At 49.6% G+C, this 65,595-nt stretch overlaps 1 protein-coding gene, 1 long non-coding RNA gene and 1 other non-coding gene across 7 annotated transcripts; 2 read left to right on the top strand and 1 right to left on the bottom strand.

Moving 5' to 3' along the window:
- The first annotated feature begins 25,183 nt into the window (after positions 1 to 25,183).
- On the top strand, positions 25,184 to 29,472 carry LOC122477989. The gene is made up of 2 exons (XR_006295810.1): positions 25,184 to 25,286; positions 25,540 to 29,472. It is a non-coding gene; the product is annotated as an uncharacterized LOC122477989 (long non-coding RNA).
- Positions 25,772 to 28,804, bottom strand: LOC122477988. 5 transcript variants are annotated; one of them, XR_006295807.1, is made up of 5 exons: positions 28,689 to 28,804; positions 27,966 to 28,396; positions 27,618 to 27,746; positions 26,767 to 27,375; positions 25,772 to 26,423 (listed from the first exon to the last, which is right to left on the bottom strand). It is a non-coding gene; the product is annotated as an uncharacterized LOC122477988 (transcript). The 5 variants fall into 5 exon arrangements; XR_006295806.1 differs by having other exon boundaries at positions 28,195 to 28,396; XR_006295809.1 differs by having other exon boundaries at positions 28,232 to 28,396.
- An 8,474-nt stretch (positions 29,473 to 37,946) lies between the features above and the next one.
- LOC122477208 (paraneoplastic antigen Ma6E-like) lies at positions 37,947 to 45,465 on the top strand. Its single transcript, XM_043570074.1, has 2 exons — positions 37,947 to 38,390; positions 42,119 to 45,465. The coding sequence occupies exon 2, from the start codon at positions 42,129 to 42,131 to the stop codon at positions 44,118 to 44,120; it is 1,992 nt and encodes a 663-aa protein (XP_043426009.1). The 5' UTR covers positions 37,947 to 38,390; positions 42,119 to 42,128; the 3' UTR covers positions 44,121 to 45,465.
- Positions 45,466 to 65,595: the final 20,130 nt, after the last annotated feature.

Raw genomic sequence — 65,595 nt, 5'->3', positions numbered from 1 at the left:
TGTCCTCCTGGGGCATGCTTTCATGCCTCATTGTCCTTCTTACTTTTGCCTGCCAGGGGTTGCTTCTCTGTTAACTTATTCCGAAGTGAATGAGAAGGTCCACAATCGAATGCCCTGCTGGGTCCTGGTTTAAGAAAAGCTCAGACTCAGGAATTGCCCAAGAAGCCTTATCTTGCCCGTCAAAAGGGCCAGAGCCAGTACAGAGCCCCCTGGTGACCAGCCAGGGGTGCTCTGCGCTCATGCCTAAGTTTCCGCTGCCTGCAAAAGATACCCACTTAAGAAAGGCAATTCCTTCAAGGCCTTGGGCTCTTTGCCTCTCTAGTCGTACAGAAGAGTGATGGGCTGGCTTCGCTTCAAAGACAGCTTCAAAGAGAAAAATGGCATTGGGAACCGCAGCAACTCCAAACCACAAATTAGGACGCTCTCCAGGCAAACACTGCTATGTCTGGACGGGGTAGGGAGCCAGCTGGGTCAGCGATGCCTCCTCAGGAAGGGAGCAAGAATCAGACTGCTCGCGAGTCAGGGATCACAGTCTGCAAAGTCATAGAAAAATAGAAAACGAATCTCTGGTTCGAGTGATGAAACTGAGGGACAGGCCGCAGGAGTGTGGAGCGTCACTGCGGAGACCCAGTCAGGTAATGTGGAAGCTAGAGACGGTGTGGACGTGTTGGCAAAATCAAGTGTGTTCACAACCCATCGTGGGTCCTATACATGAACTGGCAACAGCAACAGTTACACACATAGTAAGAGGAGGAAAGGAACAGAAGCAAACAGCAGATGAAAGGCACATCACAAGGGGAAATTGCACAAAACATACAGGAAGACTCGAGACAAAACAAAACACAAAAAACCTCCACAGGTGCAAAGCAATTCCAGAAAAGATGATTTCTCAAAAGAAAAGAGAATTTATTTTTTCAATTTACTTATTTTGAGAGAGAGAGAGAGGAGAGAGAGAGAGAGAGAGAGAGAGAGAGAGAGAGGAAGAGAGAGAGCGGGAGAGAGAGAATCCCAAGTAGGCTCCGTGCTGTCAGCACAGAGCTCCCTGATGTGGGGCTAGATCCCAAGACCCTGGGATCATGACCTGAGCCGAAATCAAGAGAGTAACGCTTAGCCAGCTGAGCCACTCAGCCGCCCCAGAAAAGAGAATTTAAAGAAATGATGAGAAAATAGAAGGAAATGAGAGGAAGGCAGCAGTACTCAGAAAAGAATTGGAAGAGGGAAATACAAATATTACTGAGATAAAAGCCACACTAAGAGCAATTCACACTTGGAGTAAATACAACCAAGGAGACCACATACACAATGGCCACCTGGAGACATATTTGTCTTGTACAAAATGAGAGCAGAGGCTTGGAGAGAAGCTAGGCAAGGAAATATACGTGTGTGTGTGTGTGTTAGAGAGACAGAGAAAGACAGAGAGAGAGAGAGAGAGAGAGAGAGAGAGAGAAGAGGGAGAGAGAAGAGGGAGAGAGAAGAGGGAGAGAGGAGAGTGTGTGGGAGCTTCCCATAGATGGATCCAGGCACTCTCTATGGCAAACCAGCACTTTCCAGAGCCCAGTGGGGCCCTCCCACAGTGTCACGCCTCATCAGCTCTGGAACTGCATTGGGTGACAGAACACACAGGAGGCCAGAGTTGTTATTGCTCCATTCCCCAGCAGCCTCCCAGTAAGAGACGGGGAGAGGGCTCTGCAAGCCCCCTCTGCTTCCAAACAACAGCTGCACAAGCTTGGCTTGGCTTGAAACTTCCCAACGTGTGCAGAGGAAAGCTAGCGCTCTTCCCTTTTCTGTCTGTCTGTCTGTCTGTCAGTCTCTCTCTCTGCCACACACACACACACACACACACACACACAACACAGAGCCTAGAGACCCTGGAGGAAAGCTGAGACCCCACTGGGTACAAGGTAACCTTGTGTGGCTTTTAGTCAAAGCCAAGAATGATCTAGCCCTTCCTGTTCTGTTTCCTAGACAACGCGTTTTGTGTAATCATGGTCAAGGCAACGTACATTTCTGCTCAGAATCAAGGTCGCAGTACAACACTAATTCACCACGGCAACAGCAGACTGCTCCTGTGACATGGGTGATGGGATTTGCAAGGGAAAAACCACATGCAGAGAGCTGCTTCCCAGCCAAGTGATCTCGCCTTTAGGTACAGTGAGTCTGCGCCACGCAATAGACTTTACTCCCGTGGAATCTGGAATCCACAGCCTTAAAAGGCACAGAATCCTTTATAAGTTCAACGGAAGTAATTTGCCCGAGAGAGCCAGCCAGGCAGACGGTGCCACTGGTAACCGACATGTCACAACAGGAGCCATCCTACCTGATCTGGCTTTAGGCGTTTAGTTCCATCTGAAGATTCATACAAGTCACCTTGGCCTTTGTAAACAAGCCTGCGCTGCTCCCGGTCAAGTTAAGCATTTGATCAACTCTAACAGCAGTTCACTGTGGGACTAAAGGCACCCGCCCTTTGTGGGTCTCAGACGAATGAGTTCTGACAGACAGTGGTTCTAGAACAAAACGTTGTAGCTTAAGATTTGATCTCGCTCCTAATTTCTGGGCCCAAGGCCAATTGTCAGTCACCACCTAGCTCGCACTTCTCTTCTCTGGCAGTGTGTTCTTTGTTTTGGTAAGTGTGGGTCTGGGGCCACTATGCAGTCTGTGGGCCACCTGCTTGGATGAGGGAGACAAGGACGAGCCGGGGAGTCCCACAGGCCTGTGGAGTCACAAATATCACTTAGAATGGTCTCCTGTGGATATGCCTCAAACCCACCCCCACCCCAATGAGGAGATCTCCCTCCCCTCCCCTAGGAGTAAAGGCTGAAAAGAGAACATGGGCAGGAAGGCGGGCCACCTGGGCATGAGGCTGGCCACGCTAGGTGAGGACTTGGGGACTATGGTTGATGTGCATGTGTGTGTTGCATGTTGGGGAATCTGGTGGAGGAAGTGAGTGGCTTTATGTACTCTCGATGTCGCTGATATTAGAACTAAGGACAGCAATTCTCCGTCACTTCTCCTGTCTGTCCCAAGGCACTCCAGACTTTTGAACTATAATGGGGTCCTATGGCAGTGGCATTTTCTTTCTTTCTTTCTTTCTTTCTTTCTTTCTTTCTTTCTTTCTTTCTTTTTCTTTCTTTCAATCTTTCTTTCTGTCCATCTTTCTTTCTTTCAAAATGGTTTATTTATTTTTGAGAGAGACAGCGTGAGTGGGGAAAGGGCAGAGAGAAGAGAGCGACAGAGGATCCAAAGCGAGCTCTGTGCTGACAGCAGTGAGCCCGATGCGGGACTCAAACTCATGAACCACGAGATCATTACCTGAGCCAAAGTCGGATGCTCAACCGACTGAGCTACCCAGGCGCTCCAGCAGTGCCATTTTCTTAAAGACCCCCACCCCCCACCCCCATCTATTGTGGCCAATGAAAAGGCTCAGGTAGCCATGTTGAATTAGCGAGCCCTCAAAAAATACATGCGCATGACAATCCACAGATATCAGGGTGGGTGTCCCTTGGCCCTGATTCAAGTTAGGATCTGAGGGATGGAGGAAAGCCATTTCTTTGGTGCCTAAGGCATGACATGTTTCTCAAAGCTGTACTACCTGAAGATGAAGTGAAATTTAGAGGGCAGCAGGGCTCCCACGCTGCAGCGTCCAAGAAAGGGGGATTGTGAGGGCTATCTTCTCAGGGCTCCAGGGGCCCTGGGTCTTGCCTGGGGCCCTGAAGGCCAGTTTTAAGTACCCCCTCCAGGCAAGGGCAGGTGACGGGGTATCTGAGGGACCTTTGGAGGCAGAGAAGTGGTAAGAGGCGTGGCTGCCTTCTCTTTGCATCTCCAAGTGCCCCAACTGGAAAGAAGGTGGCCCAGAGGAGGTAGCTGGCATATTTTGTCAGCATAATCACACAGCCCAGCAGGCCGGCAGCCCCACTGGCCACCGGTGCCCTTGCCTCCTCAGGCTGGGTCATTTTCCCACATTTGGGACCCCTTCTGCCACAGACACCCTCTCCAAGTGTCTCCCGCCTTGCCTCTGTTACTGCCTGCAACATCGTGGGCCACCTGTGTCTCACTCGCTGTCCTTAACCTCCTTGGGAGCTCCTCAGAGCCCAGGTAATCTCTCTTCCACCTGGAGGCACCATCTTCAGAAGCCTTGCCTTGGTGGTTTCTATTTCAGGACCCCGAGGCTTCAAGGTTGAGAACTGGCTCTCAGTCAGTGAGCACAGTTCCAAAGGTAGCGGGTGGGAGAGTGGTCACTGGTGACAAGATCTTTGATCAGCAGCTTGGCTGATGGAAACATATGTTCTAACCTAGAAAGTCCCGTGACTCAGGCCAGGGTGGCCCAGGAAGGGCCAGAGGCAGCTTCTGTGGCCACATGGTCAAGTGATGAAAGCCACCCTGCTGAGAAACCCTCTCAACTCCATTGCTTTGGTTACCAACTTTCCGAAAGTTACATTCCGTTCAGATCTCACGGTTCAAGGAAATACCAAAGGCACTTTGTAGCACTTTTCCACATTTCACTTTTAAAAGCCCTCCCTTTACTGATTCTGCCTGTGGGTGGGGCTTAGAGAAGGCCTCTGAGCAGTTGACCTTGAATCTGAAGCCTGAAGGATGAATAGCAGGGGCAGGAGAGGATCCCGTAGAATTGGGATGCGCGTGCCAAAGCCTCATGGGTTACATACGCGGGGCCGAAATGAGGAATATGTTAGGAAACTGAGGCTCACGTCGGTGAATGCTGTGCCCGAGACGGCACCATCAGGGAGTGGCTCTGCTGTGTTGGATTTTGCGACAGAGTCCTGCTCTGCTCAGAGCTTCTGTCGCCAGCATCGTTACTTCATGACCCCACTGTCTTCCTGGAGAGATGCCCCTTTTACTTTTGCGACTGTAAGCTCGGCGAAGGCAGGGAATGCATGGCTCCCTAAGGCACCCCCAGCTCCTAGCCGTTTGCGTCCTCAGGCTGGCTCGCATAGTAAGTATCGTTCAAAGACACTGACATTGGTGGGGCATCCGCTTTGGCCAGCCTGGGCTAGGGATTTGGGGCATAGACGTGGTGCTCGGAGTTTGGTGGGAGAGAAGGACTCTCTCAGCGACTACAGAGGTCCATTGGGAAATCTTGCCTGCAGTTGACCGTATCAGACTCACTCCCTGACTCCCGTCGGTTGGCACTGAGATGCTGGGCATCCATCCTTTCCCCACTCCCTCTCTGCACTGGACCTGCATCACCTCCTTTGCTCTTGTCCTCCCCGGGCCTTCTGCTGTGCCGATTACCCTTGGCCTTCGTACTTCCTTCTCCTCCACCTCCTACCTCAACTGAGGGGCCACCACCTTACGCTCCATCTCTTGTCCCACGTACCATGGGGGCAAAAGAAAGGGCTGGTACCCTCTTTGCCCTACAGTGTTACTTCCTGTACCTGCATTCCTCCACCCACGTGTGAAATCTGGCCCTTCTAGGCTCACCTCATCTAGTTAAATCCATCTCGAGTGTCCCTGTTGTTTGTGTCTAGCCTCTCCTCCTACAGCTGCCTTGCTTCCCTGCTGTAAAGGGCACAGCCCTGGGCCTACCGCCCTTCCCCCACACCCCAACCTCTTCTGCCTAGGTGCCTTCTCTGGGCCCGTACCTCCTCCTTCCACCCTCCCACCCACCCTTGCTCCTCTACAATCCCTTGAGCTTGATGCGAGCTGGTGCCGGTCCCTGCCTCCACCCACCTTTGCCCAGCCCTTTCCAGGCTCCCTTTCTTCACTGCCTGGGATTCCAGGGTTGCTTCTCTGACGACCTCCTCAGCATCTCTGCCTCCCATGTGCCTGGTCATTCATCCCAGTTATTGAGCACCAACTGTGTGCCAGGTGTTCTGCTCGCTGTTGGGATACAGCGGGGACCCGGGATCGATCAGCTCCCTGCCCTCGTGGATGTCATAATCTAGACATTGAAAAGTAAGCCCACAGTTACATGTATGGTTAGAAAGGGTGATAGCTGCTATGTAGGAAAATGCCAGGCACCTGAGATTAGAAAAGAGTCCAAATGTAGCCTAGGAGAAGAGGGAGGCGAAAAAGGGATGCTGAGGAAGTGACCTTTGTGCTACAACCTGCAGAAAGGGGAGGAGAAGCGCCCCCATCTTTTGAGTATTAGCCTGCTGGAGCCATGTGCTCAGCTGTCTCTAGCCAGGGGCCAAATCATGATTTGTATTTTGTATTTTTGTAGCCTTTTGGTACATACCTAATGGTGCAATTGCTGGATCATAGAGTAGTTCTATGTTTAGTTTTTTTCGAGAAACCTCCATACTGTTCTGTAGAGTGGCTGCACTGGTTTGCATTCCCACCAACAGGGCAAACGGGTTCTCCTTTCTCAACATCCTTGCCAACATCTGTTGTTTCCTGTGTCGTTAATTTTAGCCATTCTGTCAGGGCCATTTGGAATGTCACTGACACAGGAAACTACTCGTGAGGGTCTCATTCGGTGTGCCAGTGGGTGGTTTAGGCATGGGCATGGGTGGATGCATGGTCTGTGGGGTCTAAAGCTTATGCAGTTTGGAGGGCCTTCTGTAAGAAAAAGAATGTAAAATTATAGCGATGAAATTGTTAGGGCCCATCTCAGCACCTGGAGCTTAGACAGTCAGCAGTGGAGGTAGTAGGAGTTCAGCCTTACTAGGCCAAGATCCAGGTGTTGGCGTGGCCACGTTCCCTCTGGAGCCTCTAGGAGAGAATCTATTTTCCCGGTCTTTTCCGGCTTCTGGAGCCACATTCCTTGGCTCGTGGCTCCTTCTTCCATTATCAAAGCCAGCAGCAGAGCATATTCAAATCCCTCTCTGCTTCCATCACGTTGCCTTCTTAACTTCTGTCTTTCAAATCACCGTCTGCTAAGGTGATCCACATGGTTGCAGTTCGGGCCCACCTAGATGATCCAGGATCACCTCCCCATCTCAAGTCCTTAATTCAATCACATCTTTAGTGCTTTTCTGTTTGTTTGTTTGTTTGTTTTTGTTGCCATCTAAGGTCACATTCACAGGTTCCAGGGATTAGAACGTGAGGATTTCTGGCTGGGCGGAGGGGAGGAGCTACCACATGTTTACTGGCCTTGGCCACATGGGCCCTGAGCGTACAGGAGGGACGGAAGCTTGGGCGCATGGCCAGGGCAGAGCCTGCCCCCTCTGGAAAATTCTGCTCTCTGCCAGGATTTACAGCTCAATTCAAAAGGAATGTAAGAATCGGGGAACAGGCCGAGAAGATTTAATCCCTGTAACAGCTGAGCCCCATGTACCTAGAAGTTAATTATGCATATTTGGGAATAGGGAAGGATTGGGAAGGCCCTGGCCCAGCTGGAATCCAATGACCTCAGAATCACATTCCATGGAAGGAAAGGCCACCGCAGTCACCTAACAGGGATGAAGTTGGTGAACGGATCAGTCCACTGGGGACGGCTTAGGGGCTCAGACAGGCTTGGGGGAGGCCTCTCGTAACCGGCTTGTTACCTGTTTAAGTTGCTTTTCCTGCTTCCTTGGGTTAGTAAGCATTAAGCAATGTCTACTTGGGTACCAAAACGGAGGCCCCTTTTTGATCTCAAAAGGGCTCTGTGCACCCTCTACAGTTTGTCCCCCCTGTCAGCTTCAGGTTCTCTCTGCCACCCTGGTTCAAGGCTCGAGGGTCTTTTCTTCTACCTCCTTTCCTCTTGCTGTTTGGCTGATTCGACTTTCCCGTGTGTCACCCTCTCCATCTCACTTTGCTCACGTGTCCCCCCTCTGTCCCCCGGACCACTGTGACGGTCTCCTCTGGCTTGCCTAGCCTCCAAGGTCAGTCTCCCTCAAAGCCCTCGCCGCCCAGAAGCAAAGAGGTCCTTGACAAGTGTGAGCCGCATCTTGCCCTCACACTTAAAGCTGCCCGGTAGCCCCTTGCTGCCGCCAGCAGAGAGGCCAAGGCTGGCAGTAGGACTGGCCCCAACTCCCCAGCTCTGGAGGCCAGAAGTCTGAGATTGACATGTGGGCAGGGTTGGCTCCTTCTGAGAACTTTGAGGGAGAGTCTGCTTCTCCCTGTTTGGGTGGTAGCAGCAATCCTAGGCATTCTTTGGTTTGTGGCCATTTAACTCAACTCTCTTGCCCCCGCTTTCGCACGGTCTTCTCCTGCGTTTCTGTGTGTGTCTTTCTCCTCTTCTACATCTTATGTGGACACTGGTCATTGGGTTTACGGTCCACCCTAATCCAGAGTGACCACATATTGATATCCTTTACTTAATCACATCTGTAAAGACCGTATGCTCAAGTAAGCTCACATACACAGCTTCCGCGTGGACACGTCTTTGGGGGAACCACCCTTCAACTCTATCACAGGTGTGTGAGTTTTCTTTTTTTTTTTTTTTTTTTCTTTTTCTTAATTTTTTTTTTCTCAACGTTTATTTATTTTTGGGACAGAGAGAGACAGAGCATGAACGGGGGAGGGGCAGAGAGAGAGGGAGACACAGAATCGGAAACAGGCTCCAGGCTCCGAGCCATCAGCCCAGAGCCCGACGCGGGGCTCGAACTCACGGACCGCGAGATCGTGACCTGGCTGAAGTGGGACGCTTAACCGACTGCGCCACCCAGGCGCCCCGTGAGTTTTCTGATCTGCATAACAAATGACGAAAAACTTAGTGGCTTAAAACAGCACACATTCATTATCTCCCCCCAGTCTCCCCGGTGTATAAGTGTGGGTGTACCTGGTCCTCTGCTCAGGATGCCATCAGGCTGTGATCCACCTGCTGGCTGGCCGTGTTCTCATCTGAATGTGCAGGCTCAGTGCTCCCGGAAGCAGCCCCTAAGTAAGGATGGATGGAAGGAAGTCTGAATTTTTAAAAAATCACCATTAAAGAACCTAAAGCAGTATTCAAACGTTTCCCAGAAAAAAATAGGCTCCAGGTATTAAAAAAAAAAAAAATCCCCGAGATCTCAAGGATTTCCTAACTTGTACAAACTGTTCAAGCTACAAGAAAATGAGGGAAATCTACCAATTCTTTATGTTTTATTTTATATTTGAGAGACAGAGAGAGAGAGAGAGAGTGAGAGAGAGCACAGGATGGGCAGAGAGACAGAAACAGAATCTGAAGCAAGCTCCAGGCTTGGAGCTGTCAGCACAGAGCCTGACGCGGGGCTCCAACCCATGAGCCGTGAGATCATGACCTGAGCCGGAGTCGGATGCTTAATGGACTGAGCCACCCAGGTGCCTCCCAAAATGTATTTTGATGAATATAGTATAACATAAAAAGTATAGGAAGTGTAGGAATTTATAGGTAAAAAATGCTAAAGAAATTATTAGCAACTTGAATTCAGCAACCCCAACCACCGGTTTGTACATTTTAGAAGGATGACTTGTTTGGTGTATGAATGATATCTCAATGAAGTTGCTATGAAAACATTGAATCCAGAAGTATATTAAGCACACACACGCGTGCGCACACACACACCCCCACACACACCCACACACATTGCACACACACACGCACACACACACACACATTACAACTGAATAAGATATATCCCACGAACACAAGGATGGTTCAGCGTCAGAAAAAAATATATCATCGTCATTCAATGAATATCAAATTAAAAGAGAAAAATCATATTATCATCTCAATAGATCCAGAAAAGGGATTCGATATAAAACAATACTTATACCTGATGAAAAGTCTTACCAAACTAAGAATGGAGACACCTTCCTTAACCTAATAAAGATTAGCTACCAAAAAGCCGACCGCAGCATCGTATCTGTTAGAGAATAAATTCCCTCTGTCTGCTACCACCGCTGCTGTTTGCCTTTGCACTGGAAGTACCAATGCAATGAGATAGAAGCCAGCATATATACATCATTAGTATTCTTTTTTTTTTTTTAATTTCAATTTTACTTAGTTAACATACAGCAATATTGGATTTGGTTTCAGGGGTAGAATTCAGTGGTTCATCACTTACATACAACACCCGGGGCTCATCACAACACATGTGCTCCTTAATGCCCGTCACCCATCTAGCCCGAGATCTCCCACCCACCTCCCTCCATCAACCCTCAGATTGTTCTCTGTCATTAAAAGTCTCTTGTTGTGGCCAGGATCAAAGAGGTTTTTGCCTGCTTCCTCCTCGAGGAATTTTGATGGCTTCTTGTCTTACATTTAGGTCTTTCATCCATTTTGAGTTTATTTTTTGTGTCTGGTATAAGAAAGTGGCCCAGGTTCATTTTTTTTCTGCATGTCGCTGTCCAGTTTTCCCAGCACCGCTTGCTGAAGAGACTGTCTTTATTCCACTGGATATTCTTTCCTGCTTTGTCAAAGATGAGCTGGCCACATGTTTGTGGGTCCTTTTCTGCGTTCTCTATTCTGTTCCACCGATCTGAGTGTCTGTTTTTGTGCCAGTACCATACTGTCTTGATGATTACAGCTTTGTAATACAGCTGGAAGTCTGGGATTGTGTTGGCTCCTGCTTTGGTTTTTCTTTTTCAAGATATCTTTGGCTATTCGGGGTCTTTTGTGGTTCCATACAAATTTTAGGATTGTTTGTTCTAGCTCTGTGAAGAATGCCGGTGTTATTTTGATAGGGATTGCACTGAGTACGTAGATTGCTTTGGGTAGTATTGACATTTTAACAATATTTGTTCTTCCTATCCAGGAGCACGGAATCTTTTTCCATTTTTTGGTGTCTTCTTCAATTTCTTTCATATGCTTTCTATAGTTTTCAGTGGATAGATTTTGGTTAGATTTCTTTGGCTAGATTTATTCCTAGGTATTCTGTGTTTTTTGGTGCAATTGTAAATGGGATCAATTCCTTGATTTCTCTTTCTGTTGCTTCATTGTGGGTGTATAGGAATGCAACCGATTTCTGCACATCGATTTCATATCCTAGAACTGCTGAATTCATGAATCAGTTCTAGCATTTTTTTTGCGGAATCCTTTGGGTTTTCCATATAGAGTATCATGTCATCTGCGAAGAGTGAAAGTTTGACCTCCTCCCGGCCAATTTGGATGCCTTTTATTTCTTTGTGTTGTCTTATTGCAGAGGCTAAGACTTCCAATACTATGTTGAATAACTGTGGTGAGAGTGGGCACCCCTGTCTTGTTCCTGACCTTAGGGGGAAAGCTGTCAGTTTTTCCCCACTGAGGATGATATTAGCATTGGGTCTTTCATATATGGCTTTTATGATCGAGGTATGATCCTCCTATCCCTACTTGCTTTGTTTCCCTTTCTTTTCTTCCCCTCCCCTTCCCACGTGTTCATCTGCTTTGCCTCTTAAATTCCACATATGAGTGAAATCATATGGTAGAGGTCTTTCTCTGACTGAGTTGTTTCATTGAGCATAAGATAAATCATTCATCTTCTTAAATACTACCAATCACCTAGTAGAAAACGAGACAGAGACAAAGGAGATACAATTCACAAGAGCGATACCAATGACAAGGTATCTGGGAGTCAACCTAACAGAAAATGTGCAACACCTTCATGGAGGTAATTATCAAAATTAAGTGAAGGATGTAAAAGTCCGCCTAAGTAAATATTTGAAGAGACATACTATACTCATGAAAGAGGAAGCTTGGCATTGCAAACATGACAATTTTTATCCAAATTGATCTCTGAATTAAATATAAATTCAATAGATTTGTGGGAAGCTAACAAACAGATCCTAAAATTTATATGGATGAGTAAAGTGGTAAAGATCATACAGAATGTTTTTCAAAAGAATGAAGAAGAGTATTTGCCTTACCAGATAGTAAGAAATTTCTCAGCTCGAGTAATTAAAGCAGCCTGGTATTGGCTCAGAAAAAGGAAGAGACGTTTCCATACCTCGTATATGACAGAGGAGGCATCAAGAGTAAGTAGGGAAGGAGAGTGTCCTCAATAAACGATGATGGGACAATTCAGTGCTCCACACGGACGAAAAATAAAACACATTCTTATCTTACTCTATTGTCAAAAATCACTTCCAGAGGAGTTAAATATATAAAGGTGAAAACCAAAATTCCAATACCATTGAAATAAAATACAAGACAGATGGCCTTGTAGTAGGAAATTTTCTGAAACGTTTTTAAATGAGACATAAGAAGCACAGAGGCAAAGAGATACATTTCACTACGTCAAAATTAAAAATCGTATTGATGAAAGTCACCATTAACATGGCTTATAACCAAATGACAGACTGGAAGAAGACATTACTAAAGTATACACCAGACAAAGAATTCACTTCAAGCCTGAATGAAGAACTCCTACAGATCAGGAGGAAAGTGACAAACCATACAACGGAAAAAATAGGCTAAGATATAAGCAGAAAAGTCACTGAAGAAGAAATGAAAATAGCCAATACATCTGTGAAAAGATATTAGATATGATTAGATATCATAGGAATATAAGTTAAAATATGAACAAGTTACCATTTGTATTCCCTAAGTTGACCACATAAGTTTATTTTTTTCAAATTTTAAGTTTATTTACATATATTGAGAGAGAGCAAGCACAAGTGGGAGAAGGCCAGACAGATTGTGACAGAGAGAGAGAGAGAGAGAGAGAATCAGAAGGAGGCTCCTTGCACTATCAGCCCAAGCCCTATGCAGGGCTTGATTTCACAGACTGCGAGATCAGGACCTGAGTTGAAATCAAGAGTCTTAAATATGGAGAACAAACAGAGGGTTACTGGAGGGAGGGGTTGTGGGAGGGGGGATGGGCTAAATGGGTAATGGGCGTTAAGGAATCTACTCCTGAAATCATCGTTGCACTGTATGCTAACTAACTTGGATGTAAATTAAAAACAAAACAAAACAAAAAAAGAGTCTGCCACTTAACCAACTGAGCCACCCAGGTACCCCGCCGAAAGAAATGTCAAATGCTGGCCGAGTGCATGGAAGATGGCATTTTCTTACATTTCTGAGGGAGGATGTAAATTGATAGAACCATTCTGGAGAACAATTTGACAATAAAAAGTAAGATAAGAGCAAATGCTATGATACACACTTGAGAAACTCTTGTCCATTTACACATGGAGACATATGCATGGATTTGCACTGAGGCATTTTTAAAATAATAGGGCGAAATTGGAAACAATCTAAACATCCGTCTGGAAGAGAATAGATGAATAAGACATGTTTTAATTATATGATGAAATGCTGCACAGAGATCCATTCGTTCAAGTGTATTCCAGTCAGTGAATAAAATAAAGTCTGTGTCCTCATGGAGCAGATACTCTGAAGGAAGGAGGCAGACAATGAACATGTATGTATAGATTATCAGAGGGTGGTAAGTTTATCCTTCAAAGCAGCAATCCCACTTCTAAGGATGTACTCTTAAGATAGGCATTTAGCGATATGAAAAGACATATACACAGTGTTACTTATCGCAGCTTTGTTTGTACTTGAAAAATATTGGAAAGTTGGAAACTACCCCCATGTCTAAATACGGAAGAGCGATTGAACAGGCTATGGTATATACATGCAATAGAAGACTGAGCAGCTATAAACAAGAATGAGGAAGTTCTCTGTGAATTGATATGGAGTGGTTTTATAGGGGTCATCGTTGAGTGGAAAGGGCAAAGTGGAAAGATCATCTATAGTGTGGTGTCCTTTGTGTAATAAAGACGGGGAAGTAAGGAAAAACACACACATCTGCTAGTCATTACAAAAAGAAACACGGAAAGGATAACCCAGAAAACAAAGAAGTTGGTTACCTACAAGGGATGGGGAAAATGGAGCAGGAGTACAAGAGGGAGTTGTATTTCTCCGAGTATGCCTTTTTGATTAGTTTCGACTTTTGTGAGCATGTGAATGTTCTTCATATTCAGGCAGAAAAATCAATGGGAATGGGAAGGGGAAAAAGCTTAAAACTGCAAGCAAATGAACCTAATTGTCTATCGAGTGCAAACTATAATCACATTGAAAGGGAAAGAAAACACCAAGCAACTCGTAAAAGCTATTTTTGAAAACTCTTTTCCTAACGTGTATTTGTTTTTGAGAGGGGAGAGGGGCAGAGAGAGAGAGAGAGAGAGAGAGAGAGAGACAGAGGATCCATAGCGGGCTCTGTGCTGACAGCGAAAAGCCCGATGCAGGGCTCAAACTCACGAACCGTGAGATCATGACCGGAGCCGAAACCAAGAGTCAGACGCTTAAATGACTGAGCCCCCCCCCAGGCACCCCAAACTCTTTTTAAAGCTTATTTGATGACCTACTCTCAGTCTTGGGTAAGGTCGCAGAGGCAAGGGGGACTGCCCAGAGATTCCAAGCTCTCAGTGGGTTTGTTTTTGGCACTGGGGAGTTTGAAGCAATTTTGAAACTATCTCTGATGTATTGTAGGATTGGGCAAGTGAGTAAATGTTGGGAGCCAGGGTTCTCACAGGGGAAGAATGGAGATACAAATATGAAATGGAGGAAGACAAGAAAGAAGCCTGTGGACATATATGTTAACTAACTAGAATTGAAAGAAAAACTTGAAAACAAGAAAAAGCCTGTGGGGAGGGCTTTGGAATGAAGGGATAGACGTGTATGTGTGGATATGTGCATATGTATATGTAAATGTAAATAATGTATGTGTGTATACTTTGAGGTACATGCATACATTTCTCAGCTCCTGCCGCTGAAAAGGCCCACCCAAGCAATCACATCTTGGTCCCTATTACTACTCCTCACTGAAAGAAATCAGGGATCCTCAGAAAAATGGCTAATCTCAGAACTGGGGCAGAAAGTACGGAAGGGCTCAAAAAATGATAGTGGTGTGTAAAAGGGACACTGGAAGTAGCTTCAATGAGCTTACACTGGCTAAATCTGGGACAGTTTGAGCATCAGATAATAAAGGACAGTAATGAATTACAAACCATTGAAAAATGGAAACTTCTGAGTGCAAACCAATAATCAAGAGATAAACGAATAAATGAATGCTTATTTTTGCTTTTGTTTCCCTTGCCTCAGGAGACACCTAGAAAGAAGTTGCTGTGGCCGCTGTCAGAGAAACTACTGCCTGCGCTGCTCTCTTCTAGGAGCTTTATGGTTTCAGGTCTCACATTTAGGTCTTTAATCCATTCTGAGTTTATTTTTGTGGCTGGTGATAGAAAGTGGTCCAGTTTCATTCTTTTGCTGTAGCTGACCAGTTTTTCCAACACCATTTGTTGAAAAGACTGTCTTTTGTCCATTGGATATTCTTTCCTGCTTTGTCAAAGATGAATTGACCATATAATCGTGGGCTTATATCTGAGTTCTTTATTCTGAAAAACGCTATTGGTATTTGAATAGAAATTGCGTTAAATCTGTAGGCTGCTTTGAGTAATACAGCCATTTTAACAGTATTTGTTCTTCCAATCCATGGACTAGAATATCCTTCCATCTCTTTGTGTCATCTCCAATTTCTTTCATCAGTGTTTTGCAGTTTTCAGAGTATAGGTCTTTCACCTCCTTGCTTAAGTTTATTCCTAGGTATTTTATTATGTTTGGCACAATTGTAAATGGATTGTTTCCTTAATTTCTTTTTCTGCTTCTTCTTTATTAGCGTATAGAAATATACAGAAATCTGTGTATTGGTTTTATATCCTGCACGTGGTCACATTTTTTCCCTTTCTCCTTTGTTTGTGTGCATGAGGAACCAATTGGGGTCCATATGTGGAACGAGATGATTTTAAGTGTCTTTTAATCTGCAGGTTCTCCTTCTGGCTCTACTTTTTTCTTGCAACTTATTTGTTGAGAAAGTCGTTTTGTTTGGACTGTAGAGTTTCCACGGTCTGAATGTTGCTGAATGCATCTCTGTGCATGCAGAGTTCCTCTGAACTTCATATTTCTTGTAAATTAGTAGTTGGAATCAGAGGGCTGACCATATTTGGGTTCTATATATATATATATGTATATATATATACATATATATATACATATATATATATATATATATTTTTTTTTTTGGTAGCAATACCAATTCATATGTGGAGTTGGGAGACCTTAACGTACCTCTCTGAGTAATTGGCAGATGAAGCACACAAAATGTCGGTAAGGATGTGAGTTTGAACCATTGGTAGCTTAATCTAATGAGCAAGTACAGAACATTGCACCCAACTGCAGACTGCACATTCTTTTGGGCACACATGGAAACTTTACACAAAACTGACCATGTGCTGGGACCTAAAGCAAGTCCCCAGATGTTTCAAAGGATCAAGATTACTCAGAGCATGACCTCTGACCACAGTGTAATTGAGCTGGAAACCCATGAGCAAGGGGGGAAAAAGAACAAAACAGCAGCTTCTGACATTTGCACGCTGGCCGAGCGCTCACAGCCAGGCAATGTTGTTCTCGTACTGGACACAAACAATCTCACAGAATACCGAACCTCAGACAAGGTTGCTCTGAGATCGTGATGAAAAGAGATGAAGCAAGGCTACTTCGTACATTTTTCTCAGCACAGATAAAGCCAAGGTCAATGTGCGCCCCACAAATACCAAACACCTCCCTCCTGCTTGGCTAATATGGCTGCCTGCTGCTGGTGTCCCAATCACAGCTTTAGCCTTGCTATAGTCTGCCCTCCCGGTAAAGGAGATTTATTGAGAGCTTCGATCACAGAATTGCCTTTGCTTTCTGACAGCATCTAGAGCAAACCCTTGCCTCCTTGGACTCTCCCCAAGATCACACAAAGCCCAGATGTTACAGTAGGTTCTGTCTAATACACTCTTTTTGAGATACCCCTCGGTTCTGCATGGTGTGCTCTCCCTCAGTGCAGAGTAATTGGCCCAACTTGTTCACCTATGGACGGGTTCCCTAGGGGTCTTTGGCAGCAGAGAATTGACACTCATAGCAAAAAGATAACGAGAAAAACCCTCACATGTTTAGAAAGGAAGAAATAAATGTTTAAATAACCTATGGTTCAAAGACAACAACATGATGGAAATTAGGAAATAGTTTATTGAATGATTAAAACATTACTACACACGTGAATCAGTAAGCGGTCTGACAGAAGCACACGGCACACGCAAGCTAAGTAATTTGAGGAGAGTCACATAAAGGGGTTGGGATGGCTTTGTAATGTGTCAACTGAACTACGCTTCCCAGAATTCCCTTTCGTCTAGGTTTCGGTTCAGGTGGGCCATAGGAGAGATTCTGATGGAAGGTTTGGAGAAGAGAAGGGAAATGCATGGAACTGAGAACGTTCTAATAAAGAGAAGATTGAAGGAACAAAATAACAAGACCAATACAAATAGCATGATATAACAAATGGATCAAAGGCTTGGACAGACATTTTTTTTTTTTTTTTTACAGTAGAAGAAACCCAAATGGTGTACAAATATAAGCGCTCAACTTCATTTATCATTACAGAGCTTAATGCCACTGGGAGATAGTACACACCCACCAGGTTGGTGGAAACTAAAAAGTCTGATGATTCTAAGAGTTGGCAAGGCCATGGAACAGGCAAGCTTTCACATACTGCTGATGGGAGTGTGTGTTGGAAAACTGGCTGGCATTTTGTAGAAAAAATGAAGGCGAGCTTCTTCGAGGAGCCAGCATTTCAATACCAAGTGTACAAATTCTGGAGAAACTTGTGTACCCTGGCACCAAGAAGCAAGTGTAAATGGTTGCGATGGGTTCACCAGTGGCCTCCCAAAAGATATGTGCGCATTCTAACCCCCAGACCCTGTTAATGTGATCTTATTTGGAAAAAGGGTCTTTGCAGTTGCGATTAATTTAAGGATCTTGAGATTATCTTAGGATGTGTGGGTAAGCCCTAAATCCAGTGACAAGTGGATACCTCACAAGAGAAAGGCAAAGGGAAATTAGAGATAGACAGAAGAGGAGAAGGCTATGTGATCGGACAGGCAGAGGTGGAAGTGATGTGACTTCAGCACCCAGGACTGACTCCCACAGCCACCAGAAACTGGAAGAGTCAAGGAGGGATTTTCCCCTAGATCTTTCAGGGGGAGCACAGCCCTCCTGACACTTTGATCTTGGACTTCTGGCCTCCAGAACCGAGACAGTGAATTTCTGTTCTTGTAAACCACCATGTTTGTGGTGCTTTGTTATGGCAGCCACAGGAAACTAATACAATGGCTTGCCACAGAATTTGTGTGCCGAAAACAGCCCAGATATCCAGCAGGGATAGAATAGATAAATAACACTATGGTAAAGTTATGCCATGGAATACTCTATTAGAACACAAAGGAATAAACTCCCTATACACTACAGCATGTTTAAATTTTAAGCACACACCACTGAGTGAAAGGAACAAGACATAGAAAGATACATGTATTAGAATTGCATTTATGTAAAGTTTAAAAACAGGCAAAAAGTAAACCATGTTATTTATGGATGGATGGATGTTTACGTGGCAAAACTCTGATGAAAAGAAGGAAAGGGTTACCATAGAAGTTAGGGAGTTGATTGTGGGGAGATGCGCTGGGGCTGGAGAGTGGGGCTCTAGTTCTTGATCTGGGGATGGTTACAAGAGTATGTTCTTTTATGTAAAGTACAGGAAATGCATGCAAACCAGATAGGATTTACACCTGTCTCTGCGTCTGTGCTGTACCTCACAATCTGACAGGTTAAAACATGAAAAAGCAGAATTAAAATGATGGCTATTTGCAGATGATATGTCTTCTATATCTGGAAAATCCAATGAGAATCTGCTCTTAAAAAATGTTACAAGGACTTGTAAGAGGAATACAGTAAGTAGGCCAGGACAAAATCATTGAGACAAATGACAAGTTAGAAGACATAATAAAAGAAAAGTCCCCGCTTAACAAAAAGGAAATAAAGTATGTAGAAACAAGTTTAAGAACTATGCAGGATCTACGTACAGAAACATTAAAATGTTCCTCAGAGACATAAAAAGGCCTAAATTAATGCAAAAGTCTACTCTGTTCTTAGAAAATTGTAGCTTTATAAAGGTGGAAAATCTCCCAACATCAATCTATAAATGAAATATGATCTAAAACATTTTATGACAACAGAGTTGTTTGGAACTTTTCAAGATACTTCTAACATTAATATAGAAAACTAAAGGCGTGAAGATAGCCAGAGATGTTCTTAAAGGAAGGCTATGAGAGAAGCACTGGTCCAATCAGATATTAAAACATAATAAAGGGACAGTAATTAGAAAACAGTGTGGTACTGGTGTAGGAATCACATGACAGAAAAATAGAAAAAAATAGATACTCTAAAATACGCATAAATACAGACAGGAATTTAGTATATGGTAAAATGTTATTTCAGTTCCCTGGGGGGAAAATGGATTCTCAGTAAATGGCGTTGGGACAGGTGGGTGGTCACCTGGCGAAGTATACAGTTGGATCCCTATTCGCGATATACAGCACACTAAATTTCAGACAAATCAGACTTAAAGATTAAAAAAGCGAAACTATAAAAATACTAGGAGAAACCATGTTAGATTTAAAATATGATGTTGGAGGAGGAAAGACTTTTTAAAGTACAATTTAGGGGCACCTGGGTGCCTCAGTCGGTTAAGCGCCGACTTGGGCTCAGGTCATGATCTCACGGTTCGTGGGTTCGAGCCCTGCGTCGGGCTCTGTGCTGACAGCTCAGAGCCTGGAGCCTGCTTCGGATTCTGTGTCTCCCTGTCTCTGCCCCTCCCCCCTGCCCCCTCCCCAAAATAAATAAACATTAAAAAAAAATAAAGTACAGTTTAGACCTCAGAAGACCAAAAGAGCAAAGCTTGGTTCATTCAATACACAAAAACAAAAAAGTTTCTTTAATACAAAGATTGCTGTTACAAAGGCCAAAGAAAACGATAAATCAGGAAACTTATTTGCAACTCATATCAGAGACAAGGGGGCTAAGTTCTCTATGATATAAATAGCTCTTACAAAATAGTAAGAAAAATGCCAACAACTCAAGAGAAAAATGGGCAAAAGCTGTGAATGCAGCTCACAGGAAAGAAATACAAATGACTTCTAAATAAGAGAAATCAAAATTAAGACCACAATGAGATATCCTTTTTTCATTTATCAGGTTGGCAAAAGTAGAGCCGTTTGCACGTATACATGATTGACAAAGGTGTGGGCAAAGAGAGCAGGCATTCTCTTGCACTGCTAATTGGGGTTGGAGCTGTGGCACAACTTCTATGCAGGTACTTTGGCGACATCCATCAAAATGACAAATACATACACCTTTGGCCCCAGCAACTCCACATCTGGGAATTTATTCTACAGATATAATTGGATACATGTGAAACGATAAAGAAATATTGATAGACACTAAAGAGAATGAAGAAACTATGTACTGATATGGAACCATCTCCATCATACATGTTAATTTTAAAAAGGAAGGCAATGGTGGGGCACCTGGGTGGCTCAGTCAGTCAAATGCCTGACTTCAGCTCAGGTCATAATCTCACAGTTCGTGGGTTCGAGCCCTGCGTCGGGCTCTGTGCTGACAGCTCGGAGACTGGAGCCTGCTTCGGATTCTGTGTCTACCTCTCTCTCTGCCCCTCCCCCTGCTCACGTCCTGTCTGTTTCTCTCTCACAAAGAAAAAAAAAACCATAAAAAAGAAGGCAATGGAGAATGTGAATAATGTGCTGGCATTTGTATAAAACAAGAATGTGTGTGTGTGTGTGTGTGTGTGTGTGTGTATGCATAGAATATTGATGGATAGTTGTTGAAGCGGGGTGATGCATAGAATATTGATGGATAGTGGTTGAAGCTGGGTGATGGGTACATGGAGGTACCAAATTATACAATTTGCTGTTTATGTGTATGTCTGAAAATTTTCATAATGTAAAGTAAAAAGTACACTTAGAATAACAAAAAAAAAAAGAATATCTCTAGAAGGGTACACAAGAAACTAATAACACTGGTTACCTCCACAGGCATTAAAACACAGGAACAGTGATGATGGAATAACAGACACGCAACAGTGGTTGTTTAAACACAGAGTTTATTTTTCTCATGTATTGAGATGTTTGAAAGTAGACTGGCTTTGGTTAGTTCCTCAAGAGCATCAAAAGAAGTCTTTATGATTCTTTCAGTATTTTCCGTACTGTAACAAGAGAGTTGCTGAAGCTCCAGCCATCGAATATGTATATGCAGGTTGGGGAAAGCAAAAAGGGCAAAAGAGGACCAAAAGGGGGAAGTTCCCACTAATTCAGATCACTGTAAGAAACTTTCTAGAACCCTTACCCGATGACTTCCACTCTCATTTCATTGGTCGTCCCTATCTAGAAGGGAGGCTGGGAAATGTAGTTTGGAAACTCGGCACATTGTTACCCCCAACAAACTGAGAGTCTTGTTAAAAAAGAAATCATGAGAAGGGTCAAAATAAATAGATTAAAAAATGCTAGAAAAATACTGACAGAAAAAAGCAGGTAGAGCAATACTATCCTGTAAAATAGAATCCAAAGCAAAATTCTTCCAAATAGACAAATACAAACATTCTTGTAAAGAAAAGACATAAGGCCAAAGAAGTTATGACAGGGACAAACGTTTGTGCCCAACATGGCTTCATAATATATGAAGCAAAAAACTGAAAGAAATTCAAAAAGAACTGGACGTAATCAGAGCAGAAAAGACTTACTGTACTCCTATCAGGAATTAACAGACCAAGGAGACGAAATACAAGTAAGAATATGGAAGATTTGAGTAACAGAAGTCATGAGCTCCATGTAAGAGATATACGGTGTATATATAACCGCCCTTAGAATCAGAGAATACAGATGCTTCTCAGAGGTATATGGAACATTATCCAAGAGTGATTATGTATTTAGTCACAAAGAAAATCCCAACAAGTTCAGAAGCAGAAATCATATTAATTGAATCCAAAACATTAAAGTTAGAAGTTCTTGACCAAAGGAAAGCCACTGACCCTGAAAATAATGACTAATGAAACAAATGCACTGCAAAAAGCTAGAGAATAGTTAAGTAAGCAAAATTTAAAAACGCACAAACTTATGGTAATTTTGGTCAAGAGAAAAGAATGTGAAGAAATGAATAAGTATCGTAAGAAACAGGGTAGGCTATAACTTTAGAGGCAGATACAAGTTTTCTAAACAATTGGAAAAGAACACATATGCATACAGCTTCATATAAATGAGCTGGAAAATGTAGATAAGATGGGTACCTTGAGGGAAAATAGAAATGATAATAATAATAGGTCAAGAGGTGTGAGATCAGAATAAACCAATATCCACAGAAGAAATTTAAAGATAGTCAAAGATCTATCCTTTAAAACGTCATCAGGCCCAGGTGGTTTTGTTAAATTCTAGTAAAACCTAAAAGAACAGGTAACCATATTGCCCAAACCCTTGTCTGCACTGGAAAATATGGAAAGCATCCACACACATTCTTTGAGGCTATCATAACTCTGACTACCAATTGGACGGAGCTAGCAGAGTAAAAGTTCTGTGTAGACCAATCTTTCTTATGAAAAGACACTAACTCATATCCCTTATCATGCCCAAGTAGGGTTTTCCCCAGGAATGCAATGCTAAATTAATACTGACAGAGTTGTTAACGTAATTCACCTTATTACTGGTTAAAGAGGAAACATAAATGTATTATCTCAATTGATGTAGGAAAAACTTTTGATAAAATTCAACACCAATTCATAGTATCCTTGCTACTCTTCCGTAAAGGAGTCGTCCTGATTACTGTGAAACAAGAAAGAAATACAGGATGAATGTATTGGTGGAGAAAAACCTAATTATTTAGAGATGTTATGCTCATTTGTCTAGAGAATCTTAAAGAAGGACCTGGGAATCATACGAGAGCTTTTCACAAGCTCTACCTTCCCAGCAATTAGCAACTGACAAATATGTTATACAAAAACAAAAACAAAAACAAAAAAACAAAAATAAAAAACAAAACCAAAACAAAACAAAACAAAAAACCAAAAAAACCTCCTGATCCCATGAGCAACACAAACTATTGAATGCTTTGGACGAAAATGTATTAAAATGTCTAAGACAGATGTGAAGAACAATACAAAAACTCACTATAGGGCATAAAAGCAAGCCTCAATAAAAGACGAGATATATCATGTTCTTGGAAAGAAAGACTCAACTTTGAGAGATGTCAGTTCCTCTGAAATTAAGCTATAACTTCAATGCACCCCAATAAAAATCCCAAGAAGATTTTAATGGAAACTGATAAGCTGGTTTGTAAATCCACTCTGAAGAGAAATGCACAAGATAGGCCCTAAAATTTGAAAGAAAGGTATCAAAACATATTATAATGTTAGAGTAATTGAAATAGCATTGATGCAAGAGTCAGCATACTAATTGATGGAATGACAGAAATTCCAGAAATACACTGAAGAAAATTTGGCACTTTAGTGTCCATCCATCCATCCATCCATCCCTTAATTCATTTGACAAACAGTGATTGTCTATGATGTGGCGGATACTGTTTTAGGGGTAGATAAAACAAAGCCTTTGTTCTCATAAAAGTGTGGCGCTTATATTCTACATAATTAATTTGGCATTTTAGTTAACAGGGGAAAGGATGGTGTTGGGCAAAACAGTAGATTCTAAACAGATCCCATAGATGAAAAGAGATTCCTAAGTGATTAAAAAATCTAAACATGAGAAGAACTGTGACAATAAAACTATAAAAAATTATTTTAAAAAAACTAGAGAAATTTATCTTTCTAGTCTTCGGATAAAGAAGATGCTGAAGCGAGCAGACACCATAGAAGAAAAACGCGATACATTTGACAGCATGAAGAGGAAAACTACAAGGTTTGCATCGCAATAAAAGCACTATAATTTAAGTTAAAAATAAGTGACAGTGTGGAGGAAAGCATATGCAACATGTATAACAAATGAAGGATTCAGGTCAAGCATATAAAAATCCCTACAAGTCAATATGAAAAATGACAAAGAATAAGAACAAGCAGTTTGCGGAAGTGTATGAATGAACGATAAATATTTGAAAAGATGGCCACCCCGACTACACTAGTAATCATGAAAAATGCCAATGATGACAAGGAGATATAATTTCTGGCAATCAGTATTGGCTACTGTGTGTGTGTGGGGGGGATGGGAACTCTTGTACATGCTTGGTACACACCCTTTTGGAGAGAAGTTTGACAGTATGTATTTTTCAAATGCCTGTACCATTTGAACCCACTTCTGGGTATCTATGGGGGAGACTGTTCATTGTCTCTGTGCAAGGCTGTTCTTCCCGGGTGCTGGGTGGCTCAGCTAGACTGTTTCCCAGGCTCCCTTGGGGGCAGGTATGGTGGCCATGGGAGTAAGAATTCACCAACGGAATGCGAGAGTGAGGGGTGATGTGTCCAACTTCTCCCTCACCTGCTCAGGGAACAAGTGCTCACCCTGGATGCGCACCGTTGTCCTCCCTGCACTTCACAGGATCCAGAGCACAGATACACCTGTGCAGGAGCTGACCCAGCAGTCAAGGCAATGCCCTCGAGCTGAGCTCCTGGGCGTGGTTCCTGGACCACTGCTCAGCCACAAGGTGCCCTTAGGGTCCAGGATGAGGCGAGTCCATCAGGAGGAAGTGTTGTGAAGCTTTTATAGCAACTCAACATCACCATGATATCTTTATTGCATTTTACAAAAGCCTTGGGCAAAATGGATTGGGGGGGGTGGGTGGACATAAACTGGTCTTTCACCACAAATGGTTTGAGAAGCACTGGGCTTCCTGAGTGACGGCGTGGAACAGAGATGTCCCTTCAACCTGGAGTGCTCGGCTGACCCTTATGAGAGCGAGTAACAATGTTCAGTCTTCTCTAAGCCACTAGCTGCATCATTGGTGGTCTCTTGGTTGGAGCCATCTAGCGCTGCCCTCCCTGACTCAATCTTACAGCAGTGTTCGCGCGTGCGCGCGCGCGCGCGCGCGCGCGCGCGTGTGTGTGTGTGTGTGTGATGGGGCAAGAGTGTCCATGCGGCATTGTGCCCATCAGCGAAACCCCGCAGGACCCCTAAATGTGCACCGAGGAGGGGAAGCTGGGAACAAAGTCTGCTATATCCATGCTGTGGAGTACAGAGCTATAATTAAAAACTCTCTCCCAGGCACGCTTCCTTATGGATCTTCTGGGAAAGGGGGGAATTGGGAGAGAGGGCAAGTTGCAGAATAAGCATAGAGTATGAGAAACTCTCCAGTGTGTCCGTACATATATGCATGTAAACATGCAGGAAATGTCGGGAAGGATCTTCCGGGGAAGGGGGAATTGAGAGGGGCCTAGAGAATGGCTAAAAGGAGCTTTTATTTTATTCCTATTTGTTTAATATTTTAAAATGAGAATTATATTCATGTTTTGCTTGTGTATTTAACAATAAATTTAAAAGCATATAAAATAGAGAGTGTTTATGTGTCGTTAATAAGAATATGACACAGAATAATTCCTCACTCGCTGGTTTGGTAGACTCGCATAGTGGTTTGGGTTTCCTGCTTTTTATTTTTTTTATTTTTTTATTTTTTAATTTTTTTTCAACGTTTATTTATTTTTGGGACAGAGAGAGACAGAGCATGAACGGGGGAGGGGCAGAGAGAGAGGGAGACACAGAATCGGAAGCAGGCTCCAGGCTCTGAGCCATCAGCCCAGAGCCCGACGCGGGGCTCGAACTCACGGACCGCGAGATCGTGACCTGGCTGAAGTCGGACGCCCAACCGACTGCGCCACCCAGGCGCCCCAGGTTTCCTGCTTTTTAACGTGCCCTCGGTTTCTGGCCCCCTCGCTCCTGCCCTCAGTTTCACTCAGCTGCTCCGGGACCCTCCACTTCCCTGAGGACCCCATCGTAGCACTGAGTAGAATGACTTTCAGAATGGGATGCATCATTCAGTTGTTTGATTCCACGTAGGCCGTGAGTGTTTTCGGAAAAAGTCATTTTTGCCAGGATGAAATAAAGCAGAACTTCCAGGAGGAACTATCTCCCAACTTGTATACAACTGTTTCTTTGATAAATCATCTCTGATCTTGAAATAATAAAGACTGTACCACATGAAGAAAGGAACCAAGTTTCAGGGAAAAACAAGGCTCTTAAAACACATTTGATCTCGACTAAACACCCTTCACACCAGACTTTATAACGTGCTTTAGGGAAATAGTTGCTGTCACCAGGACTGCTATAGTAACTAAACACAAAGATTTTCTGAGATTTGACCAAACTGTTTATCCTAGGTACCAAGTTCCTTCTGGAAGACATGCTACTGAAACTTTTCTTCCGAAGTCCAGTGGGCTGCTTGAAAAGCGTTAGGCATCATGCAGCTGCCGTCGTAAAGCCTGAGAGCACATGGCGCGGGAACCCGAGAAACAGGTGCCGGCAGCTGAGACCATGGCCCCTGTGGCGGAAGGCCGACCCTGACAGTAGGAGGGTGAAAGTGGACGACAAAATTATAACAACAGTGGCATTCGGAGACAGAGTTCTAAATTCTTCTTGAATTTGAGAAGTTCACTCCCTGATAGTGACAGTTGGCCAAATGCATCTCCCACACCTTCCTGAAGTTCATCCTCCAGGCACCTGCCAAGTCCGACCATCTCCAAGCAGGATATCCTGCTACTACCACCAAAGTGGCTGTCCTGGAACACACAGAGGCCTGGAAAGACTTGGATCTGGCCGGGTCTCCTGCTCCCTCTAACACGCCAGGGGCTCCGACACCCTCCCTCCTGCCCTTGGCCCCTCCCTCCGGAGCTCTCCTGGGCCCTCGTCCTTCCCCAGGGTGTAGGGTCCTGCGCTTCCCCGGCCTCCGTGTCTCCCCATCCGTAAAGGGGACCATCGGCGCCCAGCTGGGGTGGCGGTGGTGGGGCGTGAGCCAAGGAGGTGCTGCAGGGGGTGGGGAGCGGGGGTCCCCCGCTCCCCAGCCCCCCAAGACCCGTCCTGGTGGCCAGCATCCGCCTCCCGTCCCCCGGACACGTCCCCAACCTGAACATGCTGCAGGATCCTCTGGGCGCACCAGTCCCCCAGCTCTGCGTAGTTGCCCGCCAGCTCCTCGTCCGCCTCCCCCAGCTGGTCTACGAGGTTGAGCAGCAACATGGGCACCGCCATGGACTCTGGATGCATGGACTTTGGATGCATGGGGGCCAGGCGGGCACGCGGAGCCCCAAGTAGGTGGTGATTGGGGCCAGCAGGATAACGGTGTTATTCCTTGGCCTGCAGGGAGGTCAGGAGGCTGCTGGGACATGTGGCATCGACTGACGATTCCGGAACTGCGCTGTGAACCCTGCATCTGCCCAGTGAGGGTCAGAAAGAACCAAGGGGAAGAAAGTAGTCTCCCTGTGTGTGGTTAGTTTATAGAGTTTAAATCTGGAGAGAAGAAATGGAGGAAACAGGCCCCCTGCAGCCCCGCAGGCAGTGGGTCGCAGTGAGTCGCAGTGAGTCGCAGTGAGTTGCAGTGAGTTGCAGCGGGGGGGGGGCACCCCAGCTCCTTTCTGGATTGATTCAGGCTGCAAAACCAAACGCTCTTCTTCTCCTGGGCCTCTTGGCCTGGCTTGGCTCAAGGAACAGAAACTGCTAAACTCTGTACAGTGCAGCCTTGATAAAAATAAATGAAGTCTCAAAGAGCGCACATACACATTCAAGGATAACATGCGTCCACCTTTTGGGTAGAAGAGGTCTAGTCAACCCACGACTTTCTATGCAAAAGTACTACGATGGGGGCCCGTGCGGTTACCACTTAGGGGTCAATGCACGTATTCTCGGGCTTACGGTAACCAACAAGCGATTCCGTTCAGAGATCCAGTAGCGGCGACTGGACGTGGGTGTGAGGTCCTTACCCAGTGACACCAAATGGCGGTAGTTCTCCAGCAACACTCTCTTGTAGAGAGGATCCTTTGACTGAGGTCCAGAAGCTTCCATCCTGTCTTGATGAAGTACACGGGCACGTCTTCAAACGATACCGGCACCTAAAGTGAGAAATTCCCAGGGCTGCAGGGGAATTCAGCCCCATGGGTCGCAGGATGGGCGGGCGGCAACCAAACATGGGGTGGGGGTGGGGGTGGGGGTGGGGGTGGGGGTGGGGACCCAGAGAACTCAGCAGCTAAGGGGAGACTCGGGGTTGCCAGAGCTGTGAGGCTGGGGCATGATGAGGGGGCGGACGGAGACGGTCAGGGAGCCCCGCTCACCTTGGGTCCGGCCTTCAAGAGAATGGCTGCCATCGCGGGGGTACAAACAAGCTAAGGGGATTGGCAAAAGCCAAGTGCGAGATGAGGCCCGCCCTAGTCCAGCACCACCTCATCCAGGTTAGGTCCCAGTCACAGCTGCTGGCGGGCAAGACTCGAACACATCTTTCTTGGGGGACACAATCCAACCCATAACACTTTCCCAGACCGAGCTGCCGCCCTCTCCCCTCACCTGGGCGGTGGGCCGCCAGACAGGGAGTCCTGCCCACCTCCGGTGAGCCTTGGCTTCCTCTTTCTCATTCCTTTCTTCCCATGGGGGCAGGACCCCTGCACCCCGACTTTCCAGCCATCCCCGGAAGCTCCACTGCTGACCCCTTTTCCTCTCAGGTCAGGGTCCTTACAGAAAAACTCCCAACACACACATACCACTCCACCTGTAAACAACCTCAGTGTCAAGGAACAGAGGAAGACCAGGCTAGCGAAACGCACTATGGAGGGAGCCATGATAGCTAGGGGAGGGGTGCTCTCTGAAGGAGTCACGTTCAGGCTGAGAGCCGAAGGCTGCGGGTGAGCAAAGAGAGTAGCAGGCTAAGGGCATGGCTCATATCTGGCCCTTGGGTGGGCCCAAGCCGGGCGGTCCCGGGGCTGAGACTGGGGCCGGGGTGGGGGTGCAAAAGGGGAGAGACCACGTGTGCGCCTTGGGGACAGGAGGCAGCGGGGGCTCACACCAAGGGCAGGAAGCGTCTGTCAGGGACAGAGCGGGCAGTGTCTGATTCCTCCGCACCGGCTCTCAGTGCCAGGAAACAGCGGGGCCAAAGAAAGTTTGCTCCAAGGATGTGCTCCGCACCCAGCTGGAGGCCAGAATGTGCAATTCCCCGGTGGGGAAGCGGAAGAGCCAGGCAGTGGCTGGTGGGGAGCGGGCCCAGGATGCTTTTGCTGCGTGGGTGACTCCAGCTTATTCATGCTACAGGAGAGAGGATGGGGGGACGGGGTCCTGGAGCATTTAAATTGCCGCAAGGTCCCTTATCGCCAGTGACGAGCTGTCAACCAACACTAGCCCAGAAGAAATAAACTCATGTGTCTGATGAAGACATTTACATTAATCAGATGGAAAGAATCCCTTAAGGCGGAGTGGACGCGAAAACCGCCGGGTGACAGGCCTAGGAGGCGTGGATAGCTGCACGATGTCAAGATGTCTTCCCCTGCTTACCGCTGGTCCTGAGACAGAAAGCTAAGCGAACGGCTGCTGGACACAGGTCGGACACGCCTCCTGTGACGATGCCACCCCAGGGAGGGCACAAGGCTCTTGCCAAAGCTGGACCCAATTCTAGTGCAGCCTTGTGCCCCCACACCCGGTTTATAAAGGATACTGGGGACAGAGGGACCACTTAAAGACACTAGCTACAAGGGAGCAACTGGCCCAATCTAGAAGGTGGGCTGTTTCCGGTCCCCTGCGTGTCTCAGCGCCAGGGGGAAAAGACGAGGCCGGGGAGAGAGGCTGCTTCAGATGAAAAGATAACCAGACGGCCAATGGTCAAGCGTAACGAAGTCCTTGATGAGATGCTGGCGTGAAGGAAAGAGGAGTCAAAGGCAGTGGGGGCCTGGAGGGTGACTGTGCAGCGGCTCTCAGACGACAGCAGGAGCCCGCGCCGGGCATGGGTTGGATGGATAACGGCCCTGGGTCATGGGAGGAAATGTCCTTCCTTCTTGAAGCACGTAGGGAGAAAATGGTATGCACGCTTCCTGTAAACTACTTCAGCAAAAACAAAGGAAAGGGAAAAGGAGAGAGAGAAAGAGAGAGCGAGAGAGCGAGAAAAGCAGGGAGCGAAGGATAGAAGGACAAAGGGAAGGAGAAACCGAGAAAGAGAGAAACAAGCAAACAAGGCAAGCTGGAGGCCGCCGCTAGCCCCGGGGGGTGGGCACCTGCGCTGCCTTAGACTGTCCTCTCGATTTCGTCTGTTTGCTTGCCGGTGTTCAAAATGAAAAGGGAGGGGCACCCGGGTGGCTCAGTCGGTTAAGCCTCCGACTTGGGCTCAGGTCATGATCTCACGGTTCGGTTCGTGAGTTCGAGCCCCGCCTCGGGCTCTGTGCTGACAGCTCGGAGCCAGGAGCCTGCTTGGGATTCTGTGCCTCCCTCTCTCTGTGTCCCTCCCCTGCTTGCGCTCTGTGGCTCTCTGTCCCTCTCAAAAATAGAGAAAGATTTAAACAAAATTAAAGAAAAAAAAAAAAAAAAAAAAAAAGAGGCAGCCAGTGGGCTTCCGTGCTGGTGCCTACAGAAGACCAGGAGATGGGGCTATTTCCCCAGGAAAAGAACACAGAAAACAAACCCCAGGAAAGGCAGGAGGCGACCCCACACAGGAACTGGGATCAGGAACTGGGGCTTCTTCATCTGTGAGGAGGAGTGGCGCCAGGCCTCTTGCAGTCAGGCTTCTTCCTTCCTGGCGGACTTCCTCTGAGGCCTGGCACTTCCAGACCCCGGCTGCCTCCTCCTGGCTCCGGCAGCCTTCCCTGGGGACCTCAGCGCTTGCAGCCCGCTGGGTGGGTCGGCCCCAGGGCCCTGGGCCTAGGGAGGCCGCAGGTCACCCCAGGGCCTTCCACGCTGCTCCACCCAACAAAGCCCTCTAAGGATCATCTGAGGATCAGCCTTGCAACTGGGGTCTCCCCTGTCCTGGGCGGTGGGGGGCGGGGGCGGGGCAGAGGCTGAACTGATGGTAAACAGGGCCACCTCCTAATGGGGTTCTGTCCTTGCCTGCTCACGGCCCTCCCCGGGGTGCCCATCTGACTCAGAGTAGACCCATGTGGCCCCTCCTGGCCTCGCCCTGCCCCCCTCCCACCTGCTTGCTCCCTCTGCTCCTGCCACACCGTCCTCTGCGCATTCCCTTCCACACACCAGTCCACTCATACCTCAGGCCCTTTGCACTGGTTGTTCCCTCCGCCCGGTACACGCTCTCATCTCCTTCAAGGTTTTCTGAAATACCCTCATCTACTCAGACTTGCGACCCAACCCCTCACCTCCTTCCCTCTGCTCTAGTTTCCCCAGGGCACTTACCACCGATGAACACACTCTAGCATCCTTCATTTAAGATGTTTGCTGTCCTGTCGTGTGCGCCCTGCCACTAGGCCTGGACCCACGTGGGGCGAGTTTTGCCATTTTCTTCCCTGCCATATCGCCAATGCCTGCAGGGGCCTGGCCCGCAGGGGCTGCCAGGCACACGTCTGTGGGACTGGAGGACTGCTGGAGCTCCTTCCCCGCTCAGCTCGCTCCCTCCCTCTCTTGATCTTGCAGGCCCTCCATCCCACCCCTGGCTTCCTCTTCCTACACCTTCTTCTGGGGAGCTCCTCACCACCAACGGTCTCACCAAAGGGGGGCACCACCGCCCCCCCCCCCCCCGCCGCCCCCTTGATAGCTAGCGGCCAGGACACGTCTGGGACCCTTACCACCTGTGCCTGCTGAGTTCGCCAGGTGCCCCTGAGCAGGAGTGCCGCCACCTCGAATTGCCGGCCTGCCCAGCGCACCCACACACACGGGCGCAAAATCCCCCCGCCGGGGGCTCCCTTGCCAGCTCCAGGATCAGAGGCGAATCGCAGTCAATAAACATAGGCTGCTTTCCAGGGGCCCTCTCCCTCGCCCCATGGCCACCTGCCTGCCGAGACGCCCCCCCCCCCCCCCCCCCCCCCCCCCCGCCTCCGCAGGGTCCCGCTCTGGGCCGCCACAGCCCTGCCAGGCCGGCATACTGGGGCTCCGCGGGCCGCTGCCGGGCTGTCGGTCCTAACCCCCACCCCCGGCAGGCCCAAGGCCAAGGCTGCCGCCTCCGAGAAGCCCTCGGGGACAGCGGCCCCAGGAGATGGCGGGATTCCCCGCCCGGTCTCGACCTGGTCCCTGGGCGCCGCTCTCAGGAGGCGCGTTCTGCGAGGCTGTCCGTCCTCCTCTGTCTAGAGCCAGGAGCAGGGCCGGGAGGCGGGCGGGGAGCGGGCGGGGCCGGGGCGGCGGCGGCGGCGTGGTGGGGGACATGGAGCATGCGCGTCGCAGCGGGAGGGCGGCTGGGCCCCGTGCCGGTCCCAGCGCGCCCCACGGGGGATCTGGCCTGATTGCCAGGGCACCCCGGGGCACTTCTGCTTCCCATCTGGGCTGCATCCAGGACTTGAGTAGCAGTGGCCGGCCCGCCGTGTCCCGCCCCCCCCCCCCCCCCCCCCCCCCCCCCGCCAAGGGGCCAGGGGAGGGGCGGCATTGGCCAAGCACCTCCCGTGGGTCAGACCCCGGGGGTTTTGAGTCCATCCAGTCATCTGTTCATCCACCTGGGATCCATGGGACGCTGTGGGGGCACCCAGTAAGAGACCAACGCACTTAAGCCAGGAGGGCAAAGAGGAGAAAAGGGGGTGCACTGAGGGGGGACCTTGGGGAAGTCCGTGCGCAGATGAAGGAAAGAGCCACACCCGTTTTCCATCTGCCGCCCCTGCCCCCCAGACCTTTTCGTGACCATTGAGCTGGGCTGCAGGTTGGGCACCGGGGTCTCCATTTTCCGACAGGTCACCGTCCACGTGGCAGAGCCAGGATTGGAATCCAGGGCTGACTCCCGACGCATGCTCCACTGATAATGGGTTACTTGAGGTCAGGACTATGAAAGAGGCTGGCAAAGAAAAGCAAGAGGAAGAACCGGCGAACTGCGTGTCTCACCCACCCAGCACCCCCCTAACCCCCCCTCCACCCCCCCCACCCCGCCGGGGCGGGGGGGCTGGGAAGTGAGTATGAGGTGGGCACCCTTTCTGCCTCTGAGCTGTACCCCTCCTCACAAAAGCAGAGCTCAGGCATCTCTTGTTTTCAGATGGCCCTAGGCCCTGGCCAGGAGAGCCTTGGTCTGCAGCCAGAGGCCTTCAGCTACTTGCCCCTGGCTCAGGGGGAGAGCTGGGACACTCACTCAGGGTACTTCTGGCTGCAGGGAGCAGGCCTCGCAGGAGGGCAAGGGCAACACAGCTTTGGGGGCCCTTCCCCGGAACAGAGGCAGAAGAGTCCCCTGTGGTCCTTCGCTGCGGGCTCTGACCCTCCCCCGGGGAGACTGGCTGGGCAGGCCTGGGCCTGGGCTCTTGAGGTCTAGTTGGGTGTACGGTGGCCCCTGAAAAGATGTGTCGCATCCTAACTCCTGGAACCTGTGACTGTGACCTTTTTTGGAAAAAGGGTCTTTGCAGGTGTGATGAAGTTAAGAATCTGGAGGTCATCCTGGGTTCTCCAGGTGTGCCCTAAATCCAATGACACGGGTCCTTGTGAGAGACAGAAGAGACACACGGAGAGAAGCCCGCACGGAGGCGTAGACAGAGGATGGAGGCGTGCGGCCACCAGTCCGGGAATGCTGAGAGCCCTGCGAGACCCGGAGAGGCAAGAAAGACGCTCCCCTGCTCCCAGCTTTTGGAAGGAGCGCAGCCCTATTAACACCCTTAAGTTTGGCCTTCCGGCCCCCAGAGCCACGAGGGCGTGCACTCCTAGAGGTTTAAGCCACCTGGCTTGTGGCAACTCACGGCAGCAGCCCCAGAAAACCCACATCCCAGGGAACGGGCTGAGCCTGCTGAGGGAAAGGGGCTGGGCCTTTCCGCCCCACATCAGCTGGCAGTCATTGGATGGCGGAGGGTGGGACAGACTCAGGGAAGGTAGCCCCTTTGGCCCGGAACATTCAACCTTTATGGAAGGATGGGCGTGAGAGCCGCAGGCCAGGAGCAGGTTCTAGGAGTGCGTGCCAGCACCCACTGTGGAATGGTTGTAACAGGGCTGTGAAAACAAAGAAAAGAGAGACGATGTGTCATTGTGTTCGACCGTTTGGGCTTCTCACGTCGGCGGTGGTGGCATTACTACACTTAGCCTGGACAGCGTCAGAATGCCTAAAGCAGAGGTGATAGACCTACGAAGAGAAACTGATAAGCCCACCGTTGTAGCAGGAGGAAAATTTCCCTTCTAGCCTTTTTTCAAGTTTTTTATTCCCAAGAATTTCAAACACACGCCGAGCCCGGAGAGCGTAATAGGACAGAAGTCTGTGGATGCCCCGGTCGGCTCCAACAGTGATCGGCACAGGGCCGTCCTGCTCCCTCTCTCCTCCCATGTGCCTCCCTTCATTGTGGGAGGAGGGTGAACCTTCCTGGAGAGAGGCAGCCTCGCCCACTGCAGGCAGGGGATGGTGCCCTGAGGGCAGCAGGTCCCAGGGACCCCAGTGGGGAAGGGGACTGAAGAAGGAGTCCAGGGGAATCTAAGTCATCAGTGGAAGTGAGTGAACCTCTCGCTGGGGAGGGTGGGGTCTGAGCCAGGTGCAGGGAGGCCAGGCCCGAGGAGGCCGTGGGACAAAGTCGCAGGTGGCTGGCCTGGGGTGGTGCCTGCGGGAGGACGCCACCCGTGCCCCACATGCCACCTACGCTGTGGCCGACCTGCTCTGCCAGCCCATTCCTCCCATGGAGGAAGTCGGTGCGGGGCCCGTGCAGAGCCTTGACACCAACTGAGGGTGACAGACAGAGCCCGGGATTGACATGGGAGGTGAGCTGGTTTGTGCACAGATGGACAGCACAAGCTGTTTCTATGCAGGTCCCCGCACCTGCGCACCCCTGTGGTGAAGGTGGCATGGATGGAGCAGAGCCTGCGGGTGGAGGAGGGGGCGGTCCAAACCGTCCTGCTGGGAGACGGGCGGGGGGAGGGGGGCCCTGGGGTGTGCGGTAGCTGGGAATGCGCGTGGCAGTCAGCGTGCCGGGTCACGGAGGCTGCTCCTTACCTGGTGCGAGGGTCAGAACACTGAGTGGCTCGTGCGGGGGGAGATGTTATGTCACATGGGGGGCCAGTCCTCATACCCTTGGGGTCCCTGAGGTTTGATGGGGCGCTCGTAGCGAGGATGGTGGGGGCAGTGGCGTCGGGCTTGGGTGCCAGGAGGGAGCAAAACCCTCCCTTCCAAACAGCCCACCTTGGCCTTTGTGGGCTTGAAGCTCAGGCTGGAGCTGGGGCTTTGCCCATGATGGCATTGCTGCTCTGGCCGCTGAATCTCCCAGAGGGGAGCCAACACTTTTCCTTTGCTGTCCTTCCTCAGTGTGGCCACCACGGTCCCTCAACTGTCCCTTCCAGTATGGCCACCCCGTCCCTTCACTGACACTCCCAATGTGCCTACCACTGTCCCTTGATGCCCCCCCCCCCACTCTGTGTCCTTAGGTGCTATACTGCCCCAAGAGCCAGCCTCCTTCTTAATTTTTTTTTTTTTTACATTTATTTTTGAGGGACAGAGAGAGACAGAGCACAAGTGGGCGAGGGGCAGAGAGACAATGAGACACAGAATCCGAAGCAGGCTCCAGGCTCCGAGCTGTCAGCACAGAGGCCGACGCCGACGTGGGGCTCGAACTCGTGAACCACGAGATCATGACCTGAGCTGAAGTCGGACGCGCAACCGACTGAGCCCCCCCAGGCGCCCCGACCCAGCCTCCTGGTAGCATCGAGTCTTGGCTCCGGAGTCAGGCTGCTCTCTGTGTTCTGGGGAAGGTCTGTCAGCAGCAGTAGGGACCACGTGCTTCCTTGACCCTGCCCGAAGAAAGAGAAGCCCTCCTCCTCACACAGAATGTGAGTCCTCTCCTCCCACCCTGCTGGGCCTTTTGGGTGGTGGGCTGCCCAGATCACTACTAGTTGCCCTAGGAATGCCATGCGCCGCTGGCCGTGGACCAATCAGACCTGCCTCTGGATTTGGGGATTGGGGGTTATCATGCCCTGAGCTGTGTGAGGGAGGGACAGACACTGAAACCAAAAAGGGGGTCCTCAGAGCAAAGAAGTCAGGGCGAATGGCTGCTGGGAGAGCAGCCAGCAGTGTCCTGTCTCCAGGCATTCCTTTGGGCGGCAGGGGCTGTGGCCAGAAGGGTCACCAATCATAGGGACCTGCGAGAGCTATCCAGCTTTTCCGAGGTGTCCTGGCGGACGGGAGGCTCACCTTCCAGCAGCCTAGGGCAGCTACTCAGCCTGAGGTCGACCTGCAGCCAGCTGCACCTCGCCCCCCACTGCCTGTTCCCACTAGGGGCCCGTCCCCAGGCCTATGTCTACACTTGGGAGGAGGGGCAGGTGAGACACGTCTAAGAGGTGGACTCATCCCCGGGCCACCTGGAGCTTTCCATAATGCCCTACTCTTTCCCTAGCCCAGACGTCTCCTCAGAGTCCCTGCCCCTTCTATCCAGCTGCATTCTAGACATCGCCACTTGGATGCGTGCAACTCACATGTCCAAAATGCGACTCATGCTTTTCTACCCAGGCTGGTGCTCTCCCTGAGTCCCCAGCCACAGTGAATGGAATCCCCATGTGAAAGGCCCAAAATTGAGGATGTGTGCCTTGTTCACCTTGAACTTGGGGCTTGAACTCAGAAACCGTGAGATCATGACCTGAGCTGAGGTCGGACGCCCAACCGACTGAGCCACCCAGACACCCCAGGGAGTCTTTCTAAAGAAACATGACAGTGGAGGGAAAATTTGATTTTTTGGTTAGAGATGAAGAACGCCAGAAATGGTAAACATGTAGGCAACTATTGAAGAATACTTATTTGCTCTCAATATCTTTATCATACCTATGACCATGTCAAGTAAAAACTATACTAGTGTATTGTAGGCTTTATAATAGAGGTAGACGTAACACATATGGCAACTACAGCATGAGGGATGAGGTAGAGGGCGAATGAATCTATATGGTGGGAAGGTTCTTACGTTTACGTAAAGTGGTACAACACTAACCTCAAGTAGACAAGTGAACAGTTAAGGGTATACGTTGTAGTCTGTAGAGGAACCACTGTAAAAACAATGCAAAATGATAACTGCCTAAAAAAGCCGTAGATAAGTTACGGTGGGATTTTAAATAATTCATTATCTCAGGCAGGAAAAGGGGAACATAGGAACAAAAATAGATGGACAGACAGTGCTACAGACTGAATGTTCGTGTCCTCCCCCAAATTCACATGTTAAATCCCAATCGCAGCGAGTTAGGAGGTGACTTTGGGAGGTGATTAGGTCGTGGGGAGGAGCCCTTGAATGGGGTTAGTGCCATCCATCATAAGAGAGACTCCGGAGAGGTCCCTCACCCACTCCTGTGGACATGGGCAGAAGATGGCTGTCTGTTAACTGTGAAAGCGGGCTCTCACCCGACACAGAATCTGCCAGGACCTTGATCGTGGCCTTTCTAGACTCCAGAGCTGTGAGAAAGAAATATTTTGTTGTTTATAAGCCACCCAGTCTGTGGTATTTTGTCACAGCAGCCTGATGAGCAGACTGAGACGGACAGTAAGAAGACACACCTAAATCCAACCGTTCAAAAGGTATGGTCAAAGTTAACGGGTTAAACACTGCAACTGCAAGGCACAGATTGTCAGAATGAAGAAGGAGCGAGGATTTTGCTGTCTACAAGAGATGCAATTTGAAAATATGGGGCGCCTGGGTGGCTCATTCGGTTGGGCGTCCGACTTCGGCTCAGGTCATGATCTCGCAGCCCGTGAGTTCGAGCCACGCGTCGGGCTCTGTGCTGACAGCTCCGAGCCTGGAGCCTGCTTGGGATTCTGCGTCTCCCTCTCTCCCCGCCCCTCCCCCGTTCATGCTCTGTCTCTGTCTCAAAAATAAATAAACATTTAAAAACATTTTTTTAAATAATAAAAATAAAGACTCCGATATGTTGATAGTGAGAGAATCCCACGTTATATAGCATGCAAATAGTAAGCCTAAGAAAGTGGGAATGGCTCTATTAAATTAGACAAAACATATTTAAAGGCAAAGACTATCACCCAACATAAAAGGTAATGATGATGTAAGCATCAATTAATCAGGAACACAGAACTGATAGACGTCCTTGCAGCCAATAAAAGGGCTGCCAAATACATGAAACAAAAGTTGACAGAATCCAGAGAAAAACAGACTTTCCCACAAGTACAGGTGGAGATTTTAACATGTGTGCCTCAGCAGTTGAAACAGCTAGATCCGAAATCAATAGAAATAGAGAATATGTTTGTGACCTTACCAACCACCATAGAAAGCCACCTCTGAAGGAACTCTGCCCGATTCGCCACCATGAGCCCTGGGTCTGCAGGTCTGTCCCTCCGACGCCACCGCCTTGTCGGTAGGCCGTCGTATGGGTGCAAAGTGAAGGCGGGGAGCCTTCTGCAGGCTCCGAGCCTTGGAACCTCGAGCCCCCACGGCTCGCGAGGCCCAGTCGCTACAGTAACATTTTGCCTCCTCACGTGCTCTCCTGGTCCAATCATTTGCTCCGTAAAGAGCGCGTCGCCGAGAACTTTCTAGCTTCTCGGCCTGGGGGCTTCTGGGAGAGCTGGAAGCCCGCGTGGCCTTCGCACCGAGTGCTTGGGAGAGGCGGCCACGCAGTTCCCGGCTGTGCGGCTGAGGCGAGTTCTTCAGACCCCTGTGAGTGGGAGCGTGGGGTCGGTCCCCCAGCTGGAGAAGGTAAGAGGGTGGGCGCGGGCCGTGTTAGCGCCGGGGCTTCGGAGTTCCCGGCTGCGTCGGGTGCGGGTGCCCGGGCGGGGAGCCGAGGTGGGTGAGGATGGCCGGAATAGAAGGCTCGTGGGGGGGGGGGGGGCATTCGCCTGAATAGAGGGCTCCTGGGGGGGGCCCGTGGCCCGAATAGAAGGCTTGTGGGGGGTCGCCGGTGGCCGGAGTAGAGAGCTCGTGGTTGGGTGGGGGGGTGGTGGTGGCCGGAGTAGAGGGCTCGTGGCCAGAAAAGAGGGCTGGGGGGGGGGGTGTCCGGAATAGAGGCCTCGTGAGGGGGGGGGACGGTGGCCGGAAAAGAGAACTCGTGGGGGGGGGGGCCGGTGGCCGTAAAAGAGGGCTCGTGGGGGGGGCAGTCGCCTGAATAGAGGGCTCGTTGCGGGGGGGGCCCGTGGCCATAGTAGAGGGCTCGTGGTTGGGGGGGGGCGGTAGCCAGAATAGAGAACTCGCGGGGGGGGGGTGCGCTGGTGTCCGGAATAGCGGCCTTGTGTGGGGGCTGTGGCCGGAATAGAGGCCTAGTGGCCGAATAGAGGGCTCATGGGGGGAGGGCGTTGGGCAGAATAGAGGGCTCGTGGGCGGGCGTTGGGCGGAATAGAGGCCTCGTGGCCGAATAGAGGGCTCATGGGGGAGGGGCAGTCGCCTGAATAGAGGGCTCGTGGGCGGGCGTTGGGCGGAAAAGAGGCCTCGTGGCACGAATGGAGGTTGGGGGGACGGTGGGCATGCTTGCGGGTGAGGGGAGAACTAACGCGGACGCCCGTGGCGGTGTGGGAGCGGGGCGGGGGCAGCCGAGGGAAGGAAAGATTCCACAGTGTCGGAGGCCCGAGAGGAGGCCTGCTGGCTGAGGGGCGTCTGGTTGGGCACTCCAGTGGGGCTAATATCTAAGCTTGTGAGGAGCAGGTAAGGAGGGCTCCCTGGTGCCAGAGGCTGGAGGCCTGAGGGGAGCACCGCTGGGGAGGACGGTGGCGGGGACGATTCCCTGGTGGGGTGGTGAGAGGGCAGGGCTGGCCGCTGGGCGGTGGCGGCTAGCTTCGGGGGCTAGGGGGAGAGAGCTCCTGACCACTGGTGTCGGGGGTGCGGGAGAGGAAGGGTGCCCGGTGCTCAGACTGGGTGGGAGGACTAACGGCTACTGGGAGTGGCGGAAGGGGAGGGGGAAGAGCATCCTGCTGAGGTGGGGGGGATGGGGAGGAGCCTAGGACTGGGGAGGCGTGGGGGGGTGGGAAGCTACCGGGCTGTGCGGGGCGGAAGGGGGAGCGGGGAAAGAAGGGCGCCAACTGCCCCTGGCAAGAAGGGGGCGCCCGCTCGGGGTGTGTGCCTGTGTGTGGGGGGGAAGGGTCCCTGCTGGCAGGCGCTGGTGGGAGGACTCCTCGGTGTGGGGAGGCTAGAGGGGACGGCTAAGGTGGGTGCGCGACTCCGACTCGGAGGGCCACAAGGGAGGGTGACTGGCTGAGGGTGTGGAGAGCAAGGGAGCGAGGGGTAACGGTTGGGAGGGGGGACAGAGAGCTCCGGTTGTGAGGAGGTGGGAGAGGAAGGCTAATGTCTAAGCGTGTCGGGGAGCCCTGCTTCCAGGGACTAGATGGGTGCTGCCACCCTGCGGTGAGCCTGGGTGCGGGGAGGGGGATGGGCTGGAAGGTACTGCACTGACTGGCCCAGGGTGCGTGGGGGAGGGGTTCTGGGGGGGGTACCGGTGGGGGGGGGCCTCCGGGTCGCCTCGGAGATGGGAGATGGAATAAGGATTCTAGCTGTGGGAGGGGCAAGACCTTGTTCTCCACAGAAAATACAGATTCTTTACAAAAGTGCTTTGCACATTCACCCAGATACATCATATGTTGGGCCATAAAAAAGTCTCTATGAGTTTTAAAGGATTGTGTTTTTACATAATAAGTTCTCTGGTCACAGGGGAGTTTTATTTAAAATTAGTAACGGTAACGTATTTTTAAATATTTGGAAATTCGTGGCTCAAAGAAGAAAGCACGAAGGAACTTGGAAAATATTTCAAACTGAATAATAAACCCACGACTTGCTGAAATTATTGGGAGGCAGCTAAAGAAGCAATCAGAAGAAAATGTATTGTTCTAAATATTTATATTAGAAAAGAAGAAAGGCATAAAGTCAATGACCTAAGGGTGCATTCAAAGAAACTATAAAAAGAATAAAGTAAATGCAAAATTAGCTGGCTGAAAAAATGCTGTAACTAAGAAAAGAAGTCAGTACTAGAAAGCAAATTATGGAGACATTTAACAAAGCCATATGTCGGCTTCTGTTTTTAAGAGAGACACAAGGGGAGCCTGGGTGGCTCACCGGTTAAGCGTCCGACTCTTGGTTTTGGCTCAGGTCATGATCACACGGTTTGTGAGTTGAAGCCCCACAATGGGCTCTGTGCTGACAGTGCAGAGCCTGCTTGGGATTCTCTCTCTCCCTCTCTCTCTGACACTCCCTAGCTCTCTCTTTCTCAAAAATTAGTAAATAAGCTTAAAAATAATTTAATGTTTTCATTTGAGACAGAGAGAGAGAGAGAGAGAGAGAGGGAGGGAAACTGACCGCAAGCAGGGAAGAGGCAGAGAGAGAGGGAGACACAGAGTCTGAAGCAGGCTCCAGGCTCAGAGCTGTCAGCACAGAGTCTGACGCCAGGCTCAAACTCGTGAACCAGGAGATCATGACCTGAGCTGAAGTTGGACGCTTAACCGACTGAGCCACCCAGGTGCCCCAAACCTAAAGAAAATTAAAAAAAATTTTTTTTTCAACGTTTATTTAGTTTTGGGACAGAGAGAGACAGAGCATGAATGGGGGAGGGGCAGAGAGAGAGGGAGACACAGAGTCGGAAACAGGCTCCAGGCTCCGAGCCATCAGCCCAGAGCCCGACGCGGGGCTCGAACTCACGGACCGCGAGATCGTGACCTGGCTGAAGTCGGATGCTTAACCGACTGCGCCACCCAGGCGCCCCCAAAATTTTTTTTTTTGAGAGAGAGAAAGAGGGAGAGAGAGAGAGAGAGAGAGAGAGAGAGGAGAGAGAGAGAAGGGATGGGGGAGGGGCAGAGAGCAAGGAAGACACAGAATCTGAAGCAGGCTCCCACCTCTGAGCTATCTGTCAGCACAGAGCCCGATATGGGGCTTGAACTCATAAACCATGAGATCATGACCTGAGTCGAAGTCGGAGGCTTAACTGACTGAGCCACCCAGGTGCCCCCCCCCCAAATTTTTTTTAAAAGAGAAACAAAAGTGGTAAAGCCCTGTTGAGTGTAATCAAGAAAGAAGGAAGGGAACACTACCAGTATCAGGAATGAAAGAGGGCTATCCCTATAGATCAGACAGACATCAGAAAGAGAAGGGAGAGAATATTATGGAAAAATGTACATAAAAAATTTGAAACCTTGACATATTCCTCGGGAGAAACAGCAATTCCTAAAGGTGATGCCAGAAAAAAAAAAAGAAAAGGTGACTAGCTCAGCTCTGTATCTAGTAAATAAATTAGTATAGTATTAAAAAAGTTTTTGGAAAATCAAACAAAACAGGAGGAGAGGGAGAGGGGGCCACCAGTGTGAGGAGGATGGGCTTGGCTGTGCGGTGGCGGGGGGGGGGGGGGGGGCGCTGTGTGCTCTGGACACACCCTTCGCCCCTTTGCACTCACAGGCTGGGGCTCACGCTGCGACAGTCTGTGCCCCTCTCCAGTCATTTCTCTCCACCCTCAGGTTGTGAGCAATGGCGATGGCACTGGCAGTGCTGCGTGACTGGTGCAGGTGGATGGGCGTGAATGAGCAGCGCTCGCTGCTCATCCTGGGCATTCCCGACGACTGTGAGGACCAGGAATTCCAGGAGGCCGTGCAGGCTGCCCTCCACCCCCTGGGCAGATACCGAGTGCTGGGCAAGGTGTTCAGAAAGGAGTTCAGATCCAAGGTCGCCTTGGTGGAGATGGCTCAGTATTTAAACCGAAGTGTGATCCCCCGACAAATACCAGGCATGGGAGGACCCTGGACTGTGGTCTTCCTGCCCCAGGCCCCGGAATCAGAGTCACAGGATACACTCAATTTCCTTGCACAGACCCAGAGGCAAGCAGGGGTTGCCCTGGCAGGCGAGGCAGGAGCTGGGGATGGGGCAGGAGCTGGAGGCGAGGAAGGAGCTGGAGGCGGGGCAGCAGCTGGAGGCGGGGCAGCGGCTGGAGGCGGGGCAGCAGCTGGAGACAGGGCAGAAGCTGGAGGCCAGGAAGGAGCTGGAGGCGGGGCAGCAGCTGGAGGTGAGGAAGGAGGCCAGGCAGAAGCTGGAGGCCAGGCAGGAGGTGAGGCAAGATCTGGAGGCGGGGCAGGAGCTGGAGGTGAGGACGGAACTGGAGGCAAGGCAGGAGCTGGAGGCCGGGCAGTGGCTGGAGGTGAGGAAGGAACTGGAGGCAGGGCAGCCGCTGTGGGCCAGGCAGGGCCTGAAGAGGAAGCAGGAGAGTCAGATGAGGAGGGAGCCGCTGGGGACGCAGGAATTGCAGGTTTGTTAGGATCTGTGAGTGTGGCAGGAGCTGCAGGTGAGGCGGGACCTGCAGGTGAGGAAGGAGCTGTGGGTGTGGCAGGAGCCATAGGTGCAGGAAGATCCTGGACCCAGCCTTGGAGCCCGGCCTGGCAGCCTGTGCTGGAAAACAGGGCCTCTGTGAAACTGAGAACCTTTCCTGGAATGGAAGAGCCACACCGAGAAGAAGAGTCCTTTGAGAGCTGGCTGGATCACACCAGCGACATGCTGTACCTGTGGTGCCACATCACAGAAAGGGAGAGGAGGAGGAGGCTGATGGAGAGCTTGGGTGGCCCCGCACTGGATCTCGTGTGCGGCCTCCTGGCAGAAAACCCTGACGTCCCTGCACAGGATTGCCTGGCCGCGCTGGTCCAGGTGTTTGGGAGGAAGGACACCCCCACGGCCGCACGGCTGAAGTTCCTGACCTGTGGCCAGCGGCCCCAGGAGACTCTCTTTGTCTATGTGATTCGCCTGGAAGGCCTGCTGCAGTCGGCCGTGGAGAAGGGGGCCATCCATCCCAACGTTGCGGACCAGTTGCGCGCCCGGCAGGTGCTGATGCGGGCCCGCCCCAACGAGATGCTCGAGAACAAGCTGAGGAGGATGCGGCTGGACAGGAGACCACCTGGCTTCCTGGGCATGCTGCGGCTCATTCAGGAGACCGAGGCATGGGAGGCCACCGCAGCTAGGAGTGAGCACTTGCAAGTGGAAGAGGGGGCCCGTGTGGGCACCGGAGGCCTGGCCGCTGCCCGGGCCAGTGGAGAGGTTGCCGAAGCCTCCCCAGCCAGGGAAGATGCTTCCCAGGCTGCCCCGGCCAACCTAGGGGCCAGTGAGGCCGTTCCTGGCAGTGCCGAAGCTGATACGGCTGCTCCTGAAGCCCATGATGCCGCCAGGGCAGCCCTCGTCCCTGAGGAGGCCCCCAAGATCTTCCCTGCCACGCAGGAAGATGAAAATGCTCCCGCCTCTGCGGGCCTAGCTCAGGCAAGGCCCTCAGAGGCCCCTGGGGGCCCCACCCCTGCCCAGATGGGCAGCGCTTCCAGGGAGGGCCCGGGAGGTCCTGGCTGTGAGCCGGAGGGCCTCGCCCAGGCAGGAGACCAGGAGGCTGGGGAGCCCCTGGAGGAGGGGCCCAAGCCCATCCCAGAGGAGTCGGGAAACGAGGACGGGGCTGGGGAGGTGAGGCCCCCCAAGTCCTCCTCGGGCAAATAGGCTCAGAAGGCCCAGGGGCCCCCTCTCCTCTCAGGCAGCAGCGCTCTGGAGGCAGGGGGAGGCCACGCCAGGGCAGCAGCCTCTCCCCACATGGAGGCAACAACCCACCCAGCCCAAATTCCCAGGACCCCATCTTCCCAAGGCACCCTGGCCACCACCATCAGCCCTTCCAACGGACCAGGATGACCATACTTGATGCAGAGTGGGGCAGGGAGAGGTGCCCCCTCCCATGGCAGCTCCGCCCCAGCCCCAGCCCCAGCCCCAGCGCGAAACCCTGCCAGTCCAGGCAGCCAGCCTGGGAAGCACCCCTGAGTGGCTGGCCCTAGCCTAGGTGAGGGGCACCTGAAAATGTGTGCCACCCACACTGGCCTGGGAGATGGTAGGGGCCGTCTCAAGGGTGCCGGCCCCTCGGGCCGCCCAAGAGGGGGACCCTCATTCACTGACCCGTGGAGCACGTCACTCCACGCTCTGAGAAGCCCACTTGTGCCTCTGTAGGCCCCTTAGTGACCCCCCCCCCGTGTCAAGTGGCACCCCCAGCTCCCCCTACACGCACCCTAGTTACCATTCCCGTGCAGAGCCCTGAGGTGTGCAGGAGCCCGCGGCGGGTGTCCTGGCCTGACGCAGCAGCCACCTCTCAGCCCCGGGTGTGTGGCACGAGCTTCAGTGCGAGCCCAGGCTCTGCTCGCTGTCGTGCGGTGTCGTGAGCTCAGCCCATGCTTCCTCGGTGTAGGTTTAGGCCAACTGCTGCTTGTTCTTGTGGAGATGTGTGTGTGTTCTTATGTGAGCAGCTGCCCCCACCCCGCCCCGGAGACCTGTCGAAGCCCAGTCCCAGGAGATGGCGGGAAGGACAGAAGAAGGCACGGCTGGTGCTGACCCCGCGACCTCAGGAAGGAAGAACTGGACCAAGGACAGAGGTGGCCTGTGAGAGTCTCCACGGAACTGTGCTCTGATGTACCACTCTCTTGCTACTTGTGACTGAGTTTCTTTGGCTTGTCCGAGTGCCCCATGCTGCGTTTTGCAGCGTCCTGTGACTGTCCTGTGCAGGCCATAGGGCAGGGCCAGGCCCCAGCATGTCGGCCAGAGGGGAGAGTGCCCTGGAGTGAGGGGCCATGGCCAGCGTCCATCATCCTGGCCAGAGGCCGATCGTGGGGCCCTCAGGAAGGGAGGCTATGGCGGGGGGGCCACGGTGTTGGGGGGAACAGGGGCACCTCATTTGGGATCCCAAGAGGAGGGGGGCTGTGACCTGTGGGCTGTAGTGGCTGCTCGGCGTTCCTCTCTGTGTTGTCCCTCCTTCTCTTCAATGGTTGCAGCAAATGTTTCTGTTCAATAAAGTTCATTGAATGTTTCAGCTGAGTGCTGCCTCTGCTGTGGGCAGTCGAGGAAAGGGTCACCTGGGGTTGGGAGAGGGAGCCAGAGAAAATATTCTTGTTCGGCACCCATGGGAGGCTTCTCCAGTGACAGGGTAGGGTAGGCACTTTGACAGGAAAAATAGGATGTTTTTGAGGGCCGTTCTATTTTACAGGTGAATTACAAAGTTTTGCGGTCCCATTGGTCTTCATCTTGGGATGATCCTGTCACCTTTGAAATTGAGCGGGAGTAGTCATGCTTTTTCTTCCCTTGACTATGCTAAAGGGGTCACTGGCATCCAGTTCCTGGGATTGAATATTGCTTAAGGTGTGTGATGCATGGAGTGGGGCCATGCGACCAAGAGCTGTCGTGCTTCCAAAGCCTATAGCATCCTTGGTGAGAGTGCCAGCGTTAAAACGTGATAGGATTTTTGGGGAAAAAAAAAAAAAAGAAACCCAAGTGTATTTTAATTTGAGGTATTGTAAATGTGAAAATCTCAGCATGCAACAACATTGACAATACTTACTGAGCAACCGATTAGACACTTGCGGGGTTTCTGGAAAATGGGTACATTTTCCTACCCCCTCCACCTGCAAAAAGACTTGCTCTCAAGGCAAAAAGAAAGTTGGGGCCGCTGGGATGCACAATGAAGGAGGACCCACACTAGCTGCGGGCGGGGAAGGTTTGCTGTCTGCAGGGGTCATGTTCAAGGATGGGGGAGGGCGGGTAGTTGGGTTTCACACTAAGGGCAGTGGGAAGCCGTCAGACCATTTGGGTGAGCCCGGTGTCCCAGGAATTTGCCACTGGATGTGCCAGCTGTGAAAGGAGCAGAAAATGCCAGGTTGGCACTCTTCCAGCCTCCCTTACAGCTAGGGCCTGGGCACATGAGCAGGAGCCATCAATCAGATGAATCTGGGGCCAGAGACGGGAACGAGTCGGGGCCCCCCAGATTGGTCTCAGGCGGGCTGGTGGCAGTAGGGGCAGTGAGACCCGTCTCCCGAGGAGCAGCCACAGCCGTAGGTCTCACGGCGGCATCCACGTCCGGCATCAGGGCCGCAAGTCACAGTGTCTGTGCCCACTGCCATAGGAGTGCCCTCAGCGCGGCACAGCAGTGCGATTCAGACCCTTGTTCCTCTCTGCAAAGCCCCCAAGCCTGGCTTTCCAGCCCTCCCCAAACAGCCGCGAGACACCTGCTATTCAGCTCATTTGTGCTGCCATCAGCTGCAGTGAGATGCGATTGCTAAAGACTCCGCGTGGTACGGGAGCCCCCGATGACACCTGCTAGAAGAGCATCCAGTGTCCGCACAGGAGTAGGTGTTTGTATTGCAGTTCCTGCTGGGCAGCTGGCAGTTGGGGCCATGTCTCGTGCCTCCAGGGCAGGTTGGGGGTAAGCAGGGTGGGGGAGCTCAAGGTGTTGGCCCCTGGGGTATGGGACAGCGTGGGTGGGCCTTGGCCTCTTGTGCCTTGGGGCTGAGTGCTACAGCTGACGTCCGAGGGGGAGCCAGTCTGGTGGAGAGCGGGGAGCCCCCGGTTTGGGGTGAGGGCACACGTCCCTGCCTGAGAACCCCTCCCAGGCCCAGGTGAAGTTTGTGTGTGAATTAGAGGAAGACTCCATTGGCTGACAGCAGCCAGCTGAGGGGGCCGAGCAGCCTGGGTGCTCGGGGGAAGTCCTGAGCTTCCGGTGCTTCACTCGTGTCCCAGATGGGGTGGTCAGGGACATCCTCACAGGCCTCGATAACATCTTCCACGTTTCCTTCTCAGTTTCCTTCCCGTGCCCTCTGTCTGGCCCACAGTGCAAGTCCGTGTCGGTCTAGCCCCGTCCTGTCCCTGCCTGTACTCTGGGGCGGCTGGTAGAGTCCTGAGGAGTGCGGGGGGGTGGGGGGAGGGATCCTCTGCCCCACCGGTCACACCCTTTCCAGGTGTGTGTGTGGGGGGGGGGGGCGGATCCATGGCTGACAGTTGGCTAAGGGGTGGCAGCTTGGAGAGAGGACTACCCTCCCTGAAGCCTAGTGCAGACGCTGCTGACACCCCCACCTGGCCCCCTCGCCTATTCCAGTCCCAGCCCAGCTCCTGTCTGTACAGGGGGTGACTGTATTCAGCAAAGGACCAGTAAGACCCCACTATGGAGTGCCCTGAGCAATGAAACAGAGGGAAGCCTGCTGGCTGCTTGAGTGGGGGGTGGGGGGACGCGGCTTTGTGCCCCTGGAGGGCACTCAGGAGCTGGCCTTGAGCAGCTCCCCAACAGCGGCTTGGCGTGGGGGGCTGAGTCTTGCTCTGCGCACACGTTCTGGTGGCCACACGACTTCAGGGGACAAGTCCACCGGGGCGGGGCTCCAGAGACCGTCCTGGCAGCCAGGTGCCCAGGGAGCCAGCAACTTCTGGGTATGCGGGGATCTGGGCTGAGGATGGCTTGAGGGAGACCTCGGTGAGCCTGTGCCCAGTGGCCACGTCGCGGGCCCCAGAGCCGTGTTTTCGAAGGTTTAGGGCTGAGATGCAGCGCACGCCTGTTCCCGTGGTGGCCAGCTTCCCTCATCGTCGTGTTAAGTTGCCGCTCTTGCCGTCTGGTGCGTTCCAGATATGCTGGGATCCAGGTGGCCTCGGGAAGCTTGCCAAGAGGGCTGCACCAGGAGCTCAGGCTTCCGCTGGCTCCAGCGGTGTGGCAGGGGCAGGGGCGGCGCTGCCTAGCTGTGCTCTCCATGGGACTGGCCCTGGGCAGGTGCCCCTCAGGGATCCTCTCTCCCAGCCCCGCCCACCAGCACCCGAGGAGACAGGCGCCCACAGCACTGTGGGAGGCTCAGGGAGCCAAGGCACACGTCCCTCGGAAACAAAATGGGTGACCCCTCACCACATAGGGGCGTGTTGTGGAGGGGCAGAGGAGGCAGGGAGGCACCCCCAGACAGAGGACAGCGTTTATGAGGTTTACCGTGTCCACTGGGCTAAGCTGCAACTAGTTCTCCCAGAATTCCCTGCCCCGTATGGTCCGGTCCGGGTTAGGGTTGACCCCAGGAGCAATCTGCACAAGAATTGGAAGGGAGAGATGAATGAAGCAAGGGTATTTACAAACATACTCCTGAGGCCAGTATAGCAGTGAGGCCAGGTGTTATGGCCCTGCTGCTGCCACCGAATTGCCTCCTTCCACTTCTCCAAGTGCTGGGCCAGGGGTGAAGTGGTGGGACACAGATGTGGCTTCCAGTTTGTTCTTGACCCCTGCGGTGCTCACCCTCTCTGCTTCCCTCACGCCAGCTCTGCTGAGATCAGGCCCCAAAGGAGCGGCTCCCCTGACCGAGAGGGGTGCAATCCCTGTGCTACATCATCTGTATCCCTTAGGGAGTGCGTTCTGATCTCGAAGGAGCCTCAACCGGCAGGCACACCGAGGCCCGGCCTTGAACCAGGCCCTCATCCACCCGGCTCACGGAGAACTCCCTGCCTGGGGGCTGCCCTGCCCTGGCTGCCCCCAGCCCATGGCTGCTGGCTCCTTGTTGCCCCTTGCTCCACTGTGTCCTCCTGGGGCATGCTTTCATGCCTCATTGTCCTTCTTACTTTTGCCTGCCAGGGGTTGCTTCTCTGTTAACTTATTCCGAAGTGAATGAGAAGGTCCACAATCGAATGCCCTGCTGGGTCCTGGTTTAAGAAAAGCTCAGACTCAGGAATTGCCCAAGAAGCCTTATCTTGCCCGTCAAAAGGGCCAGAGCCAGTACAGAGCCCCCTGGTGACCAGCCAGGGGTGCTCTGCGCTCATGCCTAAGTTTCCGCTGCCTGCAAAAGATACCCACTTAAGAAAGGCAATTCCTTCAAGGCCTTGGGCTCTTTGCCTCTCTAGTCGTACAGAAGAGTGATGGGCTGGCTTCGCTTCAAAGACAGCTTCAAAGAGAAAAATGGCATTGGGAACCGCAGCAACTCCAAACCACAAATTAGGACGCTCTCCAGGCAAACACTGCTATGTCTGGACGGGGTAGGGAGCCAGCTGGGTCAGCGATGCCTCCTCAGGAAGGGAGCAAGAATCAGACTGCTCGCGAGTCAGGGATCACAGTCTGCAAAGTCATAGAAAAATAGAAAACGAATCTCTGGTTCGAGTGATGAAACTGAGGGACAGGCCGCAGGAGTGTGGAGCGTCACTGCGGAGACCCAGTCAGGTAATGTGGAAGCTAGAGACGGTGTGGACGTGTTGGCAAAATCAAGTGTGTTCACAACCCATCGTGGGTCCTATACATGAACTGGCAACAGCAACAGTTACACACATAGTAAGAGGAGGAAAGGAACAGAAGCAAACAGCAGATGAAAGGCACATCACAAGGGGAAATTGCACAAAACATACAGGAAGACTCGAGACAAAACAAAACACAAAAAACCTCCACAGGTGCAAAGCAATTCCAGAAAAGATGATTTCTCAAAAGAAAAGAGAATTTATTTTTTCAATTTACTTATTTTGAGAGAGAGAGAGAGGAGAGAGAGAGAGAGAGAGAGAGAGAGAGAGAGAGAGAGAGAGGAAGAGAGAGAGCGGGAGAGAGAGAATCCCAAGTAGGCTCCGTGCTGTCAGCACAGAGCTCCCTGATGTGGGGCTAGATCCCAAGACCCTGGGATCATGACCTGAGCCGAAATCAAGAGAGTAACGCTTAGCCAGCTGAGCCACTCAGCCGCCCCAGAAAAGAGAATTTAAAGAAATGATGAGAAAATAGAAGGAAATGAGAGGAAGGCAGCAGTACTCAGAAAAGAATTGGAAGAGGGAAATACAAATATTACTGAGATAAAAGCCACACTAAGAGCAATTCACACTTGGAGTAAATACAACCAAGGAGACCACATACACAATGGCCACCTGGAGACATATTTGTCTTGTACAAAATGAGAGCAGAGGCTTGGAGAGAAGCTAGGCAAGGAAATATACGTGTGTGTGTGTGTGTTAGAGAGACAGAGAAAGACAGAGAGAGAGAGAGAGAGAGAGAGAGAGAGAAGAGGGAGAGAGAAGAGGGAGAGAGAAGAGGGAGAGAGGAGAGTGTGTGGGAGCTTCCCATAGATGGATCCAGGCACTCTCTATGGCAAACCAGCACTTTCCAGAGCCCAGTGGGGCCCTCCCACAGTGTCACGCCTCATCAGCTCTGGAACTGCATTGGGTGACAGAACACACAGGAGGCCAGAGTTGTTATTGCTCCATTCCCCAGCAGCCTCCCAGTAAGAGACGGGGAGAGGGCTCTGCAAGCCCCCTCTGCTTCCAAACAACAGCTGCACAAGCTTGGCTTGGCTTGAAACTTCCCAACGTGTGCAGAGGAAAGCTAGCGCTCTTCCCTTTTCTGTCTGTCTGTCTGTCTGTCAGTCTCTCTCTCTGCCCACACACACACACACACACACACACACACAACACAGAGCCTAGAGACCCTGGAGGAAAGCTGAGACCCCACTGGGTACAAGGTAACCTTGTGTGGCTTTTAGTCAAAGCCAAGAATGATCTAGCCCTTCCTGTTCTGTTTCCTAGACAACGCGTTTTGTGTAATCATGGTCAAGGCAACGTACATTTCTGCTCAGAATCAAGGTCGCAGTACAACACTAATTCACCACGGCAACAGCAGACTGCTCCTGTGACATGGGTGATGGGATTTGCAAGGGAAAAACCACATGCAGAGAGCTGCTTCCCAGCCAAGTGATCTCGCCTTTAGGTACAGTGAGTCTGCGCCACGCAATAGACTTTACTCCCGTGGAATCTGGAATCCACAGCCTTAAAAGGCACAGAATCCTTTATAAGTTCAACGGAAGTAATTTGCCCGAGAGAGCCAGCCAGGCAGACGGTGCCACTGGTAACCGACATGTCACAACAGGAGCCATCCTACCTGATCTGGCTTTAGGCGTTTAGTTCCATCTGAAGATTCATACAAGTCACCTTGGCCTTTGTAAACAAGCCTGCGCTGCTCCCGGTCAAGTTAAGCATTTGATCAACTCTAACAGCAGTTCACTGTGGGACTAAAGGCACCCGCCCTTTGTGGGTCTCAGACGAATGAGTTCTGACAGACAGTGGTTCTAGAACAAAACGTTGTAGCTTAAGATTTGATCTCGCTCCTAATTTCTGGGCCCAAGGCCAATTGTCAGTCACCACCTAGCTCGCACTTCTCTTCTCTGGCAGTGTGTTCTTTGTTTTGGTAAGTGTGGGTCTGGGGCCACTATGCAGTCTGTGGGCCACCTGCTTGGATGAGGGAGACAAGGACGAGCCGGGGAGTCCCACAGGCCTGTGGAGTCACAAATATCACTTAGAATGGTCTCCTGTGGATATGCCTCAAACCCACCCCCACCCCAATGAGGAGATCTCCCTCCCCTCCCCTAGGAGTAAAGGCTGAAAAGAGAACATGGGCAGGAAGGCGGGCCACCTGGGCATGAGGCTGGCCACGCTAGGTGAGGACTTGGGGACTATGGTTGATGTGCATGTGTGTGTTGCATGTTGGGGAATCTGGTGGAGGAAGTGAGTGGCTTTATGTACTCTCGATGTCGCTGATATTAGAACTAAGGACAGCAATTCTCCGTCACTTCTCCTGTCTGTCCCAAGGCACTCCAGACTTTTGAACTATAATGGGGTCCTATGGCAGTGGCATTTTCTTTCTTTCTTTCTTTCTTTCTTTCTTTCTTTCTTTCTTTCTTTCTTTTTCTTTCTTTCAATCTTTCTTTCTGTCCGTCTTTCTTTCTTTCAAAATGGTTTATTTATTTTTGAGAGAGACAGCGTGAGTGGGGAAAGGGCAGAGAGAAGAGAGCGACAGAGGATCCAAAGCGAGCTCTGTGCTGACAGCAGTGAGCCCGATGCGGGACTCAAACTCATGAACCACGAGATCATTACCTGAGCCAAAGTCGGATGCTCAACCGACTGAGCTACCCAGGCGCTCCAGCAGTGCCATTTTCTTAAAGACCCCCACCCCCCACCCCCATCTATTGTGGCCAATGAAAAGGCTCAGGTAGCCATGTTGAATTAGCGAGCCCTCAAAAAATACATGCGCATGACAATCCACAGATATCAGGGTGGGTGTCCCTTGGCCCTGATTCAAGTTAGGATCTGAGGGATGGAGGAAAGCCATTTCTTTGGTGCCTAAGGCATGACATGTTTCTCAAAGCTGTACTACCTGAAGATGAAGTGAAATTTAGAGGGCAGCAGGGCTCCCACGCTGCAGCGTCCAAGAAAGGGGGATTGTGAGGGCTATCTTCTCAGGGCTCCAGGGGCCCTGGGTCTTGCCTGGGGCCCTGAAGGCCAGTTTTAAGTACCCCCTCCAGGCAAGGGCAGGTGACGGGGTATCTGAGGGACCTTTGGAGGCAGAGAAGTGGTAAGAGGCGTGGCTGCCTTCTCTTTGCATCTCCAAGTGCCCCAACTGGAAAGAAGGTGGCCCAGAGGAGGTAGCTGGCATATTTTGTCAGCATAATCACACAGCCCAGCAGGCCGGCAGCCCCACTGGCCACCGGTGCCCTTGCCTCCTCAGGCTGGGTCATTTTCCCACATTTGGGACCCCTTCTGCCACAGACACCCTCTCCAAGTGTCTCCCGCCTTGCCTCTGTTACTGCCTGCAACATCGTGGGCCACCTGTGTCTCACTCGCTGTCCTTAACCTCCTTGGGAGCTCCTCAGAGCCCAGGTAATCTCTCTTCCACCTGGAGGCACCATCTTCAGAAGCCTTGCCTTGGTGGTTTCTATTTCAGGACCCCGAGGCTTCAAGGTTGAGAACTGGCTCTCAGTCAGTGAGCACAGTTCCAAAGGTAGCGGGTGGGAGAGTGGTCACTGGTGACAAGATCTTTGATCAGCAGCTTGGCTGATGGAAACATATGTTCTAACCTAGAAAGTCCCGTGACTCAGGCCAGGGTGGCCCAGGAAGGGCCAGAGGCAGCTTCTGTGGCCACATGGTCAAGTGATGAAAGCCACCCTGCTGAGAAACCCTCTCAACTCCATTGCTTTGGTTACCAACTTTCCGAAAGTTACATTCCGTTCAGATCTCACGGTTCAAGGAAATACCAAAGGCACTTTGTAGCACTTTTCCACATTTCACTTTTAAAAGCCCTCCCTTTACTGATTCTGCCTGTGGGTGGGGCTTAGAGAAGGCCTCTGAGCAGTTGACCTTGAATCTGAAGCCTGAAGGATGAATAGCAGGGGCAGGAGAGGATCCCGTAGAATTGGGATGCGCGTGCCAAAGCCTCATGGGTTACATACGCGGGGCCGAAATGAGGAATATGTTAGGAAACTGAGGCTCACGTCGGTGAATGCTGTGCCCGAGACGGCACCATCAGGGAGTGGCTCTGCTGTGTTGGATTTTGCGACAGAGTCCTGCTCTGCTCAGAGCTTCTGTCGCCAGCATCGTTACTTCATGACCCCACTGTCTTCCTGGAGAGATGCCCCTTTTACTTTTGCGACTGTAAGCTCGGCGAAGGCAGGGAATGCATGGCTCCCTAAGGCACCCCCAGCTCCTAGCCGTTTGCGTCCTCAGGCTGGCTCGCATAGTAAGTATCGTTCAAAGACACTGACATTGGTGGGGCATCCGCTTTGGCCAGCCTGGGCTAGGGATTTGGGGCATAGACGTGGTGCTCGGAGTTTGGTGGGAGAGAAGGACTCTCTCAGCGACTACAGAGGTCCATTGGGAAATCTTGCCTGCAGTTGACCGTATCAGACTCACTCCCTGACTCCCGTCGGTTGGCACTGAGATGCTGGGCATCCATCCTTTCCCCACTCCCTCTCTGCACTGGACCTGCATCACCTCCTTTGCTCTTGTCCTCCCCGGGCCTTCTGCTGTGCCGATTACCCTTGGCCTTCGTACTTCCTTCTCCTCCACCTCCTACCTCAACTGAGGGGCCACCACCTTACGCTCCATCTCTTGTCCCACGTACCATGGGGGCAAAAGAAAGGGCTGGTACCCTCTTTGCCCTACAGTGTTACTTCCTGTACCTGCATTCCTCCACCCACGTGTGAAATCTGGCCCTTCTAGGCTCACCTCATCTAGTTAAATCCATCTCGAGTGTCCCTGTTGTTTGTGTCTAGCCTCTCCTCCTACAGCTGCCTTGCTTCCCTGCTGTAAAGGGCACAGCCCTGGGCCTACCGCCCTTCCCCCACACCCCAACCTCTTCTGCCTAGGTGCCTTCTCTGGGCCCGTACCTCCTCCTTCCACCCTCCCACCCACCCTTGCTCCTCTACAATCCCTTGAGCTTGATGCGAGCTGGTGCCGGTCCCTGCCTCCACCCACCTTTGCCCAGCCCTTTCCAGGCTCCCTTTCTTCACTGCCTGGGATTCCAGGGTTGCTTCTCTGACGACCTCCTCAGCATCTCTGCCTCCCATGTGCCTGGTCATTCATCCCAGTTATTGAGCACCAACTGTGTGCCAGGTGTTCTGCTCGCTGTTGGGATACAGCGGGGACCCGGGATCGATCAGCTCCCTGCCCTCGTGGATGTCATAATCTAGACATTGAAAAGTAAGCCCACAGTTACATGTATGGTTAGAAAGGGTGATAGCTGCTATGTAGGAAAATGCCAGGCACCTGAGATTAGAAAAGAGTCCAAATGTAGCCTAGGAGAAGAGGGAGGCGAAAAAGGGATGCTGAGGAAGTGACCTTTGTGCTACAACCTGCAGAAAGGGGAGGAGAAGCGCCCCCATCTTTTGAGTATTAGCCTGCTGGAGCCATGTGCTCAGCTGTCTCTAGCCAGGGGCCAAATCATGATTTGTATTTTGTATTTTTGTAGCCTTTTGGTACATACCTAATGGTGCAATTGCTGGATCATAGAGTAGTTCTATGTTTAGTTTTTTTCGAGAAACCTCCATACTGTTCTGTAGAGTGGCTGCACTGGTTTGCATTCCCACCAACAGGGCAAACGGGTTCTCCTTTCTCAACATCCTTGCCAACATCTGTTGTTTCCTGTGTCGTTAATTTTAGCCATTCTGTCAGGGCCATTTGGAATGTCACTGACACAGGAAACTACTCGTGAGGGTCTCATTCGGTGTGCCAGTGGGTGGTTTAGGCATGGGCATGGGTGGATGCATGGTCTGTGGGGTCTAAAGCTTATGCAGTTTGGAGGGCCTTCTGTAAGAAAAAGAATGTAAAATTATAGCGATGAAATTGTTAGGGCCCATCTCAGCACCTGGAGCTTAGACAGTCAGCAGTGGAGGTAGTAGGAGTTCAGCCTTACTAGGCCAAGATCCAGGTGTTGGCGTGGCCACGTTCCCTCTGGAGCCTCTAGGAGAGAATCTATTTTCCCGGTCTTTTCCGGCTTCTGGAGCCACATTCCTTGGCTCGTGGCTCCTTCTTCCATTATCAAAGCCAGCAGCAGAGCATATTCAAATCCCTCTCTGCTTCCATCACGTTGCCTTCTTAACTTCTGTCTTTCAAATCACCGTCTGCTAAGGTGATCCACATGGTTGCAGTTCGGGCCCACCTAGATGATCCAGGATCACCTCCCCATCTCAAGTCCTTAATTCAATCACATCTTTAGTGCTTTTCTGTTTGTTTGTTTGTTTGTTTTTGTTGCCATCTAAGGTCACATTCACAGGTTCCAGGGATTAGAACGTGAGGATTTCTGGCTGGGCGGAGGGGAGGAGCTACCACATGTTTACTGGCCTTGGCCACATGGGCCCTGAGCGTACAGGAGGGACGGAAGCTTGGGCGCATGGCCAGGGCAGAGCCTGCCCCCTCTGGAAAATTCTGCTCTCTGCCAGGATTTACAGCTCAATTCAAAAGGAATGTAAGAATCGGGGAACAGGCCGAGAAGATTTAATCCCTGTAACAGCTGAGCCCCATGTACCTAGAAGTTAATTATGCATATTTGGGAATAGGGAAGGATTGGGAAGGCCCTGGCCCAGCTGGAATCCAATGACCTCAGAATCACATTCCATGGAAGGAAAGGCCACCGCAGTCACCTAACAGGGATGAAGTTGGTGAACGGATCAGTCCACTGGGGACGGCTTAGGGGCTCAGACAGGCTTGGGGGAGGCCTCTCGTAACCGGCTTGTTACCTGTTTAAGTTGCTTTTCCTGCTTCCTTGGGTTAGTAAGCATTAAGCAATGTCTACTTGGGTACCAAAACGGAGGCCCCTTTTTGATCTCAAAAGGGCTCTGTGCACCCTCTACAGTTTGTCCCCCCTGTCAGCTTCAGGTTCTCTCTGCCACCCTGGTTCAAGGCTCGAGGGTCTTTTCTTCTACCTCCTTTCCTCTTGCTGTTTGGCTGATTCGACTTTCCCGTGTGTCACCCTCTCCATCTCACTTTGCTCACGTGTCCCCCCTCTGTCCCCCGGACCACTGTGACGGTCTCCTCTGGCTTGCCTAGCCTCCAAGGTCAGTCTCCCTCAAAGCCCTCGCCGCCCAGAAGCAAAGAGGTCCTTGACAAGTGTGAGCCGCATCTTGCCCTCACACTTAAAGCTGCCCGGTAGCCCCTTGCTGCCGCCAGCAGAGAGGCCAAGGCTGGCAGTAGGACTGGCCCCAACTCCCCAGCTCTGGAGGCCAGAAGTCTGAGATTGACATGTGGGCAGGGTTGGCTCCTTCTGAGAACTTTGAGGGAGAGTCTGCTTCTCCCTGTTTGGGTGGTAGCAGCAATCCTAGGCATTCTTTGGTTTGTGGCCATTTAACTCAACTCTCTTGCCCCCGCTTTCGCACGGTCTTCTCCTGCGTTTCTGTGTGTGTCTTTCTCCTCTTCTACATCTTATGTGGACACTGGTCATTGGGTTTACGGTCCACCCTAATCCAGAGTGACCACATATTGATATCCTTTACTTAATCACATCTGTAAAGACCGTATGCTCAAGTAAGCTCACATACACAGCTTCCGCGTGGACACGTCTTTGGGGGAACCACCCTTCAACTCTATCACAGGTGTGTGAGTTTTCTTTTTTTTTTTTTTTTTTTCTTTTTCTTAATTTTTTTTTTCTCAACGTTTATTTATTTTTGGGACAGAGAGAGACAGAGCATGAACGGGGGAGGGGCAGAGAGAGAGGGAGACACAGAATCGGAAACAGGCTCCAGGCTCCGAGCCATCAGCCCAGAGCCCGACGCGGGGCTCGAACTCACGGACCGCGAGATCGTGACCTGGCTGAAGTGGGACGCTTAACCGACTGCGCCACCCAGGCGCCCCGTGAGTTTTCTGATCTGCATAACAAATGACGAAAAACTTAGTGGCTTAAAACAGCACACATTCATTATCTCCCCCCAGTCTCCCCGGTGTATAAGTGTGGGTGTACCTGGTCCTCTGCTCAGGATGCCATCAGGCTGTGATCCACCTGCTGGCTGGCCGTGTTCTCATCTGAATGTGCAGGCTCAGTGCTCCCGGAAGCAGCCCCTAAGTAAGGATGGATGGAAGGAAGTCTGAATTTTTAAAAAATCACCATTAAAGAACCTAAAGCAGTATTCAAACGTTTCCCAGAAAAAAATAGGCTCCAGGTATTAAAAAAAAAAAAAATCCCCGAGATCTCAAGGATTTCCTAACTTGTACAAACTGTTCAAGCTACAAGAAAATGAGGGAAATCTACCAATTCTTTATGTTTTATTTTATATTTGAGAGACAGAGAGAGAGAGAGAGAGAGTGAGAGAGAGCACAGGATGGGCAGAGAGACAGAAACAGAATCTGAAGCAAGCTCCAGGCTTGGAGCTGTCAGCACAGAGCCTGACGCGGGGCTCCAACCCATGAGCCGTGAGATCATGACCTGAGCCGGAGTCGGATGCTTAATGGACTGAGCCACCCAGGTGCCTCCCAAAATGTATTTTGATGAATATAGTATAACATAAAAAGTATAGGAAGTGTAGGAATTTATAGGTAAAAAATGCTAAAGAAATTATTAGCAACTTGAATTCAGCAACCCCAACCACCGGTTTGTACATTTTAGAAGGATGACTTGTTTGGTGTATGAATGATATCTCAATGAAGTTGCTATGAAAACATTGAATCCAGAAGTATATTAAGCACACACACGCGTGCGCACACACACACCCCCACACACACCCACACACATTGCACACACACACGCACACACACACACACATTACAACTGAATAAGATATATCCCACGAACACAAGGATGGTTCAGCGTCAGAAAAAAATATATCATCGTCATTCAATGAATATCAAATTAAAAGAGAAAAATCATATTATCATCTCAATAGATCCAGAAAAGGGATTCGATATAAAACAATACTTATACCTGATGAAAAGTCTTACCAAACTAAGAATGGAGACACCTTCCTTAACCTAATAAAGATTAGCTACCAAAAAGCCGACCGCAGCATCGTATCTGTTAGAGAATAAATTCCCTCTGTCTGCTACCACCGCTGCTGTTTGCCTTTGCACTGGAAGTACCAATGCAATGAGATAGAAGCCAGCATATATACATCATTAGTATTCTTTTTTTTTTTTAATTTCAATTTTACTTAGTTAACATACAGCAATATTGGATTTGGTTTCAGGGGTAGAATTCAGTGGTTCATCACTTACATACAACACCCGGGGCTCATCACAACACATGTGCTCCTTAATGCCCGTCACCCATCTAGCCCGAGATCTCCCACCCACCTCCCTCCATCAACCCTCAGATTGTTCTCTGTCATTAAAAGTCTCTTGTTGTGGCCAGGATCAAAGAGGTTTTTGCCTGCTTCCTCCTCGAGGAATTTTGATGGCTTCTTGTCTTACATTTAGGTCTTTCATCCATTTTGAGTTTATTTTTTGTGTCTGGTATAAGAAAGTGGCCCAGGTTCATTTTTTTTCTGCATGTCGCTGTCCAGTTTTCCCAGCACCGCTTGCTGAAGAGACTGTCTTTATTCCACTGGATATTCTTTCCTGCTTTGTCAAAGATGAGCTGGCCACATGTTTGTGGGTCCTTTTCTGCGTTCTCTATTCTGTTCCACCGATCTGAGTGTCTGTTTTTGTGCCAGTACCATACTGTCTTGATGATTACAGCTTTGTAATACAGCTGGAAGTCTGGGATTGTGTTGGCTCCTGCTTTGGTTTTTCTTTTTCAAGATATCTTTGGCTATTCGGGGTCTTTTGTGGTTCCATACAAATTTTAGGATTGTTTGTTCTAGCTCTGTGAAGAATGCCGGTGTTATTTTGATAGGGATTGCACTGAGTACGTAGATTGCTTTGGGTAGTATTGACATTTTAACAATATTTGTTCTTCCTATCCAGGAGCACGGAATCTTTTTCCATTTTTTGGTGTCTTCTTCAATTTCTTTCATATGCTTTCTATAGTTTTCAGTGGATAGATTTTGGTTAGATTTCTTTGGCTAGATTTATTCCTAGGTATTCTGTGTTTTTTGGTGCAATTGTAAATGGGATCAATTCCTTGATTTCTCTTTCTGTTGCTTCATTGTGGGTGTATAGGAATGCAACCGATTTCTGCACATCGATTTCATATCCTAGAACTGCTGAATTCATGAATCAGTTCTAGCATTTTTTTTGCGGAATCCTTTGGGTTTTCCATATAGAGTATCATGTCATCTGCGAAGAGTGAAAGTTTGACCTCCTCCCGGCCAATTTGGATGCCTTTTATTTCTTTGTGTTGTCTTATTGCAGAGGCTAAGACTTCCAATACTATGTTGAATAACTGTGGTGAGAGTGGGCACCCCTGTCTTGTTCCTGACCTTAGGGGGAAAGCTGTCAGTTTTTCCCCACTGAGGATGATATTAGCATTGGGTCTTTCATATATGGCTTTTATGATCGAGGTATGATCCTCCTATCCCTACTTGCTTTGTTTCCCTTTCTTTTCTTCCCCTCCCCTTCCCACGTGTTCATCTGCTTTGCCTCTTAAATTCCACATATGAGTGAAATCATATGGTAGAGGTCTTTCTCTGACTGAGTTGTTTCATTGAGCATAAGATAAATCATTCATCTTCTTAAATACTACCAATCACCTAGTAGAAAACGAGACAGAGACAAAGGAGATACAATTCACAAGAGCGATACCAATGACAAGGTATCTGGGAGTCAACCTAACAGAAAATGTGCAACACCTTCATGGAGGTAATTATCAAAATTAAGTGAAGGATGTAAAAGTCCGCCTAAGTAAATATTTGAAGAGACATACTATACTCATGAAAGAGGAAGCTTGGCATTGCAAACATGACAATTTTTATCCAAATTGATCTCTGAATTAAATATAAATTCAATAGATTTGTGGGAAGCTAACAAACAGATCCTAAAATTTATATGGATGAGTAAAGTGGTAAAGATCATACAGAATGTTTTTCAAAAGAATGAAGAAGAGTATTTGCCTTACCAGATAGTAAGAAATTTCTCAGCTCGAGTAATTAAAGCAGCCTGGTATTGGCTCAGAAAAAGGAAGAGACGTTTCCATACCTCGTATATGACAGAGGAGGCATCAAGAGTAAGTAGGGAAGGAGAGTGTCCTCAATAAACGATGATGGGACAATTCAGTGCTCCACACGGACGAAAAATAAAACACATTCTTATCTTACTCTATTGTCAAAAATCACTTCCAGAGGAGTTAAATATATAAAGGTGAAAACCAAAATTCCAATACCATTGAAATAAAATACAAGACAGATGGCCTTGTAGTAGGAAATTTTCTGAAACGTTTTTAAATGAGACATAAGAAGCACAGAGGCAAAGAGATACATTTCACTACGTCAAAATTAAAAATCGTATTGATGAAAGTCACCATTAACATGGCTTATAACCAAATGACAGACTGGAAGAAGACATTACTAAAGTATACACCAGACAAAGAATTCACTTCAAGCCTGAATGAAGAACTCCTACAGATCAGGAGGAAAGTGACAAACCATACAACGGAAAAAATAGGCTAAGATATAAGCAGAAAAGTCACTGAAGAAGAAATGAAAATAGCCAATACATCTGTGAAAAGATATTAGATATGATTAGATATCATAGGAATATAAGTTAAAATATGAACAAGTTACCATTTGTATTCCCTAAGTTGACCACATAAGTTTATTTTTTTCAAATTTTAAGTTTATTTACATATATTGAGAGAGAGCAAGCACAAGTGGGAGAAGGCCAGACAGATTGTGACAGAGAGAGAGAGAGAGAGAGAGAATCAGAAGGAGGCTCCTTGCACTATCAGCCCAAGCCCTATGCAGGGCTTGATTTCACAGACTGCGAGATCAGGACCTGAGTTGAAATCAAGAGTCTTAAATATGGAGAACAAACAGAGGGTTACTGGAGGGAGGGGTTGTGGGAGGGGGGATGGGCTAAATGGGTAATGGGCGTTAAGGAATCTACTCCTGAAATCATCGTTGCACTGTATGCTAACTAACTTGGATGTAAATTAAAAACAAAACAAAACAAAAAAAGAGTCTGCCACTTAACCAACTGAGCCACCCAGGTACCCCGCCGAAAGAAATGTCAAATGCTGGCCGAGTGCATGGAAGATGGCATTTTCTTACATTTCTGAGGGAGGATGTAAATTGATAGAACCATTCTGGAGAACAATTTGACAATAAAAAGTAAGATAAGAGCAAATGCTATGATACACACTTGAGAAACTCTTGTCCATTTACACATGGAGACATATGCATGGATTTGCACTGAGGCATTTTTAAAATAATAGGGCGAAATTGGAAACAATCTAAACATCCGTCTGGAAGAGAATAGATGAATAAGACATGTTTTAATTATATGATGAAATGCTGCACAGAGATCCATTCGTTCAAGTGTATTCCAGTCAGTGAATAAAATAAAGTCTGTGTCCTCATGGAGCAGATACTCTGAAGGAAGGAGGCAGACAATGAACATGTATGTATAGATTATCAGAGGGTGGTAAGTTTATCCTTCAAAGCAGCAATCCCACTTCTAAGGATGTACTCTTAAGATAGGCATTTAGCGATATGAAAAGACATATACACAGTGTTACTTATCGCAGCTTTGTTTGTACTTGAAAAATATTGGAAAGTTGGAAACTACCCCCATGTCTAAATACGGAAGAGCGATTGAACAGGCTATGGTATATACATGCAATAGAAGACTGAGCAGCTATAAACAAGAATGAGGAAGTTCTCTGTGAATTGATATGGAGTGGTTTTATAGGGGTCATCGTTGAGTGGAAAGGGCAAAGTGGAAAGATCATCTATAGTGTGGTGTCCTTTGTGTAATAAAGACGGGGAAGTAAGGAAAAACACACACATCTGCTAGTCATTACAAAAAGAAACACGGAAAGGATAACCCAGAAAACAAAGAAGTTGGTTACCTACAAGGGATGGGGAAAATGGAGCAGGAGTACAAGAGGGAGTTGTATTTCTCCGAGTATGCCTTTTTGATTAGTTTCGACTTTTGTGAGCATGTGAATGTTCTTCATATTCAGGCAGAAAAATCAATGGGAATGGGAAGGGGAAAAAGCTTAAAACTGCAAGCAAATGAACCTAATTGTCTATCGAGTGCAAACTATAATCACATTGAAAGGGAAAGAAAACACCAAGCAACTCGTAAAAGCTATTTTTGAAAACTCTTTTCCTAACGTGTATTTGTTTTTGAGAGGGGAGAGGGGCAGAGAGAGAGAGAGAGAGAGAGAGAGAGAGACAGAGGATCCATAGCGGGCTCTGTGCTGACAGCGAAAAGCCCGATGCAGGGCTCAAACTCACGAACCGTGAGATCATGACCGGAGCCGAAACCAAGAGTCAGACGCTTAAATGACTGAGCCCCCCCCCAGGCACCCCAAACTCTTTTTAAAGCTTATTTGATGACCTACTCTCAGTCTTGGGTAAGGTCGCAGAGGCAAGGGGGACTGCCCAGAGATTCCAAGCTCTCAGTGGGTTTGTTTTTGGCACTGGGGAGTTTGAAGCAATTTTGAAACTATCTCTGATGTATTGTAGGATTGGGCAAGTGAGTAAATGTTGGGAGCCAGGGTTCTCACAGGGGAAGAATGGAGATACAAATATGAAATGGAGGAAGACAAGAAAGAAGCCTGTGGACATATATGTTAACTAACTAGAATTGAAAGAAAAACTTGAAAACAAGAAAAAGCCTGTGGGGAGGGCTTTGGAATGAAGGGATAGACGTGTATGTGTGGATATGTGCATATGTATATGTAAATGTAAATAATGTATGTGTGTATACTTTGAGGTACATGCATACATTTCTCAGCTCCTGCCGCTGAAAAGGCCCACCCAAGCAATCACATCTTGGTCCCTATTACTACTCCTCACTGAAAGAAATCAGGGATCCTCAGAAAAATGGCTAATCTCAGAACTGGGGCAGAAAGTACGGAAGGGCTCAAAAAATGATAGTGGTGTGTAAAAGGGACACTGGAAGTAGCTTCAATGAGCTTACACTGGCTAAATCTGGGACAGTTTGAGCATCAGATAATAAAGGACAGTAATGAATTACAAACCATTGAAAAATGGAAACTTCTGAGTGCAAACCAATAATCAAGAGATAAACGAATAAATGAATGCTTATTTTTGCTTTTGTTTCCCTTGCCTCAGGAGACACCTAGAAAGAAGTTGCTGTGGCCGCTGTCAGAGAAACTACTGCCTGCGCTGCTCTCTTCTAGGAGCTTTATGGTTTCAGGTCTCACATTTAGGTCTTTAATCCATTCTGAGTTTATTTTTGTGGCTGGTGATAGAAAGTGGTCCAGTTTCATTCTTTTGCTGTAGCTGACCAGTTTTTCCAACACCATTTGTTGAAAAGACTGTCTTTTGTCCATTGGATATTCTTTCCTGCTTTGTCAAAGATGAATTGACCATATAATCGTGGGCTTATATCTGAGTTCTTTATTCTGAAAAACGCTATTGGTATTTGAATAGAAATTGCGTTAAATCTGTAGGCTGCTTTGAGTAATACAGCCATTTTAACAGTATTTGTTCTTCCAATCCATGGACTAGAATATCCTTCCATCTCTTTGTGTCATCTCCAATTTCTTTCATCAGTGTTTTGCAGTTTTCAGAGTATAGGTCTTTCACCTCCTTGCTTAAGTTTATTCCTAGGTATTTTATTATGTTTGGCACAATTGTAAATGGATTGTTTCCTTAATTTCTTTTTCTGCTTCTTCTTTATTAGCGTATAGAAATATACAGAAATCTGTGTATTGGTTTTATATCCTGCACGTGGTCACATTTTTTCCCTTTCTCCTTTGTTTGTGTGCATGAGGAACCAATTGGGGTCCATATGTGGAACGAGATGATTTTAAGTGTCTTTTAATCTGCAGGTTCTCCTTCTGGCTCTACTTTTTTCTTGCAACTTATTTGTTGAGAAAGTCGTTTTGTTTGGACTGTAGAGTTTCCACGGTCTGAATGTTGCTGAATGCATCTCTGTGCATGCAGAGTTCCTCTGAACTTCATATTTCTTGTAAATTAGTAGTTGGAATCAGAGGGCTGACCATATTTGGGTTCTATATATATATATATGTATATATATATACATATATATATACATATATATATATATATTTTTTTTTTTTGGTAGCAATACCAATTCATATGTGGAGTTGGGAGACCTTAACGTACCTCTCTGAGTAATTGGCAGATGAAGCACACAAAATGTCGGTAAGGATGTGAGTTTGAACCATTGGTAGCTTAATCTAATGAGCAAGTACAGAACATTGCACCCAACTGCAGACTGCACATTCTTTTGGGCACACATGGAAACTTTACACAAAACTGACCATGTGCTGGGACCTAAAGCAAGTCCCCAGATGTTTCAAAGGATCAAGATTACTCAGAGCATGACCTCTGACCACAGTGTAATTGAGCTGGAAACCCATGAGCAAGGGGGGAAAAAGAACAAAACAGCAGCTTCTGACATTTGCACGCTGGCCGAGCGCTCACAGCCAGGCAATGTTGTTCTCGTACTGGACACAAACAATCTCACAGAATACCGAACCTCAGACAAGGTTGCTCTGAGATCGTGATGAAAAGAGATGAAGCAAGGCTACTTCGTACATTTTTCTCAGCACAGATAAAGCCAAGGTCAATGTGCGCCCCACAAATACCAAACACCTCCCTCCTGCTTGGCTAATATGGCTGCCTGCTGCTGGTGTCCCAATCACAGCTTTAGCCTTGCTATAGTCTGCCCTCCCGGTAAAGGAGATTTATTGAGAGCTTCGATCACAGAATTGCCTTTGCTTTCTGACAGCATCTAGAGCAAACCCTTGCCTCCTTGGACTCTCCCCAAGATCACACAAAGCCCAGATGTTACAGTAGGTTCTGTCTAATACACTCTTTTTGAGATACCCCTC

Source organism: Prionailurus bengalensis, chromosome X (assembly GCF_016509475.1).
Source record: "Prionailurus bengalensis isolate Pbe53 chromosome X, Fcat_Pben_1.1_paternal_pri, whole genome shotgun sequence".
NCBI classification, from domain to species: domain Eukaryota; kingdom Metazoa; phylum Chordata; class Mammalia; order Carnivora; family Felidae; genus Prionailurus; species Prionailurus bengalensis.
The sequence above is the reverse complement of the archived record's forward strand: the minus strand, read 5'-3'. Positions and strand labels throughout refer to the sequence as shown.

What these genes read in the sequence shown, in the direction of transcription:
- LOC122477208 (XM_043570074.1), top strand. Translation starts at nt 42,129, where the DNA reads ATGGCGATGGCACTGGCAGTGCTGCGTGACTGGTGCAGGTGGATGGGC.